This window comes from Tasmannia lanceolata, unplaced genomic scaffold (assembly GCF_043159265.1).
Source record: "Tasmannia lanceolata isolate RefF3 unplaced genomic scaffold, GAP_Taslan_0.1 ptg000012l, whole genome shotgun sequence".
NCBI lineage: Eukaryota > Viridiplantae > Streptophyta > Magnoliopsida > Canellales > Winteraceae > Tasmannia > Tasmannia lanceolata.
In genome coordinates, this window is record NW_027518689.1 from 43010169 (window position 1) to 43062548 (window position 52380).

The following is a 52380-nucleotide window of genomic DNA, read 5'->3' on the forward strand; positions in this document are numbered from 1 at the left end:
TACAAGGCAAGGTCTAGCTGTTACCTTCCTTTTCAAACCTGGAAATGTGAGTGAAATTAGAACCCGAAAAGTCCCAATAGAGTAGGAAATGATTATCCTGAAAATAAGACCACACATACCATTATTTGTATAGTGGTTTATGCGAATACTTATACCCCATTTCTGTCAGATTTGGATTCAAGAACTACTACACCCAAAGCTCATAAATCTGGTATGTTTGGAACCCAAAAACACCCACACGTACAGTGTATAAATCTGTCCTGTTTTGGGCTCGGAGATACACACACATACAGTACATAAATCTGTCCCGTTTTCGGGGACATAAGATGCTCTCATTTTCAAACACAACCTGGCCCACTTTTGGTCCTAAAATCTTCGACTAACAGTGTGAAAATCTGGTCCAATTTGGACCTCAATACTTATATATATATATATATATATATATATATAGAACATAAATCTGGACAGATTTGGTGATCTCGTTTAAGGTACAAAACAGTACTAGGATTTAAATTTTAGAATTAAAATCTAAAGATATATACGTACATGTAAGCACAAATTAAATATATACAAATTCCATATTTAAACCTAAGTATATATGCCCATGTAATACAATAGATATTTCAGATTAAATACGGTAAATCAGGCACATAATTTCGCATATATCAATGTAAATAAAATTTTTAGATTTAACTATATAACAGTACGTACGTATTCATATGGTTAGGTAAGTCTCCTCCTTGTCTTTTCTTCCTCTCCCTCTATTCTTCTTTTCTTTCTTATTTTCTTATTTTATTTTGTTTTAAACGAGAGTCTCTCTCTCTCTCTCTCTGCTGAAATTTTGGGCGTGAGAGGGAAGAGAAGACAAGGTCACGATTGTATATGCCCCTCCTTTTGCCTAGTTTCATTTGTTTACAACAACCTTATTTATTTATTTTTAACAGAGATATGGGTTTTGCAGGTTGAAACATGAAATAGAGTATGAAGAAATAAAAAATGGAATGGGTAAGGTATAAATCACTTTATTTATTTTTCTCATTTTGCATCTTGCTTCCTTTGATTATAAAATCCATGTATTTCTTTTTAACACAGATTGGGTTTTTGCAGGTGATGAAATCGTGAGATTTGACGTGAAACGAGATGGGTAATGTATAAATCATTTATTTATTTTCCTTTTTGTATCTTGCTTTGTTAGATGCAGAAACCCTAATTTATTTTAACGTGGATGCGGTTTTCTGCAGGTTTTTGGAGCTTGAGATATAGGGCATGGCAAAATTCGTGAAATTGAAATGGGTTTTACAGAATAACAAGAAGGGTTTCATCGCATATATGGTTTAGGGGTTCCGTTCCATGGTTTCAAAAATAATAGAAGAAGAAGAAGCTGTCATGGGATTTCAAGAACTAAAAAGAAGCATACCTTTCTGCTGGTGAATGAGGAAGTTGAAGAATCGAGATGGGTTTCCCGGCCAAGAACGAGGATGATGCAACCAAGCCTCTCTCTTTCTTCTCCTCTCTCTCACTGTATTCTTTCCCCTATTCTCCTCTTGATTTTGATCTTAACAATGAGGTATGTAATTGATTTGGGAGAGATTTTTATGTATTTCTAAGCAAGGATGGATGTTACCACAAAATAAATTCGATCCATAAAGAAATCTTCCGTTTTGCCCATATTTTTCTAAAATTTTGAGATCGTGATTTCCCTCGTTAAAATTTTTCAGCCGTTTTTCCTTTTTAACGTTACTAGCTTTCTTAATTTTCATCAAATGATCCTAATTACTTCCCTTAATTATGAATAAAAATTAAATTTTAGATTTAACGAGGGTAGTCTTTACAACATTGCATCCTTTGGACTTTATTTTCATGTAGCCACCTGTGTAAGTGGGGAAATAAGTCTTTTGAGATAAAGTCATACTTAGCTTCCTTTGGGCAATTCCTATTTCTATGTTTCTTGCCGCAAGCATCTTGTTTTTCCTATCAATAGGAGGTTGGGTGGGAGGTTTTGAGAAGAAAACAATCCAAATGTTCCACAAAGTCAAGGGGAAGAAATGTAAGAGGTGTTTAGGCTTGTCCTAATGGACATGGATTGGGAAGAATTTTTATTGTTTGAGATGTAGAGTTATAGGTAGGGAAGGATTTGAAGTCAAGTTTTGTCCTAAAATTAAGCAAGCAATAACTAAGATTAGAAAAGCATAATATGCTCTGTAGTGGGTATACACCTGCCACACCCTCCAAACCATCCAAAAAGTGGCCATTAAGCTATAATAGTCAACAACAGAATAGATAATAATTTGCATTCAACGAGCAAACGTCCATTGATTGACCTTAGAATTGGATTATGGGCAGGGATGGATCCAGGAAATTGCATCCGGGGGGCGAACAAAGATTGTTATATAATAATTAATAAATCTTTATAAAGTATTAAAAAGTAAAAGATAACACAAACAATAAATTTAACTGATTTCAATTTAAAAAATCAATTACAACTATTTTTTCAAGCCTAAGGAAAGTTTGCTCAACTCTCCTCGGCGAGTTTTCATGTTTTGAGAAATTTAAATCCAATAAACCAATTCATTACTAAAAAATCAAAGAGAGAGAGAGAGAGAGAGAGAGAGAGAGAGAGAGAGAGAGAGAGAGAGAGAGAATTTTAAAATTATTCACACTCTGATAGTTTAAAAAAGATTGAAATGAGGGATGGAAAGGTTTTGAGAGATAAAGAGAGAAAGATTGAGAAAGAGAAGGATATAAACATACCTCCGCAATTGAATATCCGAACATGGAAGAAACAATAACCCCAAAAATCGTCTCGAGATTGAAGTAGGAGAATGAAACCCTAATCGAAGTTCTTTCTCGAAATTAAGGGTTTTGCGCAAATAAAAAGAGGAGAATTCATTTTTAAGTAAAACACATTTTCAGTTTTGAAAAAAAAGAGGCAAGTGATGAATTAGAATTTGTTTTTAAGTAAAAAACGTTTTCAGTTTTGCATAAAAAAAGGCAAGTGATAAATTAGCCCCCTGTTTTTACATAGAACAGCCCTCTCTAGTGAATTTATGACTACTCTTTTACACTCTATGGGGCTGCCCCGTGTAAAAAAGGAGTGGATGTATCACACGCCAACAAAAAAAGGCATAGGCATGAATTGGTTTTTGTAAAAAGCAAAGATACGATTTAGCAATAAAGTTGATAGGGGCAACTTCGCAACTTCCCCATTAAGTGCAAAATCAAGAAATAAAAGGGGGCAATACGGTATTTTAGGAATTTAAACTAATATGAGAAAAAAAATTCATATTTTTTAGGGCCCCCCTTGCCCCCCTGAATCTGTCCATGATTATAGGTGTCTTTTTTTGCACCACAAATCCACCCATCTCAGTTTCTTGTCCACAATCAATGCAAAATTGGACGATTATGATTGTCCCAACCTCTTTACTAGTAAGTGGTTCGAATTAGGGGTGCAACTCAGGTCGGGTTGGATTAAGTTGAGGCCAACCCTACCCCAAACCAAGAGAGCATTCCCTCAACCCTAACCCGACCTAACTCGAGCCTCAGGTCGAGGATTGTCAACCGTAATCTAACCTCCTCTAAATCTCTCAACCCTAACCGAACCCATCTAACCTGTTTTTTCCAATTCGGAGGATCCAGTTGGCTTCGGGTTCACTTGGGCCAAACAGAAAAATACAAGAATAAAACATAACCCAAAGAAAAATCAAGATAAAATTAGAGGATGGAGGTCGGGAGGTCAGAGGAGTCAGGTTCCCAAGGCCTCAATCCTGACCCAACCCAACCCGAGAAAATGCCAACCCAACACGAGCCAAAATGTTGGGTTCGGGTTGAGCCCGACCCAAGTCACAACCCTCTGGGTTTTTTTTTTTCCTAGGATTTATGTGGGAGAATGTTTAGTGGTGACATCAGCAAAATATTGTCTTGAAAAATGGTGGTCTCTCTTTCTCTCTCCACTCATCGTAATATCTTTCTATAATTAATTCTTGTCCCCTCTTTTGTCTCTTACCTTTACCCAAATAAATCCCAAGGGAAAAAAAAAAAAAAAAAAAAAACCCGGCAACCAAACGGAGCATAAAATTCACTAGGTAGTGGTTCAAATCACCTGGTCAAAAGGTATATACGTAGTATATACAATGCAGAATACCTTCAATACTGTCGGAGAAACCGAAAAGCATCTTTGCTAGATACACGCTTCTCTTTTGTTTCAACTTTCAATTCATAACATAGACAATTAGACATGTCCCTTACATTTCGCCTACACAATTCTCCAAAAAAATTTTGCCCATATGATTTCTCATCTCCCCATGAAATCTCTCAATCTTGAAATCGTTTAAATTCCATCTCAGAATGCCATTGAAATCCCTGAACTACCTGGTTCCAATGTTGGGTCTTGCTCTTATACTTTTAGTTCTCTTCTTTTCAGGGTTTCTTGAATTATCCTCTGCAACCTCTTCAATTCCTTTAGTTAAGGACTCAAAACCCTCATCTGGGTCCTCTTCTTTTGATGATTTGAAAGGCAAAGAGCCTTTCACGAATTTGTTGGGTGCTTTTAGAAAGTGGGATTTGAAGGTGGGTTGTGGGCAATTTAAGGAGAAGAACAAAGGTTGGTCTGCAAATGGGTCTTCTCTACAAGATGTTAATGGTGCACTAGACTGTGGAATGATGAATATGGCGCATGTTAGCATATTGGTTAAAGGGTGGACATGGATTCCTGATAATTTGGATAATTTGTATTTGTGCCGATGTGGGTTGAGTTGCCTTTGGACTAAATCTTCTGTTCTTGCTGATAAGCCTGATGCTTTGTTGTATGAGAATGTCATGCCTCCATCTCAGGTTATTATCCTATACCACTTTTTCCTTGCTGTTCTGATTTTCAGATGATTGTAGATTTATTGATATTAATTTAATTTCTTTTTGATGGGTTATGATTCAAATATGGGGTATATTAGTTTGTTAGTAATGTTAGATGATGGAATTTATTGATGGCAATAGAACTAGATGATTTGTTTAGGTTGAACCGATGATTTGGACGTTCATTAATGTTTATCATTTATCTCCTTTGCAACAGAAATTGGCTAAGTGAGATGTTCTTAGCTGTTTCTTTCTTTTTGTTCTGTTTGTTCTTTTTTTTTTGGTTATTGTGGATAGGTGAATAAGGTTATGTAGATGAACTTTAATCTGGGTTGGCTAGATAATCTTCAATTAATTGATTGGAATGTATAGGCAAAACATATAATTGATTGGAGGAGACTGTAGGCAAAGGAAATTCTGTCCTACACATAATATAGGTAGGGAACTTGGTAGCACCATGCTGGTGGTGCACCGCTATACATATTCCAGCTTAAAGTGCTACACCTATTTAGGAGATTGTTTTGGAGGACATTGGCTTCTTCCAAATGCTTGCCATTGGACTTGATATCTGTAGCAATGTGTTCTGATATTTAGTGAGGGTTTTTGGCTATGGAGGTGAATTTCTTTAACAAAGTGATACAAGTATGACTGTAACAATGTCATAGCCACAGCCTGCTAGTACAAAATTTAAGTTCTCCCAAGGAAAAATGATCTAAAGAAAGTTGTACATGCTTGTCTGCTGCGAAATTTGGGTTGAAAACCAGCTGGAGCTAACCAGAAATTTGTGACTTCTGGAAGTTCTAGACACATATTTCTTCTCACTTACCATACCAATGTGTGGCTAATTCCGGTCTCATGGAACAGGCTCAGACGCACAGGAATTTCTCTTCTAGCAATTGAAAGAGGGATTCGACAATCAAGGCACATGAATAACTGGGAGGAACAAAGCAGCAGAAATGTGTCTTACCTCAAATAATTAAGCAGCGGAAAAACAAAATAGAGCCTCAAAAATGTTTGATGTAGTTAGGCTGTCCCTTCTTATTTATAGAGAAACATCTATAGTCCTAATCAAACATGAAAACTTAAGCTACCAAGTGTCCTAAAGCAAAAGGCAATCCAAAAATTGAAAACCTAGAAAATACAGGTTTTCCAAAACTAAAATTCTCTAAAAAAATCTAAAATTCTAAATATTCATAACTTTCTATCAGTTTCCTGTCCTATTTGTCGTCGTGTTAAAAGATCCAAACCCAACCGAAGCCTGCCTAAGATTTGTTGTAGAAGTGCTCCTATAACCTTCTTGATAACTTCACAAAATTATGAAAAGAATAAATACAATTCCCAGCATGAAATATGACAGGATTTGGAGAATTTTAGCTCCATCTGATCATGTTGGACACTTCTGCTACATCAGTAGCACAACACCATTTACGCCTTTTGTTTTTGTCGTCCTCTTATTTCTCCTATGTGTTAATGGCTTCCAACTGTTTTTCATGCTCTTTTCCTGCATTGTTCCCTCCGGATTGGGGAGAATTCAACCTTGCGTTGTCTTTTTTGAACTCATTAAACAATTCAACCTTGTTGCGTATGAGTTCTTTGACAGACATACTATTTGTAAGAGGTCTTCCCTTCCATTGAACAAGATATCGGAAAGGATTTTTCCACATGATCGTATATCCTTCTTGTTGAGTATGTGAATGATCTACTCTTCTGGCTTCCATAGAAGAAGGATGTGCACTTCTACATTGCTCAAGATATTATTACACTGAAATTTGAAGAGATCAGCAACATTGAATCTGAGGGAGATGTCATATCCTTTCATCAGCGCAATCATATATGAATTATCGTTGATCTGCTATAGAAATTTGCATGGACCAGTCCTCTTTTGCTTGAGTTTATTGTATGACTCTGCCAGAAACATTTCTCATTGAAGACAAACCATCATGAGATACCATTCAAAAAAAGAAAAAGAAACTTCATGAGGTCTCCTTAGTTGAAAAACTATGGTCTTCGATGTTGGTTAGCGGCATCTCAACACTTTTTGTTGCTTGCTTTAATTTTTTTGACCCACTTGAGTCTGGACGTGTTTAGCAAAAGTTTGGCATTTTTGCTATGAGTTTATTGTATGTGTCTACCGGAATCATTTCTCGTTGAAGATAAACCATCACGAGATCTCATTTGTTTAGAAATTGTGGCCTTCGCTATTGGTTAGCAGCATCTCAACACTTGTTGTTGCTGGAATCATTTGACGTGCTTGAGTCTGGATGTGTTTAGCGAAAGTTTGGCATTTTCGCTATGAGTGGCTTTCAATGGGAGAAGAATTAAGTTCAGAATGGGCATCTTCTGTTGACAATCTCAAATTGCAACTTTACGATGTACCAAAGAATTATAGGCAAACTCAACATGGGGAAGTGCAAGTGCCTCTGAATCCCCTTTTTCTCCAACGATACTATGGTATAGGTTTTCAAGGCTTCTATTCACCAGCTTCTCTTGACTGTCTATCTGTGGATGGTATGCACTCGAATTTGGCGCTTGGTTCCCATCTTCACCCATAGTGTTCTCCAAAAATGGCTCATAATGTTTACTTCTCAATCTGACATGAAATTCTTTAGAAGTCCATGGAGATATAAAACTTCTTCAAAGAAGATTTGATCAACATGCAAAGCATCTTGATTCTTTCGACACAACAGAAAATGTTCCATTTTCGAGAATTAATCTACAACTGAATATATAATCTATACTTCACTGAGTTCATGACGGAGCATGTGGAACTGGTAATGAAGTGTATAGAATAATATTTTGGGAGTACAAATACGACATCGATCCATGTATCGTAATCTATATGCATATATGCATGGTACCAAATTTTGGTCTCAAACGTATCATTGTAGCCGAAATGTTTCGGTTTCCATGAGAGCTCAAACAAAATTGCACTGGATTCGAAAAATTACTGGATTGCAGTCAAAAGTTTGGCCAGTCCAGTGTTGCTTTGATGTAGTTTCGATCATGTCAACTGATACGCTATAACGTGTTCATGAATACCCACCTATTCTTCTATCATTTCATCTACATTCTTATTTGTCTTCCCAATACTAGAAATATGAATAAGATCAAGTGGTCATTGAGGATTACGCCCAAGAACAACTTGGAATGGGGAAAAATTCGTTGTGCGATTGTTGGAGCAAATAAATTCAAACTCAATTTTTGAATCGGATCAATAATGTCTCTTTCTTCCGGTGTAATTCATGGTGCAATCCCCTCATAGTAGGTGTTGTTTTATTTTTTTAACTATTGTTATTCTAATCATATGGAAATTTCAAAGGTTTCATAAGTGAACATGAATTTTAAGATTTTTCAAATAATTTGGTTCCCTAAAATGCTGTGATGTCTCTTTCATAGTTAACGGAAAACTTGTTAGTTGGGTGGGAAGCTAAATACTCACTTCGGAATCTAAGTTCTTCTCGCTTCCCAATTTTAGGGGAAGCACGCTTCCCAAATGCTTCCTAAATGTTTCCTTTTAATTAGGAGTACGCTTCGTATTCAGGTGATTATTTCTTCTTAAAAGAATATTTTTCTCCTTTTGATAATGCTAAGGGAGCGTATTTTAAAAAGAATGCACTTAAAACTTGAAAACCATCTTAAGTTTCAAATAAAAATTATGAGAATCTTTTTCCAAACACTTCCACATTAAATATATTTGAATAAAACATGTCAAATTGTAAATTCTTAAAACTTGTTATTCTAATTGGTCGCAAAGTCTTCTCGTAAACTAGTAATCCTTGCCTCTTTTAACCATTCCTCCCTAACCTACTACTATAAGCCTAGTCTATGCATTTCGTGTTTACTTCCAATTAGGCATATTACATGCTTCATGTTCACTTTCAAGTTTCAATGATGCTTCCCACACATTTTCTCTTCAATTTTTAGAGCTTTTCGCTTCCTGCATTTTCTCTTTTCTAAACCCCTCGCTTCCCGCGTTTGCTTCTCGCATCTCTTCTCGTGGTCGCTTCCCACTCTGGCAACTACGGTCTCTATCCTTTCATCTTTTCGCCTTTTGGATATATATATTTTAACTTATGACAAGCTAATCCAATTATTTGGTTATTGACGCTGGACAAAACCTCTATGGTCCAATCAATGCTTTTTTGGTGGCTCTTTTGACCTAGCAATGGGTCTTTCTCTAAGTCCAACTAGTGGACATCGGCCATAGGATCACACTTTTTGTGGATTTGGATCGCATAGAAGACCCTCGCTGTGGCATTGATGCATGGGAAGGGACAGACAATTTCTACTTGCTTCCCTATATTCCTTTGAGTGATCAATCTTTCTAACGATCTGCTCTTAAATTGTTCTTACGCCTAGTAACACCTCTGCCATGAGAGTCCCAGTTGATTGGTGAATCAAAGCTATTCAGTGATTTCCTCAACATATTGACTCTCTTGCGGGTCTAAAGATATATGAGTACAACAGAGCCAATTAGAAATGGTGACGCTTTACGGTCTCTTTGGTTGCATAATGTCCGGGTTTTGTAGAGGTTTTATGTGGTTTTTGGCTACAACATTAGCAAAATACTCAGTTTGATTGCATGTAGAGTTTCAAAGTACCAGGGGACTACTTGGCTTGTCTCCTTCCTGTATCCGCCTTGTCCCGAGACATGGCATACTAGCAAACCACTAGCAAAATCCAATAAAAAGACCACCCGAAAGGTGGTATTTTGCTAGTAGAACCTTGTGATTGATGCACTTTCTTTCTCCGCCCCTCTTCTGTTTCTCTTCTCTCTCTCTCTCTCTCTCTCTCTCTATATATATATATATATATATATATATATATATTGGTAATGACCCCTACCACTACTTTACGAGGTTGACAACCAAAACACTACTTGCTGCTACTCTACGTGGTAACTACGAGCAAACTACTTGGTTTGTCTCCTCCCTGTTGACTACTTAAGTTTTGATTCACCACTACTCTACAAGGTAACTAGCTGCGACCAAATTGGCCCTTAGTTGATCTCGCGCAATTTGTACACACAAGCACCCCAACAATTGAGAATAAGTTGCTTCACTAACTGCAAGCATCTTACATGCAGTGGGCTATGAAAATGAACTGTAACAACTCGTCCCTCATTGTCTCTATCTTCAAGGCATTCTTTTATTGCATGGCTTTCCATAAGTCTCTTAAGGAAGCACTGAAAGAACGACCTGATGCCTGGTAGAAGCAACATACTCAAACGGCATGCTTCGAATCTCCCATAATTGTGTATGATACAGAAAGAAAGCAGTGAATATCTCGTAAGACGAGATTTTATTTTACCCAATTCACAAAGATGTTAGAACCGTATGGGCTATTTTAGAAGAATTATGACTCATTCTTTCTCCATTATCTCCTCCCCCCCCCCCCCCCCCCTCCTTCCCGTGGGGTTACAATGTTTCATAATTTTCATTCCTTTTCGTTGAATATGGGTATCTTCGAATTTGGTTGGAGATGGGTATTCTTCCACACCATTCAAGGTGATTGAGGTTTCTCTATTGTTGACGATCTGGATAGTAGGTTAGTCTTCCTAACACTTTCCTTGTTAGGGAGTTCAATTTTAGTGTTTTTCCTATATGTTTCTTGTTATTTCTAGAATTAGTCTCCAGACATTTGAAATATTTAGAGGCTGGTTATTCTTGATGTGATCATTACTTATAGAACTATCTAGTTTGGTATCTCATGCATGGTTACTAGAATGGGAAGCGGGTAGCAAGTACAGGAAGCAGGGATGGGGACAGGTGCGAGGTATTGAAAATAAGTTTTCGATATGTTTTGGTTTTATTTGATTTTTTGTGAGGAAGAAGCATAACTAAATACATAATATTCACAAGAATCATAAAATATATGCATAATGAGACATTTATTTGTATTATTATCTTACTTTGATATTGTCCATGTACAATTGATGAGCGCATGACAAAAAGAACACAATAGGAAAAAAGATTGGATTAGAATATGTGATAACCAACACTATTGACAATCATCCACAATTGAATGAGAGAGGATACCGAAACTACCCAATACCATCCCTTAAGGTTTTTCTTCTTGACTTTTTCCTTCTTGGGCTCAACTTCTTGCACGAAAGGGAAGGGGAAAGAAGTTTTTCTTAGGTCTCTTTAGATTTTAGACTAATTCAATTGTTATATGATGCATGAATAATTTGGGGCTACTTGGTTCAATGAATCACGAAATTCTGCCAAAATTTCAACTGAAATTTCGTTTTCACGCCTATTTACAAGATTTCCACCGAAATTTTAAAGACTTACACCGAAACTTTAAAGATTTCCACTGAAATTTTAAGTTTTTCACCAAAATTTTAGAGATTTCCACTGAAATAAAAATAAAAACGAAAATTTCACCGAATTTTACACGATTTCGACCAAAATTTCCACTAAAACTGAAATATTTCGATTTCGGTGGAGGCCGAAAGCGGAACCGAAACTAAAATTTAAAACCTTGGTTCAAGTCATATTCTCCAAATAATATGGTACTTTAAAATTCATATCTTTTGGTTTCAAGAAGGACCAAATAGAGATAATCAAAAGAAATCTGGATGGATGTTCAGTTCACATTCTCCAAATAATATGATAGTTTAAAATTCCTATCTTTTGGTTTCAAGGTCATAAAAGGTTGGAGTTAAATCAATTTGAATCCTTGGAACTCGGATTTTACTTCATTTTGTTTATTGGTGATTTGATGGACATCTACTGTCCACCTCTAGTCACAACAGCCTATTGGAAGGTTGATGGTCAATATGTTTTATTTGGTTGCACGAGAGACTTTGAAAATGGACATGTTTCCCATGGAATCATTGCTACACCCAAATTTATTATCTTTACGTGGTTGGTCCAAATAAAAAGGTTCTCAACAAAGATCACTTGTGTAGTTGTGTCATTAGGTGACTCATGCTTTGGATATGTGTGACTGATGTACTTGCTACATGTGGGAAGTCTTGGAGTTGTTCTTGTATGGGGTATACCAGAGAATCTATGGTGTTGGATTGGTTTTAGTTGCCATCATGGCATATCAACTTGGAAATGGCTCTGAGTTCATTGAAAGTTCTTATAGTTATTTACCTTGACGATGGCTCCAAATCCATTTGACTAGAGTGGCAAGGTTTCAGATTTCAGTTTTGGTTTGCATTTCATTTTCCATGGAAATGAAAACGTGTTGGTTTTGGTTGGAAATTTCAGTGGAAATCCTGTAAAATTACAAAACATATGGAAATATATACAAATGATGGAAGTTTAAGATCAAACTTTAGGAAATGCTAGAAGAAGCACAAATACACACTTAGAAATAGTCACATAAGCAAGAAAACCATCCATAATGGTTTAACAACATCATACACCTAGTGACATGCACTATCGAGGATGCCTGAAATAATAAGGTTCATTCTAAATTCAAAATATATACAACATAAATGTATACATACACATATTGAACATGTAATTCATATAAATATAATTATGTAACACATACCGGTATAGTATACCACAAAATCCTGTTATTTTAACTTTTATTAAAAAAAAAATCAAAATATCAAATAGTGAGAAAATGCAACATAAATGTTATTTATAACAGGGCATTGGCTTGTAAAATACAAGATCTACGGTATAATAGTATCAATTGTTCCATTCATACAATTTATTGTCCATTCTATTTTTTATGATTTTAAATATTTTATTATTTTTTATTATTTTTAGTTCAAGAAATTAATTATTTTCTTATTTTTTAATAAAATAAATAATATTCAGAATTAAAAATAAACTGACCGGGGAAAATTAGATAACATATAAAAAATAGAACCTATCTTTCATATTTGATAAATTATTTTCCAAAAATATAGTTTTTCCATAAAATTTAAAGAAACTCAACTAAGCCTTTGTCCCAAACTAGTTGGGGTCGGCTAATGAATCCTTGAGAAAATTTTCATGAAAAATTTATAGCAAAAATAAATAAAATAAATATTTTTTAAAATAAAAAGAGTTTGTTAGTTTATAAATTGGGCAATGGTAACTAACATATAAAATTTTTACAACGAACCTTTCATGCTTGATAACTTATTTTTTTCAAAAAATAATTTTTTCCATAAAATTTAAAATATTTTATGACAAAATATGTTAAATAAATAATTAAAAAAGGGATTTGCTAGCGTCCATCACAGAAGGCATTTCATAGATGGTCTGTTGCATGCTAGTGCAGCCACCTCATGAATGAAGACAAAATCTGCTGAAAAGTGAGCCTATGTGGCTGCTCTGACATGCGACAGACCATCCGTGAAATTCTTTCTGCGATGGACGCTAGCAAATCTCTTAAAAAAATATTACCCCATCAATTGGCGGATCCAGTAGGATTAAGTAACACATAAGCAATTTACAACAAAATTTGCATATTTCATAGCTTTTTTTCAATATTCCTTTGTTTCTATTTTTTGAAGGATTCAATCCATGATCTCATGAGTTATTGTGTGTGAAAATGTATCTTGGTTGATGCATTTACACTTTACTGCATCCTAATAGAAGAAATAATCAGGGGTGTAGTACGGAAAGAAACGCTAGAATCTGGTTCTCCTGACCGTGTTATGGGTTCCTTGGAAGGAAAGAAAAGGAAGAATCTTCAGGGGCTTAGTAAAAGGAGCTCAATTTCTGTTTTGTAAATTTGGCCATTATGCCTTTTAACTTTGTGTGAGCCCACGATTTATGTTTTTTTTTTTTTTTGAATAGTTCGGCGTCGGGGTTGTTAAAACTAAACTTTGATGGATCTATCTTGGGAAATCCAGGGCCAGTAGGTATAAAAGGACTTCTCAAAGATGAGAGTGGGAATACATTATGGGCTTTCTCAGGCCTGATCAGCTTTGCCGATTCAAACGAGGCGGAAGTGAGCACTGTTCTTCAGGGGATAAGAATGCTCGATCCCAATCTCATGGACCAAGTCGTGGTTGAGGGGGACTCCCTCAATGTAATAAAGTAGCTCTAGAGTTGTCTCCCTATCCCTTGGAGATTTGCTCATTGGTTTAATAAAATTCAAGACAAAGTGGAGGGTTCGGCGATAACATTCGATCGCCTAAAGAGATCAGTCAATAGGGATCTTAGTTATAAATTCCGTTCCGGTCGCCGTTCCGTTTTGGCTACCGGAACGGAATGTTCCAGTATTCCGGCCGTTTCGTTCGGCGTTCCGGTCGAAACTTTCCGTTATGTAAAATACACTCCCCAACAACCATAAATGAATTTATGTAATTTTTTGGATTTTTTTTTTATTTCGAATTTTTTGGAAAAAGACGAAAAATGCCCTCCCAACAACTATAAAACGGTCATAAAACGAGGGCAAATCTGTAAAAAAACAGTCCCAACAGCTATAATGGCATTTCTGTAATTTTTTGGATTTTTTTACTATTTTATTTCGAATTTTTTGGAAAAAGACGAAAAATGCCCTCCCAACAACTATAAAACGGTCATAAAATGAGGGTAAATCTGTAAAATACACTCTCCAATGGCCTTAATGGCATTTTTGTAATTTTTTTGAATTTTTTTTGAATTTTTTCGAATTTTTTTGAAATTTTTAGCATTTCCGGCCGGAATAGTGAATTCCGGCCATTCCGGCCGGAATTCCGCCGGAAACCGGAATTCCAGCCGGAACGGACCGGAATTCCGGTCCGTTCCGGCCGGAACGGAACGGAATTTATATCTAAGATAGGGATGCATATTGTAAGGCCAAGGAAGGCGCTTCAAAGGATAGCATCACAGTTTTTTATTTTTGGCTACCTTGAGAGGGTTTGAGGTGTTTTCACTCTAAAGGTTCTTGTTCTTGTATAGCTTATCACTTCTCTTAGTCTGTACTCTTGACCTTCTTGGTCGCTAGCTTCCCCGTTGCTATTTCAATCAATATATTTACTATTCAAAAAAATTTCAAAAATAAAATAAAATTTACTATTAAAAAAGAAGAAATAATTAATAAAAAAGAAAAAAATTACTTGTGCTTCAGAGTGAAAATGAAGGCTTTGGAGAGATTTTTTTAAAAAAATTTTGAAGTTTCGACTGTGTGAAACAACCAGTTACTCCAAATGCTTAAGCTGTTGGAGAAGGCTTTATTTAATCTGTTATACTTTAACACTCCCCCTCACGTGTGGCCCCTCTTTCTAGGGTTCGCCTACACGTGGCCCCTCTTTTGGGTTTAGCGATTGCATGTGGATTTTTGCTATCAAGGAGGTTTGAACTTTGAACCTTTGGCTCTGATACCATGTGAAACAACCAGTTACTCCAAAAGCTTAAGCTGTTAGAGAAGGCGTTTTTTAATCTTTTATACTTTAACAGACCGAAATAAGCTAATATGTGCACGTACGATGTAATGCTTTGGTCGACATGGCTGAGACGACACCGAAGCCAGAATTTTGTAATTTCTGGATCCTGTTCATTTTCAGTTCAGTACTTGGGGAAATTGAAATATTTTATCTAAATGACATGATTCAGCAAAAAATTGGTACCATTTAAAGGGGTCTGTCTATTTCCATTTTTGCTTATTGTATGCAGTTTTCTTTGATTCCTAAAAGGTTATTATTGTTTATGATATTGGATGCCCTCCATCTTTAGGTTTAAGCTTATTTTGAGGCATTTTGGGCTCACTTATCTTACTGTATTTCCAACCTCTCCTCCCTCTCTTATTCCGACCTGCTTTTTTCTGCTTCTAGTAACTCAGATTCTACATGTTCCTATCTGTTGGAGATTGAAGATTTACTTGCTCAATGTCATTCATTGGGAAATTGGACATGATCACGTCTCTCTTTTACTCTTACCTCTGCAAATATTTCAAATTTTTATGAAGTCTCCATCTTGTTCTCAATTTTTCCAGTTGTATCACTAGTTCATTACCAGAGCCGTGGACTTATTAGCTAATTTAGATTTTAGAGATGGCAATCCATATTGTTCACCCAGAGCTGTATTTTTTTTTCTCTGAGCACTTGTGGATTTCATAATGTTCTTTCCCCCATCCCACTTCCCCAACTCAGACACATCCACATCCACCTCCACCTCCATTTGTTTCTTTTTGGGTACCTTGACTGCTGGGAAACTGATTTTTCCAAAACATCCTCTAATTTTTCATTCTTTTCCCCCATTTTTGTTTAGGCCCCATTGGCCTTACTCAGTTCAAATGTAAGGAGGTGAATATTTTCCACAAACATGAAGCTTTTATGTGGCTTAGCCTTTTTACAGGTTCCTTCGGTTTGGTCAGAACTGTCAGCTTCTCTATCACAGTAACTGCTTATTTTAAAGATAAAGAGCACTGAACGGCATGATTATCTTACCAAATGATATTTAGGGTAGGTGATGGCCGTATTGAAATTTCACACCGTACATGTATTGGTTGATGACGTCATTGTAATGTGAGCTCATAATACGTCAGGGTACAGCATTCTTATGTGTTGGCAGAAGTAATTGTTTACTTTTAACAATGAGCCCATTATGATTTTTTTTTTTCGTGAATGATTCCATTATGATTTTTCCATATATAGATTAATGGTTTAATGAAAATATGCTCTTGGGCAATTCCAAATTCTAATGAAGTCTGCCTATGAAAGACTAGAGAACACCAGGCTATGTACAAAGACCAAATGTACCCCTGTTCCAGCATCCATTAACTAATGCATTCACGGACGTGCATGCACACTGATGAAGCTCTTGTGTACGCACATGCAAACTAAGAGGCTCATACATTCTTTTATCCATGCACTACAGTTAAGTTCATATTTTAGTAGCTTTGACTTTGAATTCTTTGGGGCGCCTTGTCCCCAAATGTTGTAACACAATTACAGTTATAATAAATTGTTACCTTTCAAAAAAAAAAACTTTGATTTCTTTCGTAGCCAAGTATTACAACAAATAGAACTTGAGGATTTTTTTCCAAAAAAAAAAAAAGAACTGGAAGATTTTCAGCTCATTTCTGATTATTCGGTTAACTTAATCTCTTAATCGTTCCGAATTTCTCTGGACTAAATTTATGAAACTAAAACGAAATAGTGAATTCACATCACATTTGTGGTTTCTTGAATTGGGTGTTAAACATTAGACCGATTAAACAGTTGCTCCAAGTTAAATGGCACATACATTTGTTTAAAGTTCCTTTAAGTACTCGGGAACTCTTTTCTCTTAAGTTTGCATTTTTAAATTGCAATATGTCAGTGTCTTATGATGCAAATATATGCATGCTTGAAAGTAAATCCATTATTTATTTCCCCTCGAATCAGTTTGATAAAACTTCACGAGCCTAGTTCACGAGATTTCTTATCTTTACCAGAGACGCAGAGGAGATCCACTCCGTGTATACATGGATCTTGAGGCTAGTAGAAAACCAACAGGCTTTGAGGATATTTTTATTGGTTATCATGCCAATGATGATGTTCAGTCCACTTATGCCGGTGCTCGCTTCCACGACACCAGAAATCCACACCTTTCATCTGTGAAGAACAATGTAAGTAATCACATGTATTTTGAAAATTGCCAACGTAGCATCATCTTTCTCAAACTGGCAGGATATCCTTGAATTCTTTCTATATTGACCAGTACCCCAAGTTCAGAATTTCAGAAAAACATCTTTAACATGTAGGTTATGCCTCATCACATCTTTCTGTTTAATAACATTCTCACTGATTAAACCATGTTGATTTTTGCCCCGGTTTCTCATCAGGACACCCTTGTTTATTGGTCTTCTTCCCGGTGTCTTCCCCATCGAGACCAAGTCGCAAAGAAACTCCTCTCCTTGCTGACTCACCACTCATTCGGCAAGTGTTTGAACAATGTTGGGGGCCCGGATATGGCTCTTGATCTCTACCCAGAGTGCGCCAACAATGCCCACTCGGTTCCCAACTGGTGGGACCATCTACATTGTGCCATGTCACACTACAAATTTGTCCTTGCCATTGAGAACACTCAGATCGAGAGCTACGTAACAGAGAAGGTTTTTTATGCTCTAGATGCTGGTGCTGTTCCTATCTATTTTGGGGCACCAAATGTGTGGGACTTTGTCCCCCCAAATTCTATAATAGATGGGTCTAAGTTCAGCTCCTTGGAGGAATTGGCTAAGTACGTGAAGGCTCTCGCAAATGACCCAGTGGCCTATGCAGAGTACCATGCGTGGAGGAGGTGTGGCATGTTGGGTAACTATGGAAGGACTCGTGCGGCGAGCCTTGATACTTTGCCTTGCCGGCTCTGCGAGGTTGTTAGCAGAAAAAATGGGAGGAATGCAAGAACTCTATGAAGTTGGGTGTGGTTATAATTTTGAGGTTTTGTATTCATTTAACCATTGGAAACCTCACTGGGCTTTTTACCCATTTCCAAAATCTACATGTAAGTTGGTTAGAAGCATGGATGAACTGGCTGTTTTTGTTGTTACCACAAGTTTAAGAGTAGCCATTTTGAGTGTTTCATGGGTTCTTGGTCCTTCTAAGAACAATGAAGAGTGTAAGGTGTATTTGAGAGTATTACGTTGTTGATCTTTTATTTTTTTCTTTCTTTTTGATTTAGGCACTCTAATCTTCTACTCGTAGCCCACATGTATGTGATTCAAACTCTCTCTCTCTCTCTCTCTCTCTCTCTCTCTCTCTCTCTCACACACACACACACACACACACACCATTGCACATAATTGAGAGGGGTGGAAGATTGTAGATATAAAGTGAATGGCAATTCAAGAAAAAGGATATGTTCATAGTATTAGTATTTGCTTAGCGAAGCGATACATTCGCTCCCTTTTCCTCTTTGGGCCACCCCTTTAAAATTTCGGTTTCGGTAACCGTTTCGGATCCCACAGAAAACCAAAATTTCGGTCCGAAATTTGGTATTAAGCGTTGAAATCTGGGTTTGAAATTTCGAAATTTCGGTCGAAATTTAAAACCATGGTTATGACTACTTTTTTACCTTAGAACGGGGTGACCCAGGGAAGAAAAGGGAGTGAATACATCATTTCCCTTTGCTTATTCTTTCCTTCTCCAAACCAAACAAGTACATGTATTAGTTAGCATTTGGGTAAATTTACTCAGGTCAAAATTACACAATCATGAGTAGGGTAAGAGAGAATATGAAATTGAAGCAAAATAATGGAACCAGTATCTCATTCAAACAAACAACTGAAATAGTGATGCAGAAATTTCAGTTTGACATCCTTGAAAATTTCACAAGGGCTTCTACTTGTTACATGGAAGCTTCCTCACCTTCTTCTCTATGGAACTTCCAAATTGCAGCCATTAGCCCATCAGAAGCAGAAGAACACTTGGGCTTCCCACTCCTTTGTACCTGCACTATCATTACTTTATGTGAATCAGAAACAAAAATCTTCATCCTTGTCATCATTTTTTTTTTTTTTTTGAATAAAGTAGGAGATGTGGATGTTGTCTATATCAGCCACAATGTATTCATCATAAATGAGAAATCAACAAAAAAGAAAAATAAAAAATAAGGAAATGATCACTGTGCTTGTTTTTAATAATGACACTCCCTGCTTGTTTTACACTTTTATAATTAGTTGTTAAAGGGTATTCCAATTGTCAACAAACTATCAACAATCTAATAAAAAAGTGTTTAAGAAAGTGAGAAGTGCCATTATCAAATCAACAGTGCGGTTATCATTTCCCTATACAATATTATTCTAGTTTCATTCTTACTCTTTTCCCCGGTGCACCCTTCCCTGTTCTTACACTCTGCAAGCTTTCTGGACGATTCAACACACATTCCTTCAATTGTTGCTCATCCATGGATTCTATCATACTAGTCTGTCATTAAAAAAAAAAACAAATCAATAATTGAATCTTGCTTAACTTAGTCTTTAATTATAAGAAATGAAAGGCAAGATATGTAATTAATATTTAGGAGGCAATATAGATGGAGTCATCATCTACATAGTAACCATAACTGAATATCATTTTTTGATAAAATGCTATTTAATTAGATGTGCCAAACATAACCATGTTGGCACCGGCCCTATTAGTCAGTTTAGTTAAGGGCGTTTAATAGTTCTGGCGCACCATAAACACCCTTCTTAGTATGTCGCGCTTTAAGCAGGTTCGTTTTATAGTCAAAATGCCATAAAATGCGAATTCATCTGTGATACAAAAACCAACATCAGAATGAGGAAGAACACATGGCCTTGGCCAACGACAGCGGATGCAAAAGCGTGGTGCAATGTTACGATCATAACTGAGGGCCTGGCTAGGTATGGGACTAGTTGGAACATAGCCCGGTATAAGTTTAAAGGGCCTAGCCTAATGCGTTTCATCAACTCTAGGGCTTTTAGCGTATTGGTTGTTGGTGGGACCTAGCTTGGTACCGGACAGGTTTACAAGACCTAGCCTAACGGGTTCCATTAGCTCCATGTTATACCCACGGGAGTAACATTCATAATGTTATGTTCACATGGTGAGATTCTATCTTTCCAAGAGTACTACCCTATACATTCTATATCCGGGGAGGGAGGTGCGGTAGAGAGGTCCCCCGCTTTGATTCCTGTCCCGTTAGCATCTGTGATCCATTCCTGCTTCTACTCATAGTTAGCATGTACGGTCTGTAAGCTCAATGAAGTAGAATCTATCAACTTCGTCTACCTGACCCGGGCCTGGTTCGATCGAATCAATAGCTATGTTGGTTCAGGTAAGGAGAATTGAAGCTAGAGAGAGAGAGAAAGAGAGAGAGAGAGAGAGAGAGAGAGAGAGAGAGAGAGAGAGAGAGAGAGAGAGAGATGGGTTGTTATGCAAAAGAGAATTTACCCATGTTATGAGTTCGTCAACCTCTTTTCCTATCACCTCCTCTTCCTTATCTGCAAGTGCCTTCTTTTCCCGCCATGAAAGCACCTCAGTCTCTACTTCTTTGCCCTTCTTACTTCTCTTTGATCCTTTCTCAGACATTACTACAACCGAATACAGCAATGTCTATTCTAAAGGTGGTGGTGCAATTTAGCTGTGGTCTTCAAAAGGGAAGAAAAAGAGAATGAAGGTGGCGTGAAAGTGTGAGAATATATGAAGGGAAGTCAAATATAACGGTCAAGCTTAAACTAGAAGTAAGGCCGTTACGTAGGATACTTGAAAAAGGGATAAAAGGATACATAGCTCGTAACGGTTACGTGTTCTAGGAACTTCACAGCATGTGAAGTGTGCTTGTGTTAGCTTAGGAAAATAAAATTATGGAAAATCATATTTTCCATGGAAAAATTACATGGTCTGATATGTTTGCAGGTCTCCTTGAAAGCAAAGAAATTTTTTGCTTTTGAAAAACAAATTACATGAAAAATTACTTTAAGTAAAAACAACTTCCTTTTTATCTTTTTTCTTTTGAAACACTTGGTGATAAATTATGTCACCGTATATTACAGGGGATTTGGGTGTGTTCTTTAACATTCTTTTGGAATGATTTTTTGTTTTTTTAGCCTAATAAAATGAGAATTGTGTTCTTTAGGGGTTTCAACAACTCTTCTAAGAATTCATCCTATTTTTTAGGCATTTTTTTAAGAAGTGAAAGTTAGCGTGAAACGTATCCACTCTGCATCACTTTAGGGTGAAACCACATTTTCCACGTCACTTGCACAAAAAATGAAGAATTTTTAAAGATAAGTTAAAAAACACAATTCTAATTCCAAAGACTAAGGGGCCGTTTGGATACACGGATTTTAGAAACCAGGTTTTTAGTTTGAAAACAGTGTAAAAGAGGGTTAGAGACGAGAAGATGTGGTTCAGCCGTCGTTTTTTACTCATTTTGACTTATCTCCCTTCTTTCCATCAGCAAGAGAGTAAAAGATATCCTCCCCCATTTTCCAGGTTTTAGAAATCTCAGGTTGCAGGAGAGATTTTTAAAACCTGATTTTCTTGCTTAAAATCCAAGAAACGCTGCCAGGACATCACACAGCCGCCTGATCATGAACCCTCTTTTACACTAATTTCAAATTAAAAACCGGTTTTCTAAAATCCGCATATCGAAAAAGGATAAAGAATAATTCTAATTTTTAGAAAGGGAATCTCCAAAATGGTTGAAGAAGCACCCAAGCCTCTGTTTACCAAAGAGATATGGGTTGGGTAACTCTAAAGTCTTATTCTTTTGGCCAATAATTTTTGGTTGGTTTAGAAGTGAATGAAGGGTACAATAGTTGATCAATATTTAGAAATATTTAAGTTTTTTTTTTTTTTCTATTCGATAAATTTCAATCCCTAAGGCCCTGTTTGGATTGGATTGCAGCAATTTTGTGGAAAAGTGTGGAAAGGAAAAATATTTCTAAAATTTCCCACTCTTTTAACACACGAAAAAAGATAACTTGAACCAACCCTATTAAATTTTTGGTAAACACTCCTTAAACAGGATCCCGTTTAGAAAATAAAGGAGGTGGTGAAATTGACCCCTGTTTTGGTCAATTTCTGATTATTTTTGTGTCACAAGAGAGACTCGTCTTTTCTCCCAAACAGGGTTCCCGTTTTGCAAGCAACCATTCTTCAATATTTATTTAGAGAGACCTTCAACTTTTTATGATATCCCCCTAATTTATCTTTATCATATCATTTCCCTCTAAATCATGGAAAGGAAAAAAAAACTTACATAGTGAGATCTCTCTTTCTGACTACCAAGTAAAAAAATACCACTAATTTAGTAATTATTTTTTGCATGGTATCTCATTTACCAAGATGGATATTTCATGTATTTTCCACCAAATAGCAGTTGATGTTAACCCTGTTCACACAAATATTCCTACACTTATATGAATCTTACAGCGCCCAGTGGCACAACAAATGCTTATGTAATTCAACACATAATTTACAGATCTAAATAGTCCCCCAAAACAACAAATAATAAAAACGTAGTAGTTGTCAAGATTTAACTAGCAAGGATTTCATCAAACCTGTACAATTTCTAATAAAAATGACTGATCTTCCACATTCAACCTTGTCTAATTCTTGCAGTTCTTGGCACTGGACAAAGAGTGAACAGGACAAAAGGCAACATATCTTGAAAAGGGTAGATGATGGAAGTCTACCCATTGCAAAGCTCCATCTAACCAGCTTCAGAAAGTCTTCTTCCCTCCTAACTCTCAATCAGAGCTTCATCAAAGTTCCAGTCTCTCACAAGGTCCCTCCTCACAGCCCGGCTACGAACTAGCCGTGGGGCTCCAGTAATACCTTGAGTATTCCCCATAAGGGGTTGTGGAGTCACTTTGGATGTCATCATGGTGTTAGCAGACTCTGGGTGAAGAGAAACCTTCCTGTTCAAGCAATTGACAATTCTGGAGCACCGACCCTCATTGTCTGAACTTGAAACTGAGTAACTTCTAAAAGAGTGTGATGGGCTGTCTACACTGTGACAAACGAGACATGCCAGACTCATGGTTTTGAAACGCTCCAACCACAAAACTAGAAGCAATCTACACCAATAGAGTGAACCCATTATCAGCAAATAGAATTTATACCCTAAACATATCTACAAAAACAATCCCATGAAATAAGCACTACTTTATGTTTCTTCAATTGAAATCCTGTTTAAAGATGACAAGTTAATATCAAGCCAGTTCAACTGGAGCACTTTTAGTTATTTCATCAATCAAGAAACTTTGACCAGCACAGATAGAGAAGGAAAGAGTTGCACATTGTTACAACCAATTACCCAATATTCTAATGGTTATGGAAAGAAATTATAGCGAAGAAAAAATGAGGGCTTCTTTTGATGCCTCTAAAAACTGTTTGCATATAATCTTATGTAGAAATGGTATTGAAGTTAAATATGATAAAAAAACAATATTTCTAGAAATGATATATAGTTAATGGCTTCTAAAGAGGCCTTAGTTCTCATTTGAATTAAAATAATCTTAGCTGCAAAATAAGAGACAATTATGAGGGCTTCCAAACAGGCATAATTCATTCAAGCTTTCATATTCAAATTCTAACAGAACATGGAATGGAGAAGCTAAATGGGCTCACAAGTGCTAAGAAATGGAAATTATTACACTGCAACTTAGAGATCATAGACATTAGCAAATCACAGGAAGCATTCAGTCTCGACCTAAACCAATTTCTAGCACCTTCCGACAAGGCTTTGAACCGTGAAGAAGCTAAGTGTAACATAGAAATAATCTACACTAGTTTTGCTGACAAGCATTATGACCATATTCATCCACAGCTTCATGCTTTAATGAGTATGAGTGAATAGACCAAACATATTATTTTGAGCACATGCATGCCCATACAAAAAGATGGAAAATGTCTGGAATCTGTGTTGCTTTAATACAAACGACAGGAATTATATTCATCTTCATGAGCAGGAAAGGGAAATAAGGGGCTGTAAAATGATGATTTAACAGAAAATAATCAACATGTGAACAAATATATCCATGGTCTTAAACCTCTTCATAAACCTCCAACTTTATCATGCTCCCTGACTCTCGTGTCCAAATTGCTTCAAAATCTTTTTATATAAAGAAATTACCCTAACAAAACATGTTGCATCTCCTCCATAAAATCACTTTTCTAAGAAAACATCTCAATCCCACTAAAAGACTGACAGAAGATAAACATACTAAAAGACAATCAATTAAAAAGAAAATTCACCAAAGCAAAAGTGCACACCTTTCAAACATGAGAATTATTTTTAAACCCAACCAAAATAATTATAGATAGGAAACTATTTAGAATACCAGCATATTAAAATGGCCACGAAGCCCTATCATAAACATAGTCATAATTCATAAAAACCTCAATAAATTAAGCGCAACCATAAACAAAGAGCAATTACACCCAAATTCTTTCAACACCCAAAATTATTTTTAATAACAAAAACACCCTCAAAACAACTTGAATCTAATTGCCAAATTACCATCAAAACACAACAAAACTTTCCAATCTGCTTGCATAGTTTCAAATGTCGATCAACATGTCAGTTTTCGTCTACATACGTCGGTTTCAGTCTCCATCGACACAAAATTTCAAGGACAAACGTCGTTAGAACTCAACTTAGACGATGTCAGGGGTCGTGCTGGTCAATGTCTGTAGCATTTTGGGCATGTCGACAGAAACTCTACAAATCCAAGTATAAAAGTCTTGATCTTCGGTCAAAATTTCAACATTTCGACCGAAGTGCTTCCAATCTCCTCCTTTCGACAGGTATGATGTGTTAGTGGTTTTTTTTTTTTTGGGTTAATTGACATGCATTAGCATCCAATGATATGAAAAATGCATTCATTTTAATTGTCATCAATTTCTTATTTTCAAAAGAGAGAAAAAACAAAATCGAGACAATTCATACTATTCTATTGTTATACATACATTGTATTTTATACTATAATAAATATATTTTGATTTTTATTAAAAATAAAAAAATTTCAAAACAAAAAAATAATATTTTTTCCCATTTAGAATATCGTGTGGTATGCCATACTAGTGTGTGCCACAAACTAGTACTTGTATAACCTACACATGAAATGTTGTGTTTGTGTTTTCCCAAAACTATTAATCTATCTTATTATAACTATATCAGTATCACCATATAACCATGCCAGCCTATCAATGGCAATATGCGGAAGGCACAGTGTAACTATTGCAGGAAGAGGATGGCCAGTGGTGTTGTTACAAGGTTGACACCATAGTAACCAGCATAGTCACAAATTTGACTCAAAAATTTCTCGGTAAGAGTATACCTTGGGAGATTTTAATTATTTTTTATTGTTTTCGGACTTGTATCCGGAAAAAACTCGAAAAAAGAGTGTGTGTGTGTGTGTGTATATTTTCCTCATATATATATATATATATATATATATATATATATATATATATATACACACACTAGTAAAAAACCCGTGTGATGCACGGGCCGACAAAGAACCGTACGGACGACATCAGCGGTTGATTCAAACCGTCGATGTGATGGAACACAACATCAATAGGTCGTGCCCATAAAATCATTTCCATAGGCTGATCGTAGCCCTTCAAGCTATAGAGGTTTCCATAATATGCTGTTCCTCTTCAGGTGCTCGGAATTCGTAAATATTTTGCAAGGTGTGCTGCGTTTATAAGGTTAGGTACTCGACCGAGTACAAACACTTAATATATATATATATATATATATATAAGAGTAGAGTTGCTGCGCTCAAGCACAGAAACAGGGGTGGGCCACATTTTTGGTGGGATCCAAAGCATTCATTTGATGGGCCCTTTCATGGGTAGGGTGTCCACCAAAAATCAGCTCCAATGGATCACCTTAGGGGGTCCATTTGTGGGGCCAAAAATGGATAGATTTGTGGACAAACAGTATCTGCCCATTTTTGGCCCCACAAATGGACACCCATTGGTGATCCAATGGAACTGATTTTTGGTACCCCCCAACACCCCATCCATGATGGGGCCTTCCAAATGAATGGTTAGGATCACCCCCAATGGCCCCACCCCCCTGTTTCTGTGCTCGAGAGCAGCTAAGCCTAGTTGCGTTCAAGCGCAGCAACCCTTCTCTCTCTCTCTCTCTCTCTCTCTCTCTCTCTCTCTCTCTCTATATATATATATATATATATATATATATGAGAAAACTGTTTGTGCGCTTAAGCGCATGGAAATATGGTGCGCCGAAGGTTTGCTTTGAAGTGGGTCCCACTAGCTAATGCGAAGAAAAACCCAAGACGCGCTCGTTTTGAAGAAGCAAAAAAACCCAAATTGCCTTCATCGTCTTCATGCTGGGGTTTTTTGAAAAACCCCAAATCGCAGACTCGACAAACCCCAACACGCGCTCGTTTTGAAAAAGCAAAAAAACCCAAATTACCTTCGTCTTCATGGTTGGGGTTTTTCAAAAAACCCAAATCGCAGAATCGCTCCCTCTCTCTCTAACATTTTAAGCTTCAAAACGAAAAAATTACAGATTCTCGTCTTCATCTTCATCTTCTCTCGTTCTGTAAAAAAGCCCAAACCCAAATCCATCGCAGACGCAGACTCTCTCTCTCTCTAAGTCTCTCTCTCTCTAAGTATCTCTCTCTCTCTCTCTAAGTCTGTCTAAGTCTCTCTCTCTCTTAGCATCACTTCTCTGCTGCAAGTGGGGGTTTTTAGAAGACGATTCTGAGATTTGGGTTTTTCTGCAATTTGGGTTTTTAAGAAGACGTTCGTGCGATTGGGGTTTTTCTGCAATTTGGATTTTTGGAAGACGTTCGTGCGATTTGGGTTTTCCCTCTTACATAGTGGGACTCACCCAATATTCAAACCTTCACGTCTGTTTTGTAAGAAACCCAAATCTGTTTTGTTGACAGAGAAACCCAAATCGCAGACGTGAATCTCTCTCTCTCTCTCTCTCTCTCTCTCTAAGTATCTCTTCTCTGCATGTCCGAAATCCAAACACGATCGCAGACTCACAGAGAAACCCAAACCCAAATCGCAGACTCTCTAAGAAACCCAAATTACAGACTCACAGAGAAACCCAAACCGTTCACTTCGTCCACAGAGAAACCCAAACCCAAATTCCTTTTGTTTTTTATTTTATAACAATTTGCTACCAAACTTCTCCTGTGGCAACTTCTCGGCATGTGGCCATCGGGTGCAAAGATGCGCACATGGCAAATGTTTGGCAAATGTTGCTAGCAAACAAAAACAAAAAAAGTAATCATTACACCAGAAAAGTAAAATAGCTAAAGTATAAAGTTTTAAATGAAAAATTACATAGAAATGCTTATAAAGTTGTAAAATTACGAAAAAAATACCAATAAAATATCGAAAGTTATGACAATTACCGGAAAAACAGATGCGGTAAAATTTGGAGAATTATTACAATCTCCATCTCCATATTTGCGGGTGATTACAATCTCCATCTCCATATTTGCGGGTGACCCGCGGGTTGACCCGTCCCACCCGCGGGCCGCGCGGGTCACCTAAATTCTGACCCGCAAAAATGCGGCTCATTTCCTCACCCGCGGGTTGACCCCTCCCTTTCAAACTTAGCACAATCGCATTTGAAGGTCATTCCATCGGAATCATAATAAAATACCCTACACCATCTACTCTTCACATCATTTCTGAGACCTACCAAATATTCTTCCACGGCCCCATCCTTGCTCAACTGGTCGTGCCAACAACCACTACTATCCCTCAACTCATCCTGGAAAATGTTAAACATATTCCTCGTATAGAATATCCCCGCCTCTTCTTCCAATGGGCTATTCGTTTTCATACTTGCTTTCGAATATTTGGGACAGGTCAACCCGCGGGTGAGGAAATGAGCCGCATTTTTGCGGGTCAGAATTTAGGTGACCCGCGCGGCCCGCGGGTGGGACGGGTCAACCCGCGGGTCACCCGCAAATATGGAGATGGAGATTGTAATCACCCGCAAATATGGAGATGGAGATTGTAATAATTCTCCAAATTTTACCGCATCTGTTTTTCCGGTAATTGTCATAACTTTCGATATTTTATTGGTATTTTTTTCGTAATTTTACAACTTTATAAGCATTTCTATGTAATTTTTCATTTAAAACTTTATACTTTAGCTATTTTACTTTTCTGGTGTAATGATTACTTTTTTTGTTTTTGTTTGCTAGCAACATTTGCCAAACATTTGCCATGTGCGCATCTTTGCACCCGATGGCCACATGCCGAGAAGTTGCCACAGGAGAAGTTTGGTAGCAAATTGTTATAAAATAAAAAACAAAAGGAATTTGGGTTTGGGTTTCTCTGTGGACGAAGTGAACGGTTTGGGTTTCTCTGTGAGTCTGTAATTTGGGTTTCTTAGAGAGTCTGCGATTTGGGTTTGGGTTTCTCTGTGAGTCTGCGATCGTGTTTGGATTTCGGACATGCAGAGAAGAGATACTTAGAGAGAGAGAGAGAGAGAGATTCACGTCTGCGATTTGGGTTTCTCTGTCAACAAAACAGATTTGGGTTTCTTACAAAACAGACGTGAAGGTTTGAATATTGGGTGAGTCCCACTATGTAAGAGGGAAAACCCAAATCGCACGAACGTCTTCCAAAAATCCAAATTGCAGAATAACCCCAATCGCACGAACGTCTTCTTAAAAACCCAAATTGCAGAAAAACCCAAATCTCAGAATCGTCTTCTAAAAACCCCCACTTGCAGCAGAGAAGTGATGCTAAGAGAGAGAGAGAGAGAGACTTAGACAGACTTAGAGAGACAGAGAGATACTTAGAGAAAGAGAGACTTAGAGAGAGAGAGAGTCTGCGTCTGCGATGGATTTGGGTTTGGGCTTTTTTACAGAACGAGAGAAGATGAAGATGAAGACGAGAATCTGTAATTTTTTCGTTTTGAAGCTTAAAATGTTAGAGAGAGAGGGAGCGATTCTGCGATTTGGGTTTTTTGAAAAACCCCAACCATGAAGACGAAGGTAATTTGGGTTTTTTTGCTTTTTCAAAACGAGCGCGTGTTGGGGTTTGTCGAGTCTGCGATTTGCGGTTTTCAAAAAACCCCAGCATGAAGACGATGAAGGCAATTTGGGTTATTTTGCTTCTTCAAAACGAGCGCGTCTTGGGTTTTTCTTCGCATTAGCTAGTGGGACCCACTTCAAAGCAAACCTTCAGCGCACCATATTTCCATGCGCTTAAGCGCACAAACAGTTTTCTCTATATATATATATATATATATATATATATATATATATATATATATATATATATATGAGAAAACGGTTCCTACACATATGTGTAGATAAGTTATCTACACACTAGCTTAAAATACAGTGGGGGCCACATTATTTGGGTGATCCAAACCATTCATTTTTAAGGCCCTCACATAGATAGGGTGTCCACAAAAAATCAGATCCATAGGATCATCCTAACCATTCAAACTGTGGAGGCAAAAAATGGACTAATTTGTGAAGGTTTAAAGACATCCATTTTACCTCCACAAATCGTAGGGTTGGGATGATCCTATGGATCTGATTTTTTGTAGACACCCTATCTATGTGAGGGCCTTTAAAATGGATGGCTTGGATCACCCAAACAATGTGGGCCTCCACTGTATTTTAAGCTAGTGTGTAGAGAACTCTCTACACATATGTGTAGGAACCGTTTTCTCATATATATAACTGAAGAAAAATATGAAGTAAAAATTATCGTGATAGTACCACAATAATTTTCACAATAAGTGATACAAATGAAAATATCATGATTTTGATAAAATGACAAAACTCCGAAATAATTCTGATAAAAGCTTCGGGCGAACCTGCTCGACTGCTCCTAAAATTGCGTTTTCGGATCGTATTTAGAAAGAATGTATTTAAAACTTAACAAACCATCTTAAGTTTCAAATAAAACTTAATGTGGATCTTTTTCCAACACTTAACATTAAATCTACATGAATAAAACATGTGAAGCTATAAATACTTAAAACTTGTAATTCCAATCAGTCACAATGTCTTTTTTTAATGGTGTCGCAAAGTCCCTTTTACTACTTGTAACCCTTACCGACACTAACCCGTCCTCCTTAACCTACTACAACCTTACTCTTCCACTACACTCATCCGTTTTCAATGAGGCTTATTATGTTCATCATGTTGAGGTCCAATGAGACTTCCTACACATTTCCTCTTTATGATCTTTAAAGTTCTTCGCCTCCCTCATTTTCTCTTTCCTAGATCCCTAGCTTCCTGCTTTCGCTTCTCGCGCTCGCTATAGTTGAAACAACACATTACAAGTGGTTTTACGAATGTGCAACAGTGCCTCATGTCCCTAAGAAGGTTAGGGAGACTATGATAAGGCTCTTTAGATGATGCAACAAAATGGAGGGAGATGGGAGTGTAGAAGAGGTAATGAAGGTTGTGTTAAAGAAAGGATATGATGGAGCGGAGCACATGGATGATGATAATGATGATGAGGGCCTTGTACACTCGTCTGATGTCAAGATGGGAGAGAGCTCATGGCTTCATGGTACGAGAGGAAACACACAAGATGAACTCCTCCGGGCCAGATTTTTGCCCGTCCATACATGAGGCGGGGGTGGGAGTAGTTTGATGGGAGATTGAGCCACAAGCAAGGAGGAAGGAGGGAGTATCAGGTATCCATAGGCAACATGAGTTCTCTCGTTGCAGAGTCGATAGCCTGACATACACCATGGAGAGAATGAGCATTGGTGGTGGGAGTTTGAGTGGTGTTGGTATTTGGAGTTCCACTAGTTAGGCCCATAATAGTATTGATTACATATTTACATCTTCTGAGAGTGGGTGGGGTTTATATGGGCACGGCTACCCCTACGACACAGAGAGACAGACACAAAGCGTGTCATCTGAGTATAGGATGCCATGTGGCTCATATGCACATGCACATGGGGAGGGTTCATTATCATTTGAGACAATATTGTCAGGCACCTGATGCTCATGCCATGGGATTACTAATTCCGGTTGAGTAGTATGTGTTTGATCATTATCTCTAATAGTACCAGTAATTCTAGGTTAACACATCGCAGAAGGATTACTACTTTAATGAAGACCAGATTCGTCAACAGATGCACCGTGACTAACACAGCAGAGATAGGGATGACGGATTTGAGTCGGTCCGTAACTCTATGTGGTATTGAGATAGGTTTGGGGTCCTTGAGGGCAGGTGGTCTAGTCATTATATTGTACTCCTTTCTACCCCACATAGTGTACTTAAGTTGTACTCGATCACTCGGCAGTGCTTCATTTTATTGTAATCCTTCACTATGTTGTAGTATATATAGAGAGAAAAGTGTAGCTACACGATCGAGTAGCTAACTTAGCCACTCCGTCGGCTTAAAATACAGTGGGGGCCACATTGTTTGGGTGATGCAAACCATTCATTTGATGGGCCCTCACATAGATAGGGTGTGCCCAAAAAATCAGCTCCATAGGATCATCCCATCCCTACGATTTGTGGAGGCAAAAATGGATGTGTATAAACCTTCACAAATCTGTCCATTTTTGCCTCCACAGTTTGAAGGGTTGGGATGATCCACCAATGGAGCTGATTTTTTGGGCACTCCTTATCTATGTGAGGGCCTATCAAATGAATGGTTAGGATCACCCAAACAATGTGGGGATTGTTTGGGGCCCACTGTATTTTAAGCCGACGGAGTAGCTAAGTTAGCTACTCGATCGAGTAGCTACACTTTCCTCATATATATATATATATAGGAAACTGTTGGTGCGCTTAAGCTCACCAAACTTATGGTGAGCTTAAGCGCCCAATCACATGGGGGCCCACTTTGTTAGGATGATCCAAAGCATTCATTTGAAAGTCCCTTACATAGATGGGGGGTGTACCAAAAATCAGCTCCATAGGATCATCCTAACCCCTCCATTTGTGGAGGACAAAAATGGACAGACACAAATCTGCCCATTTTTGTCCTCCACAAATGGAGGGGTTAGGATGATCCTATGGAGCTGATTTTTGTTACACCCCCTATCTATCATAAGGCCTTGCAAATGAATGCTTTGGATCACCTAACAAAGTGGGCCCCCATGTGATTGGGGAGCTTAAGCGCACCATAGGTTTGGTGCGCTTAAGCTCACCAACAGTTTCCTCATATATATATATATATATATATATATATATATATGAAATTAATAAATGTAATGGATTTCTTACTACATTTTGTGTTATAGTGGCGTTTATGTTCACGTAGTTACATATATTTTCAATTTGGAATGGGCCTTACTGTTTCAAGCATGTACAACAATGAATGTCACTAGGTGTTTGATCTTGTTAAAGCATTATGGACAATTGTTTGCTTATGTGATGGTTTCTAAGTTTGTATATATGTGCTTATTCTAGTATTTCCTAAAATTTCATCCTAAATTTTCATCATTTGTGTGTTTCCATACATTTTAGCGATGTCTTACAAGATTTTTTTTTTTTTTTGAGACGGATGTTTTACAAGATTTCCACCAACAAGCATAATCGAACCTGACATACATACCGAAACCGACATAGGAAACTATGTCTCCTTATATGAGGTGATTTCTCTTGATAATACACTTGTTGACCATGTTCACCGGGTTTAACTAGCATTGACCATATCGATGTTTTTAAAAGCTTCCCAAGCCCATCATCAAATCGCTCAAGTTGACTCAGTTTTACCTTGGCCAAGTTCTCAACCAATTCTGACTTTTTCCCCACCGAGTCAATCAAAAACTCCTTTAACTCATCAATCAAAAGCTCATTTAACTTGTCTATGTTTATGAAAAGTTGGCCCGTCAATCATTAACTTGCCTGAGTTAAGTCGATTATACTTTGGCCAAGTTCACATCTGAGTCTGTTTTTTTAAACATGGACCAGAAATGATTGGTGTTGATTTCCTGCACTTTGGTGTCCAGATTTGATTCAGCGACCCAATCATGCAGGCTCTCAGCATGCCTGGCTCACATTCCAAGTTCATGAACCAACATGCAATAGCCATGTGAGCTCATAAACACATACTACAACGGCGTGACATTGGACTGCTAACATCCCAATTCAAGGATCTCACATAAAGCGAGTTAAGTTTCATCGGGTACCAAAGGATTTAGTCTGATACCAATACAAAATAAAATTTGTGCATTGTCTTGCCACACATTGTTTAATCTGATATTGCTGTGAAGATGACTTGTATTATGACAATGATATAGCAGCCTAACGGATTAATGTGCGCAATGCACACGCAGGTCGAGCTGTGCGATGAGCTTGTTGGGGTGCAGGGGCAGTGCCCCAGAAGGAGAATTTAATTTTCGCCTTTGGGCTAAAGGGTGTTTTGGTAATTTCATGATATAGTGGCACTGATATAAAAGCCGCGTATTAGGGTTACACATTGTGAGTTCTCTTTGAGTTTTTTTTGGCTGAGGAAAGGATAGTTTTGTAATCCTAAACCGAAATAGTGAAAGTTTTCTCCTGTGGACGAAGACACACCGGCGAACCACATAAATCCTGTGCTCTGGTTTTCTGTGATTGTGTTAGTTGCATCTCTTCTTGTTGCTTGCTGCATATCGTGTTTAATCCTTATTCGTGAAGGTATTTTTCGGTTTTCTACTAACATAAAATTTGTATCAGTTTGAATGAAAGGATACATATTTGTTTTGAGGTGTCCAATACTTAATCGTGTTCCCAAGTCTTAAGTCCTCGTTTGACATCGCAAAGCCCAAATAAGAAATAGGTATTGTTGATTGAGAATATCTGTATACAGCCATAATTAACTAAACAAATCATTGAAATGATGGATCAATAATCTACTCATTTACAGATTGCTAAGATAATACAGGAGCAACAGCAAGACCCTGGGAAAAATATATTTTGGATCATTTAAAGATTTTAATGTTGACCGCATGAAGCTTTTTGAGGTTGCAGCTTTGGTATATAACATTATGGGCATTTTACAAGAAAGCAGTATAGTTGTTTTTCATGCTGGAAAACTTCAGGTTCATGTTTGCTGGTATGTGGATAAAAGAAACTGATACACATGTCCATGGGGATTCACAAAATCTGGTTTAAAAAAAAGAATATAATTCACTAAATTACAAATTCTATAGCAGCTTCCTAACTGATGAGTCGAAGACAATAGAAATTGTTCTGAAGTTTCCAGATTTTGTTGATGCGGGTTCAATCTTTTCCATGCATTTGCTATTATAAGGTTAGTGAAATATGATTGTAGTTTTGAGTATTTCATCAGCTAATACCGAACTGTAGCTTTGAAAACATACCATCCATGTTTTTATTATGTTCTTTTTTCTGTAATTACTACTTATTTTGATAATGGAAGTGTTGTTGAGTTTAAACCATTGGAACCAGCCAGAAATGGAGTAGGAACAGCAACTAGAAGTTTTCTATTTTATTTTTCTCTCTAAGGAAAAAACAACATATTAGGGTCTGAATTGCCAGGGAAAATGGTGATTAGTGTGGTCATAGATAAGTTGTGCAATGTGGGAGGGTTGTTATGGACATCCGTTTCTCTATCTGTTGAAGAATGTCAATACCTATGTTTTCTGGTTTATTGCTTTGGTTGGTTCGAGTTTGGTTTGTTTAATTTTGGCACAAAGACATTTCCCTGCCCCTTATTTTTAGGAGATAATAGCCCACCTCATAGGTGATTTTGTCTTATTTATTTAATTCATTAGAGGTTTAATATTATCTCTCCTGAGAAGATAGAATGCGAAATTGCTTTTGTGAATTGCCATGGCAATTTTTCAATACTCATTTGGCAATTTCTCTTAAAAAAGAAGGGCTGCAAAATGGGTTTTGCGAAATTGTTTAGACGTAGGTTATTAGTTCGCTAGTTCTGAAGAATTATGGCGAGAATTTATATGGTGTAAGCCATTATAGTCCCGTATTTTTCAAAAAGTACTATACGGACCACACTATGGGTGATCCAAACATGTATTGTGTAAATAGGTTGTGACCAAAAAATCATTTCCATAGGATGATCCCAACCCTCTGCTATGGAAATGATTTTTTGGGCACAACCTATTTACGTTGTGTTCCATCACATGGACTGTTTGGATCACCCTGTAGTATGCTTCCCTACAGTACTTTTTGAAAAATACAAGACTATAAGGGCTTACACCATATAAAATCTCGAAGAGAAATTATATGGTGGTCGACCGTCAAATCTGCAAGGGCTAGGTGGCAACCACCTAGCCCTTGATTTTTGATCCGGTCAAAACACTCAAAAAGTCATTTTTACAATCAATGGTAAAAACACAATTTTTGGGTCGGTCCATATATGAATTATTGACCACGTGTGTTCAAGAGAAAAGGAGATCGAAGCATGAAAAATTAGAGAGTGCTCATCTAGTGACTCATGAAAGGGTATGTGAAAATAAGGTTCTAGGTGTTCAGAACAAGACGAAGCATAAGAGAATGTCAGCTCACTCAATTGGTGATAACAAATCTCATGGATACAATTGCAGGAAAAAAAGAACACATCAAAGACTGCTTCTAATACCAAAAATTGTTACATAAGAAAGGTAATCTCAACAAATATGTCAATCATTCCACATTCGATCAAATGCATAACTATTTCCACAAGTGGGTTTCGAAAAAATAACACATTTTCACACTTTAATGTCCCAAAAGTAACTTCAATTATCAAAGCACATGAACAAAACCATAAATCCTTATATATACAGTTGAATCGAACGGAAAAAGGGGAAATACACAAAAAAAAAATTAAAAATTAAAAAGGAAATAACAGAAAACGATTTCCCCTAAATAGGGATCTATAAAAATCTATACAGTTTGATTCGGTACATTGAGCGAGAGAGAAAACAACCGTTTTGATGGATTGTGAAATTATAATGAAAAACATATGGTTAATGATAGTAAATCAAAATGTAAAAATTTGAAAAGAAACAACAGCATTCTAGAAAATTAAATTAAAAATTTTATACAGGAGTTGAAGTTTCAGAAGCATTTACCTATTGTTTGTCGACTAAATGAGAGGGCCTCGAAGGGAATTCGAACTAATTAGGGTTTGTGAAGAACTGGGCTTCAGTCGAGAGAGAGAGAGAGAGAGAGAGAGAGAGAGAGAGAGAGAGAGAAGGAATAGCGCCAGAGAAGAGCTCAAGGAGGGTTTTAAGTTTTTGGAGAAGAGGAGAGATCCGGTCATCCCTATCTCCATCCACTCACAGCATTGGCAAACCCATCACCTCCTTCACCAAACCCTGGCAGGTATAGCTTCCTAGTTCCTTAAAAGAAAAAAAAAAATCAATTTCTTGCATTATTAGTGTGATTTCAAATATATGTTTTGATATGGCATGGAAATAATTTTTGATTTGGCATTATTATTAGATTTTTGTGTGACTGTGTGTGTGATTGTGTGTGTGACAGTCGTGACTGTCATTGTGTGTGGCTGTGTGTAAGAAGGTTTTTATTATTGGTTTCTATATGCGATTTGTGTTTATAAATTTATAATAAGATATTCAAATTCAATGGAATCTGTGAACATGAATCTCACTGTCGTTGTGGACAATTTGCCCAATGATGATGATGTTGATTGTAAGGTGACTAACACTGAAAATCCTCCGGGTAGTGAGACTCTTATAAAGAAAAAAACAGCTATTTGGGATGAATATGAGATATATAAGGATTCTTCTGACAAAGAAAGAGTAAAGTGTAAGTGTTGCAAAGTAATAACTCATGCCATAAGGAGTAATAGTCACGGTACCACAAATTTGAGAAAACATCTAAAGAAATGGTCTAAAAAATAAGAGTACGAACATGGAAGTAGACCAAATGCTATTTGATCAAGGGATGAAATTGCGTAAGTTAAAAATTTGTCAAGAGACTTACCATGAGAAAATGACAATTTTCATAATGAAGCATAACTACTCATTCTCAATGGTGGGACATGAAGGCACATCATAATTATTTAAACCAAGACGTCATATTCTATAAACACGCCAAAAGCTGATTGTTTGAAGATATATAAGGAGGAAAAAGAAAAGCTTAAACTTGCTTTGGATAAAGTTGATGGAACGAATTACTTTACTTAGGATGTATGGTCATCCATCATACAAGATGGGTATATTTGTTTTACAGCACACTTTGTTGATGAGGATTGGCATTGGCATAGTAAAATTCTTAATTTTTATCACCTTCCTCCTCCACACACGGGTTTTCTTTTGTCGGAGAATATTTTTCAATTCTTGAAGGAGTGGGGAATTAAAAAAAAGTATTTTCTCTTACATTAGATAATGCTTCTAGCTCTGACATTCTGCAAGACATATTAAAGAATCAACTTCGTATTCAAAATTCTTTGTTATGTGGTGGCGAGTTTTTTCACGTGCGATGTTCTACACATATCTTGAACCTCATTGTTCAAGATGGATTGAAAGTTGCTAGTGTTGCGATACAAAAAATTAGAGATAGTATCAGGTATGTGAAAGGATCTGAGGACAGGTTAAGGAAGTTTACAGATTGTTGTGCACAAGTTGGTATTGTAACCTCAATTAGAGCACCAGGGGCCGACCCAGACCCACCCGATGGTCACGGGTACTGGCCAGGTGCGGGTCTTTTTTTGACGGGTAACTAAATTGGTACCCGTACCCGTAGATCTTGCTACGGGCAGCAGTTACAGGTCCCATTTTGCCTGGTCTAGGTCTGGATGGGCTGCTAGTGACTTGCTTATGGATTGGTTAATTTTCCTCTGTTTTATATTCTGTAAGGATTTCTGGTAGCAATCTGAAATATGATGGTTACAGGTAAACAGAACCCAGGTGGGAATTATCTTTGTCAATTCGGTTAGAAAACCTCTTTGCATGTCTCAATTAAGAAGATTTTTTCTTGCCATGATTTCCATTTCACAAAGACCATATTGTCATTGTCACATGTTGAATTTGGGAAAAAACTCAATTGCACATTTATATGCTAAATGGTTCAAGTGGCTCAATCATGGTTTCTGCATGCTCTTGTGCTGTGAGTTAAAAGGGTCCGAAACGCTGCTGGAATTAACTTTAATTGGGTGCTGAAATTTACAAAGAGTGGTTAGTAAACTTACAACAATTTAGGCTACGGAATGAATGAAATCGCCGTTACCGCAAAAGGTTTTTTCTTTTTTTTTTTAAAATAAATATAAATTTACTGGGTTACCCGCGGGTTCATGAAAAAGCATGTCTGGGTTCATGAAAAAGCTACCCGTAGAATCGTGGATATATTTTAACCGTACCTGCCGGGTATGCACCTGTACTTGCACAGGTTACCCGTTTGCCGGGTCTACCGCATCAATTCACGTTAAAGGGGTGTGAATTAAAAATAAGCTGAGGTAGTGGAGATAGTATCATCAGACCCCACGTGTGTCTCGCGTAAGTGACTGTATCCGCTGATTCAAATTTTGATCGGATGATCTAAGGCCTTGAAGCCTCAATTATTGTTTCACCAAGAAAAACTAGACCATTGATTTCACATTCAAAGTCCCCTACAGAAGGTAATCACAGCCATGAATGAGAAAAGGGCAGAACAGATAATAAATAACGGGAAAAGATGACTTCGCACCCCTTATAACGTGAATTGTGAAAGAGTTAACACTTTTTGACGTCAATTCACGTTAACAAGGATGCGAATTATCCCACATGGGGTGCGAATTCATCATTACTCAAGATAAAATAAGTAAACGTGAAAAAAATAACGTCGACAGCAGGATTCGAACCTGCGCAGGCAAAGCCCAACAGATTTCGAGTCTGTCTCCTTAACCACTCGGACATATCGACAGCATTACACTTGTTTTCACAGTAATATTATCTATTTTAATCAAAATATTACTCGAATAGAAGATACATTCTAAAGGAAAATGATACTCTCACCCCTTTTCATCTGTGGGCCACACCCTTTCTAGTGTATTAGGTCTACTCTTTTTACACTATAAGGGGTGTGGCTAGCGGAGCCAGGATTTATAAATAAGGGGGGCAGGCTTCATATTTTAAAAGGGGCTAGGCCCAATTGAGTTGGCCCTATTAAGGGGTCAAAATATCACTTATCTATTCTAAATAAGAAGATTGTGTGGAAAGCGCCAGAACAAGTGTATTGCAATACAAAACGCCGACATAAAGAGGATCAATGTGAGAGTTAAGACAGTTGGTCTGGTAGAACCACAAGGTCATGGTCCCATCTGGAACAAACTTCTCATCCGTAAGATTAAGAATTACAAAATATCAACGAGCTAATTAGCTTTCTCTTAATGGAACACTAAACTAGACTTGGATTGAGGCATGATGGATCAAAAGCTAAGGATCATCCCAACTAGTTGTTCTCAATGCAATTTGGCCAACCTTGAGATTTTTTTTATTTTTTATTTTTTTGATAAAGACGAGACTTAAGATTTTCCTTTTGAAAATTTAAACTTCTCTCATTATATTCCCCTATTAAAGCAACAACCCACTGATAAAAATATAAAAATAAAGGGTAGAACACCAGCATCAACCAGAGGAGCAAACAACATGCAGCTCCAAAAATGATAACCCCAGAGCGCGCGCGCACACACACAATGTTATTCTTTAAGTTTTAAATGAAAAGAAAAATGTTACAGGGGGTGAATTTTGTTAGTGATTTTGCATTTTCAAAATTATGTATATTACATGTTTTAGTGTTTTGGAAAATGTTTTATTAAAAGCGTTTGGGAAAAAGAAAATGTTTTCTTGGAAATATTTGCTTTTACAAAAGGATGTATAAGTGTAGTTGAAAAGAGAGTCCCGTACCGGATGAGAGAAAAGAAAGAGAAGGGCTTATAAAGCACTACCTTTTCTAACTCTTGTTGATTGCACATTGGGTTGAACCCATGGTTGGACCCGCGGGACGGTGCAACGCACCGTTCGCACACGCGCACGCGCGCGCGGCGTGGGCAATGGGCTATAGGGCGCTTTTTTAGGCGCACTTTGCACTTGGTTCGGGCCTAACGGTCGGCCCAACGGGCCCATGACTCCAACGGTCAAAGGGTGTGATCAAATGGATTGTGTCCCTTTCCCCAACGGTCATGTGCCAAGGGGGTGCGATCCACACCATAGATGGTTGATCTAACGATGACTTGGTTGGAGAGAGGTTTTACTCAAACCAACAGTCACCTCTAGAATCGATCAGGACCATTCAATATCAATGGGTGCGATCTAACGGTCAGATTTCAAACATTCTGGAAAGGTGCCCTGTAGAGGTGTTTTTCACACTGAAAAGACACCAGATGGTCTATAAAAAATGTGCAAACTTCAGTCATTTCATATAGAAAACGAATTGGCAATTCTGACAGACTTTACACTCTCTTCTACACTCCTACAAAATCCCCAAGTATTTCTATATACTGTTTTTCTTTTGTTTACTGTTCTAGATACTGTTTTTCTGCAGAAACATTATCTAGAAATTTCTCTAAGGCTTGAAATTTCGGAAGGGCATTTCGGGTTTGATTCCGGTAGTGCTACGCGTCATCAAACATTAGTAGGGCTTCCCTACTAGGCTTCATTGTATCTTGGAGGCAATTCGCGGATCCCCTTTGCACACTACTAGTGGGGGCGAATCTTGTCTTAAAGAAAGTGATATCACGCCTTGAAGCAACAAGTTTCTGTTTTTATCAACAACAGTACTCTCAAAATTTTACAACAAATTTATCCTCAAGCAGTGAACCAATTAATATGACCCATCTGAGTTGATATTAAATAAGTTATTAACCTCTCTATCTTAATTGAAAAAAAAAAACAATGATCCAGACTTCGGGCTTAACCCTAAGTTAACAATCTCTATAAGTAATTATTTAATAATAATTTTCAAATATTTATACATTGTTAATATTTTTATATATTTATAAGTAAAAATTTGCATAAAGGGATTAACTTATTTAGTTGTTTTAAAGAAATTTTTTATTAGGTAGAGTGCCTCTCGACAAAATAACTACAATAATGGGGTTCTAATAGTTAACACTCCATATATGTATATAATCTCTTATATATCTTATTGTTTAGATCAGGAATTAGTACTATTCCTATCAGGATAATTTAAATTATCTTATTTTTAATACTTAATACAAAAATCTAGACAATGGAGAAAATGACCAATGATTTGCTCATTCTCACTATGTTTTGGTGGTTTATGGGGATTCAAGCCCCCTTTCTTGTTTCCTACGCAGATGTCTCGATAGAACATTTGTCATCTTTTTACAAAAATATTTTTCTATTGTGCTAGCAGCCTTCTAAGGTAAAAGAGTAGCTTCTTGGGCTATGTTTATTTGTTTGGGGATGGCTCGGAGAGTAGTCGAATAAGAAGTCAAAAGAGAGGAGACAAGCATTTGATTTGTCTTGAATTACCACTCTGAAATACTAGAATAGTGGTAAGTAGTGTTTGGTTGCGTGGTGGTCCTCTCAGAGAGTAATGGAAAAAGTAGGAGTCATTATCAATATAGAGTGCGAAGAGAGAGAGAGAGAGATAGGTAAGAAAGAGAAAGAGAGAAAAGACAAAACCTTTTCAATTATTCTTCTACCGAAATTCTACCTTTATTCGTAGAATCTGATTTGAATTTGAGAAGGGGGGACATGATTGCCACATGGGCGCCCCGTGTGCAAAAAACAAAATGATTTCTGAAACATGTTGGGGAGTCTCCTATAACTTCTATGAGGAATCAGTAGCTGTCAGCATTTAAAATTCCAATGGATGACTTTCTGTGTTTTTACTCAATGGCTTACTAGAGGTATGAATGTGGAGACCTGTAAAAGGGCAAGTCAATTTTAGATAGTTTTGGTGGTGTGGATTGCTGTTGGGTCCAGTTCGGAGGGCCTTGAAAACTATCCCTCTTCATCTGACGCAACAGATCAAACGGAAGATCATAAGCAACTATAATTAGAAGAGTAATCTTATTACACTCGGGAAACAAACTTATCAACAATTTTCTAAGGAAAAACCAAACAATTAGTAACCTACTGTCCTACGTCAGGATCTCATACCTTCTTATGGCTTTGAGCTGAAGAGATAATTCTCTGTTTAAATCCACTCGATTTATGCAAAAAATTCAAGAGCAATTTTAGGGTGACCTACAGGAGCTCGGCAAGGTGATTTGTAGAAATTGAAATTCTACTTCCCGTGTGAACCTAACATTGTTAAACAACCTTTGACCAAAAAAGGACGACTTCCTTTCCCTTGTCATCTCTTTTCAGGCATCCAAATGGACCCTAAGTGATAAGGAGAAGGTTTTGTTGCTTCCAAAAGGAGAAAAATAAGAAGACCCAAAAGTCTCAAAACAAAGGAAAAAAAATGTCCACTTTGGATCTTGCATTAGCCCCCGAATTTTCATTTTTTACTCATTGAGTTTGTCCAGGATTTTTGATTGGTTGTTGGTGAGGCCTCTTATTACCTCTCTCCCCTCCTATAATTTCTCCCAGCTACAAGTTTTTTTCCAACTCTCTCTCCCAGGAAAAAAAAAGTCCTAGAAGTATCCTGGTAAAATAAAAATCCCATGTTTGGTTATGTGGGAGAAAAAAATACCCTGGGAGATATGGTGGGAAAAAAAAAAAAACCTTTGTTTGGTTGCTTGAACTGCTGGGTAGAAAAAAATTCTTCCCAAGCTTATTTTTGGTTCCTGAGTTTATTTTTGTTCCCGGGGTTATCTTGGGATGGGATGAAAAGGCAATCATTACAAAAGTGGGATTAAAAAATTCACCCCACAAGTAATCATTACAAGAGTGGGATTAAAAAAAACCTAGTGCTAAAAGGCAACCAAACATGGGATGGGACCAAAATTTAACTTACTCTCCTACATAACTCCCAGGAACAAAAAAAACCCGGCAACCAAACAGAGCATAAGTGTTTAAAGGCTGTCAAAAGGTTATTTATAGTTCCCAAAAAAGCTCTGGCAATGCCATTTAAAAAAAAAAAATCCTATTTTCGCAACCTATCAAAAAAATGGAGTGATAAAATCATTTCCCTTTATATTTCATGTCTAACCTTTTCTATTTGGCCGTGTTTGGATGGCGAAAGGACAGATATTTCTAAAAGTTCCTACATTGTTACAAACGAAAGGGAAATGAAATCAACAAAACCATGTTTTAATAATTGCACAAACTCAGCTTGTCTTTTCTTTCCCAATTTGCTTCTGGGCACTTTTTGGGAAAAGATTGATCCTTAGCTTAATGGTGAAGGCTTTGTTCTTCTATCTAGAGGCCAGAGGTTCAATCCCAACTTACCTACAAAAAAAAAAGCTTTCTGGGAACCGTAATAATCTTTGACAACTCTTTAAATAATAAAAGACAAGATTTGTTAGTGCAAATATGAAAACATGGTCGTGTGATACCATTTCTGCACGAAAAATGATGACTTGAACCAAGTCTATTTAATTTTTAACTTTTAGGGGCCTTCTATTTTTTATAATTAATTAATAATCCTCTAAATTCACCATAATATATTATTTCCCTATAAATAGTGGAAGGAAACAATTTTCCGTTAGAAATGTTTTTCTTGCAATATAAACAGGGAAATAATATTTCCACCCCTTTTCCTAAAATTACTGCATTTCTAGTAGCGGTGGCACTGGGCCAAATTCCGCAGATTTTCAGACCATGATTATCTTGGATCCCAATCCTAATAAGAAAATTCCTAGATCTTACCCTAAATTGTTGAATCTAATTTCATTCGAATATTGATCCAAAAACCAATTAAAAAACTATTTTACTATCATTACATATTTATATAATTTCTCTATTTGAGAATTTATATGGTGGTCGACCGTCAAATAACAAGGGCAGATAAATAACAACGGCAGAGAGAGAAAAAACTCTCCCCCTTGATTTTTTTATCCAGGTCTAACCCCATTTTTTGACTTTCCCCTTGATAAAAAATTAAGGGGGTTGATATTTTCTCTCTGTGCCCTTTATATGTAAAGGGCGGCCACCATATAATTTCTCTATTTATAGATGCATGTTACAATAAGTAAATGTTCATGTAAAAGGACCTAGAGTAATGCTACTGAGACCGAGGGTACCACCGATGAAATGGTTTTATAAGTTGTACTAAATCATATAAAATATTTGAGTGAATTTTTTAGTCTTTACTACTTAAATTAACAAAATGCTGAAATCACGTGTCAGATTCAGTTTACAAATTTTTGATGAGTGAGGTCTTATCTACAAGACAAAAGATGCATTTAACTTTTTGCAATGCGACAATGGTCTCTCTCTCTCTCCTCTTCTTCATCTTCCCACTTCTCTTTTTCTTCCCTCATGTTTCTCATTCTTATTATTCTCATGCTTCTTCTTATTCTCATTCCTTCGTCTTCTTCCTCTTATAGCCCTTGTTATTTTATCTTGTTTCAGTTTTCTTCTTCCTCTATCCTCGATAACATTTGTAGGGATTGATTCTTACTATATTCTTCCTTTTTAACGAAGGCGAGATATAGAAAAGGAAAAGAAGAAGATAATGAATGACAAAGAAGAAGAAAGGGAGAAAGAGAAAGAAGTTAAAGAAGAAGAGGAAGTATAAAAGGAAGAAGAAGATGAGGAGGAGGAAGAAGAAATTGAGGAATAACACAAGTGAGAGGAGAAAAAGAAGTGGGAAGAGGAAGGAGAGAGAGAGAGAGAGAGAGAGAGAGAGAGAGCCTCCCTCTTTTATAATGCAAAAAGTAAAGCAATGGGAAATGATAAATGCGCCCCTTTAAATCACATGGGACACCCAACTACAGTGTACGTGGCAATCAAATCCGTTGAATCCTTCTGACGTGAAGTACATCAGTACCTCTGTAGTCACTGCTGCTCTGCTGGGTGTCCCATGTGATGAAAAGGGGGGCATTTATCATTTGCCAAAATAAAAAGTCAAAAGTTTTGGAAAAGTGGTAAAAGGGTATTTTCGTCTTTTGTATTGTACAAAAAACCTTAGGGCATGTTCGGTAACCATTCAGTTACGGGATTCTCCCCTTTTTTGGTGTTGAGAATGAGAAAAGCAATGATATCTAAGAAAATTTTGTTCACCTGCAAGAGTCCGTTTCAAAATATTTACCTTCTTTTTAGGCTAAAAATGAGGATTCTGTGGAGCGACTAATAGTCGTTTCCAAAGATTCTCATAAATCCGTTTCTCGCCCGTTTAATTAGGCGAGAATGAGAACCCTTACTGAACACACCCTTAGTCGCCAAAAATTGCAAATCGAATGTGACACGTAATTCTAGCATCTTTTCGATTTAAATTAGTAAAAGATTAGGGAATTTCGATGATATGTCTGTGGACTATGGATATAATTCTATAGTTTTTTTTTTTTTCAGATTAATCCAATTTGATTTTAAAATATGGACGACTTAGATTAAATTAATATCTAAATCCAATTAATGAGATTGGATGTTGAGAATCCGTTGGACTGTCCTTTTCCATTGACACCTGTGGTTTCCACGCTCCTTTCTCTGTCATTTTCAAGCAAAGACAAACCAAGGGCTGGGAATGCTGAGAAAGGAGGTGGAAATATTGTTTGAATTTATTATTATTATTTTAGTTTAGTCCATATGGAAAATGGGATATTTGCCGAACACAAACCTAAGGCATCTTTGAAAGCCATTAACACGTAAAAATTTAAAAACCTATGTTTTTGATGAGTGATTGAGTATGACCTTTTTTCTGAAATTTTAGATTTATTGTAGTTATTTACTTCAATTTTTCAGGTGACATATAGCATTCCCTTTGCTCTAGCTTCTATCTTCTCAAATTCTTCAGGAGCTGGACAAGGTAATATGAATTTAAGATAGGAAACTTTTAGAAATTATTAAATATTTTTTGTAATCATTTTCTACGTATTGGAATTAATAGGACTTTCAATGGGAGTTCTAAATCTTGGAATTGTTGTACCACAGGTAAGCTTCTCATTTATTTTTCTTAAGTAAACTAATTGACTAGAAATTATAAAGTACTTTTCAAAAACTCTCGAAGCCAATCATCAACTCACTCTAGTCTGCTGCTTCTCACCTGGCCAATCTAAAGCTCCTTCGACTCCTATTAGAATAGATGAGATCTTGACCTTTGATTCTAAGGGAATCTTGACCGTTGATCGTTAGGGTGGTAGATTAGGTAACTAAGCCAGACATGGTACTTATGTTAGATTAGGATGTTACTATTGTTATCTCATTCCAAAATAATTCTATATAAACAATCGTTAGGAAACTAGAATAGATTAACATGCATTTATATTAGAATAAGATATTCTATTATTATCTCTTTCCATAGTTATCCTGATTCCATTCTATGTTTAACATGTAAGTGCTCTATATAAGCACTGACCGACTCTTTGTAATTTACCCAAGATTAATAAAAATTCTCTTAATTTTATCAGCCTAAGTTAATGAAAAATTATCTCCATCCATTATTGACATGCCTGAGTCGACTTCTTTTAACTTTTGGCAGGATTCTTTTCCTCATCTAAGTTCTTAAACAATTAAACAACAGATTGGCAACAGATTGTACTTTATAATTGTTTAAGGAGGATTGATAGACTGAAGGGTGCCCTTTCAAAAACCCAGTTACAAGGGCACTCCTATTGGTCCTCATAGGCAAAGTGCATTTATGGTTACAATCACCAACACCATTTGCATATTATTTTGTGCCTTAAAAAATGCACTTTCTTGCTATGGGCCAATGAGGGGGCCCTTGTAGATAGTTTTTGCAAGGTCTCCTTCAGTCTACCATTCCCCTTGTATAAGAACTTGGATTAGGCAAAGAATTCTGCCAAGTTAAAAGAAGTCTACTGCGGCATGTCGATAATGGACTCAGCAGAGTTTTGGATTGGCTACAGAGGACAAAAGTTAGACTTGGACGGGAACTCGGCCAAGGTGAAAAGGAGTAGACTACGGTGAGTTGATGATTGGCTTGGAGAGTTTTCGAAAAATAGTTGAGAATTTCTAGTCAATTACCATTAATTTCTAGTTTTTGAATGAAGATGAAGTTGTTGTGTTAATGAGCTCGTTACAGATAGTAGTTTCTGTAACGAGCGGGCCATGGGATGCACTCTTTGGAGGTGGTAACCTTCCAGCCTTTGTGGCTGGGGCCGTTGCAGCCTTGGCTAGTGGAATTTTAGCCTTGACAATTCTCCACTCTCCACAACCTGATATCCCCACCACTACAATTTCAAGCCCAGAATCAATACATAGTGCTTCAAATTCATATACAAATTTCACCCTAGCTAAGTGGAGGGGTACTTCCAAAAAAAAAAAAAAGTGGAGGGGTACTAACATTTTGTAAAGGATGGCAGAGATAAATTCACAAAATTACATTACTGCAGCTGAATCACTACAAAAATGGTAGGTGATATACATGGAGAGTGCCTACTCCAATTAGTGGCACCCATTAATTGCACCAATGGGGATCGGATTATTATTTCATATGGGTCATTTGAACTTGGCATTTGTTCAAATGTATAGTTTCTCCGAGGAGGAGGTGTTTTTCATCTCTTAGGCTAGCTCTTTAATGGAGGAGCTTGATATTGAAAATCTCCTGCACCCAACAATGCTAACCCTTCTATTCGTGGTGTTCTGGTTTTTAATTTTCTAGTCTATTTACCAAAACATAAGATGAAGGGCATCCAAACTTGGGGGCATTGGTGTAGCATTCAAAAACAGGAGGCTCTCCCACGATTGAAGTGCCTAAGTTTGGTTGCACTTAGTTGCCTGGCAGAGTAGTTGTGAATTAAAATTGAAATATTCAACAAGTACAATGTTGGGGGAATATGATGGAAAAATCTAACAAAAATTTCCCATATTGCACAAAAGCCGGGGAAGCTTAGGGATTTTGCTTCGCATTGGGTGCCACATCAGCAAAAATCCTCATTTGGTTGCCAACATAGCATTGAACTCTCATAAGTAATTATTGCATGTATGCTTATGTGGCATTCTTGTCCCCTCCTTACAATATCTGAGCCAAAACCCACTAAAAGGTGAAATTTTGCTTGAAATCTCTCTCTCTCCTCTCTTTGTTGGTAATAATAACCCCCTACTTATTCCGTCCCCTCCCCTACTCTCTCTCTCTCTGGGTCTATGCTGCAACCAAACACTACTTTAAGGAATTTTTTCTATTATATTTTGATTAATTCATTTGAAAGTTAGGTAAAGAGACACACCATTATACATTTTAAGTTCTATCGATTTGAGAAAAGTTCACCGGCATTTTTACAAGAGAATAGGATTTTGTAGGATACTCTAAGCTAAATCTCAGACCTCCCTATGAAACAACCAATTACTTCTACCTGTTAGAGTTGGTTTTTATTTATTTAATCATTTATACTTCAACACTATCCCTCACGTGTGACCCCACTTTTTTGGGTTGGCCGTAGACGTGGCACATGTAGCCCCTCCTTTGTTAGCCCCAATTGGATATGGATAAATTATGCAATATTGTGATAAGAGCAAGGCAAGGGAGCTTGGGAGAAATATGGCCAAAGGACCTATGTAGAGCTTCAACAAAATACAAATGCATCACAAAAAACAGACACACACACACACACATATATAAAAAACACACTTACAATTGACTTGGTGTTCTTTCTCCTTTTTCTTTTGAATTTCTACACTTCTTCTCCCTTCAACAATTACCGGCCCTCTTCTCAAGATCTGGGAGAGGATATTTGCAGAGGCTAGGGACGATGCAGTGCGAGCTCTCGGAAATAGGGAAGAAAGGATGCCTTTGGGGTGCCAAGGCCGATTCCAAAGATCGATCTCTTCTGCTTTACCTACATTGTAGCAAATGAAAGGTTTAGAAAGATTACGAGCTTTAATCATACCTCTAACACCCCACGAAGGCTTAGCTAGCATTTTCATAGTCCAAATGTTTCTGGTCTTAAGGTATTTGCTTTTAAACCACTTGGCCCAGAGAGAGTCTTCTTTATTGATAGTGTTCCAAAACAATTTCATTTGAAGAGCGTTGTTAACATTTGAGAATTTTTGGATACCCATCCCTCCTTCATTCTTTGGTCTACAAAAATCTTCCCAACCAGTAGAATGGTATTTGATTTGACATGTATCATCACTCCATATAAAGGCTCGGCAAATTTTTTCAATCTCTGCCATGACTCCATCACAAGATAACCCACATCTGGAGGGAGGCAAACTCTGCTGCTGATTACCTCTCAAAGAGGAATTGTCCTATAAAAGGTTGGAATGTGCCCGGTTCGAGATCCACTTATGAGCTTTCCAACATTATTGATGAAGATGGAAAAGGTTCCCAATATCTGCGCCTATAACAGTTCCCCCAGGCCTGTTCTTCGTTCTCTTTTGTTGGTTCTCCTTTTGTGTTTATGCTGCCCTTGCGGGCCCCCTTTTAAGTCTCATTTCTATTTTTAATATATCTGGTGGGGGTCCTGCCTAACCCCAGCTTACCAATAAAAAAAAAACCAATTACCGGCCCTTAAAGCTTACCTTTGAATCTTTAAACTTTGTCTACTCAATAGACCCAAGAGATCCTGAAATAGCTAAGAGGAATGCTAGACTGATAGGCACCCTTTGGAAAAAGGGGTAAAGGGCGCCCCCATTGGTCACGATACATTTACCATGACACAAAAAATTAGGATCATAACTTCCATAAATGTATATTGAACAATGGGGGCACCCTTTACCCCTTCTTTTGCAAGGGCGCGTCAGTCGAGTATTCCTTGATAGCTAAATACATTAAACACCTTGTTGTAGTTAGGAGTGGACATGGTTCAGGTCCAACCTGAAGAATCGAACCGAACTGGCCTCTTTGGTTCGGTTCTTATTCCAAATTTTGGCAGCATCGGTTTTCGGTTCGGTTTTGGGGTTGAGGTCCTCATACCCAGAACCAAACCGAAGATATATATATATATATATATATATATATATATATATATATATATATATATATATATATATATATATATATAGGGGAAAATGATACCCCCCGCTCTAACGTTATTCGTTAAGTTTTAAAGGCAAAGAAAAACGTTAAAGGAGGTAAATTAATCCTCAAGTAGTGAACCATTCTCACAAAAACCATCACAGGGGGGATTTTACCCGTTTAGGAGGGGGGGGGGGGGTATCATTATTTGCCATTTAGAGGTTTAATGTATTATGGTAGGCTTTACCACACAAGATTGCAGGGAACAATCCATACTTGACATCTTTACTAGTTGAAATGTTCGATGTTGTTAGAAATAATATTCAGCAAAAAATAAAAACAAAAAAGTTGGGTAAACCCAAAACCGAACCGAACCGAACCAACCCGATCTCGAGTTGGTTCAGTCCAGTTCCATGGTTCTGGTTCTGGTTCCCAATATTGGGAACCGATAGGGATTTGTTCGGTTCTGAGGATACCCCAGAACCGAATCAACCCGAACCATGTCAACCGTACCCCTAGTTGTAGTCCCAGGAGTACTTTAGCTATCCTAAGCAACATCATAAGAAATCCCCGTTAACTTTTACATTCTCCACACATGGTAACTATACTAGAAGACTACAAAGACTTTTCCATAAAACCATTCATCAACATTAATTGGGATTTACAATTTCCAACATCTTTTGGGTTAGCCATATGCATGGATTTTTAATATCAAGGAGGTGTTGGATTTTGAACCCAGAACCTACCGTGAGGCCATAATTCTCATATCATGAGTAGCAACCACTTACTCCGAAGCTTAAGCTATTAGAGTTGGTTTTTATTTAATCATTTATACTTCAACATTCTAAACTCACTCAAGTTTTTTTGTGAAAAAACCAAAAGTCAGATGAGAAAAAGTTCACAGAAAAATCCATTGCAAAATTCTAAAGAAAACTTGCCACGCCAAAGATTTGTTACTGTATGTTAGATATCTGAAAATTAATTCGTTTGAAAGTAGATCAATTATGTTGAACTATTGTTCTTCTCATCCTTTACGATTGTTTGTTCTCACTTTTTTTTCTTCTGATTCTTCTTTCATTCTTTACGATTGTTTGTTCTCAATTATTATCATTTTTCTAATGTTAGACGATTCTTCTTCTTCTCTTTGTTCTCCATCACCTGTTCTATCTCATAATTGAACCAATACCACATGCACTATCACTCACCAACCAACAAGTTGCTTCATTTTTCTAATCAAAATATAGCTCAGAGATGAGACTGTTTTTACTCTGACCAATGTAGAGTGTAGACCCAAGTTGAAGAGACTCCACCATCATCCAAAAAAGCCCATGTTATTATTCGAAGACATCCCCAAAAATGATGTGGGTCTTCTTTGGTGTATTCAAAGGAAGAAGACTTTCTTCTTCCTGTTGACGTTTTTCAATTTGTTTCTTGGTATCTGTGCCCATACCTAAAGGGCTAAAGCCATCATAAAATTCTCACACGTTTCCAAGGAACATTATCCAAAATGCACAGAAATTGTAACGTGTGCCGCCCCACCTTCTCCTAACAATGCCACCCCACTTTCTCATTTTCTCTGACGCAATCTCATAACATTTTTTTCCGCATCCCGACGATTGAATTGCCTTAAATTGCTCCACCCATTTTACTTTCCTTCACTACTACCGCTACAGCTTTCATTTCATTTTATCCATTGTAGATATATATGACAGCACTGGCAAAATAATGAGGTGTAAAAGGGATTTGCTAGGCGTCCATCGCAGAAGTCATTTCGCGGATGGGCTGTTGCATGTGAGAGCAGCCACCTAGTGAGTGAGGACAAAATCTGCTTAAGATTGAGTCTGTGTGGCTTCTTTCACATGCAACTGCCCATCCTGATCGAGATGGACGCTAGGGGATCCTGGTGTAAAAACATGCGTGTAAAATGGTGGGCCTCAACTGACTTATGGGTTTGAGTGGGGTTGGTGGGACCCACGATAAATTAAAACATGGTGTGAAATGGTGGGCCCATTCATGTTTATAAAATGATTGAGCCCCACCATAGGATGGAATTGGGTAGAGATGGTGGGACCACTTCATGGGTGAAAAATGGCGGACCCCACTATATATATATTTCGGTACAGAAACATGAGGTCTAAAATGGTGAACCCGCCTTAAAAAACATGCGTTTCAAAATTATGGGTCCCACAATTGATATGCATGAGGTTTGAAAAAAAAATCTACTAGACGAAAAATTCTAACACAAATTTTTCCCAGGTTTCCAATAAAAAATTTCTGTGCAAAGAAAACATGACAAATGAATGAATGGA

The 52380-nt window shown here is 37.2% G+C and overlaps 3 protein-coding genes and 1 non-coding gene across 5 annotated transcripts; 1 reads left to right on the forward strand and 3 right to left on the reverse strand.

Moving 5' to 3' along the window:
• The first annotated feature begins 4150 nt into the window (after positions 1-4150).
• On the forward strand, positions 4151-18417 carry FUT13 (fucosyltransferase 13). The gene is made up of 3 exons (XM_077391472.1): positions 4151-4830; positions 17170-17343; positions 17560-18417. The coding sequence occupies exons 1-3, from the start codon at positions 4345-4347 to the stop codon at positions 18127-18129; spliced, it is 1230 nt and encodes a 409-aa protein (XP_077247587.1). The 5' UTR covers positions 4151-4344; the 3' UTR covers positions 18130-18417.
• A 523-nt stretch (positions 18418-18940) lies between these two features.
• Positions 18941-20818, reverse strand: LOC143887378 (uncharacterized). The gene is made up of 3 exons (XM_077391473.1): positions 20630-20818; positions 19532-19639; positions 18941-19163 (listed from the first exon to the last, which is right to left on the reverse strand). Exons 1-3 carry the CDS (start codon positions 20765-20767, stop codon positions 19062-19064), a joined length of 348 nt encoding a protein of 115 aa, XP_077247588.1. The 5' UTR covers positions 20768-20818; the 3' UTR covers positions 18941-19061.
• A 1701-nt stretch (positions 20819-22519) lies between these two features.
• On the reverse strand, positions 22520-36850 carry LOC143887379 (PyrD). Of its 2 annotated transcripts, XM_077391475.1 has the most exons (3): positions 36750-36850; positions 36211-36480; positions 22520-23262 (listed from the first exon to the last, which is right to left on the reverse strand). In XM_077391475.1, exon 3 carries the CDS (start codon positions 23223-23225, stop codon positions 22926-22928), a length of 300 nt encoding a protein of 99 aa, XP_077247590.1. In that variant the 5' UTR covers positions 23226-23262; positions 36211-36480; positions 36750-36850; the 3' UTR covers positions 22520-22925. The 2 variants fall into 2 exon arrangements, with proteins under 2 accessions (XP_077247590.1, XP_077247589.1); XM_077391474.1 differs by lacking the exon at positions 36750-36850 and having other exon boundaries at positions 36211-36586.
• A 2068-nt stretch (positions 36851-38918) lies between these two features.
• On the reverse strand, positions 38919-39000 carry TRNAS-CGA (transfer RNA serine (anticodon CGA)). Its single transcript has one exon. It is a non-coding gene; the product is annotated as a tRNA-Ser (tRNA).
• Between the last annotated feature and the right edge of the window lie 13380 nt (positions 39001-52380).

Bases quoted from the DNA above. Each gene is read 5' to 3' on its own strand.
- FUT13 (XM_077391472.1), top strand. From the start codon at position 4,345: ATGCCATTGAAATCCCTGAACTACCTGGTTCCAATGTTGGGTCTTGCT. The intron at 4,831-17,169 runs GTTATTATCCTA...TATCTTTACCAG, and splicing joins ATGTCATGCCTCCATCTCAG to AGACGCAGAGGAGATCCACT. The intron at 17,344-17,559 runs GTAAGTAATCAC...GTTTCTCATCAG, and splicing joins TTTCATCTGTGAAGAACAAT to GACACCCTTGTTTATTGGTC.
- LOC143887378 (XM_077391473.1), bottom strand. From the start codon at position 20,767: ATGTCTGAGAAAGGATCAAAGAGAAGTAAGAAGGGCAAAGAAGTAGAG. The intron at 19,640-20,629 runs GTAAATTCTCTT...TTTTAATGACAG, and splicing joins TTGACGAACTCATAACATGG to ACTAGTATGATAGAATCCAT. The intron at 19,164-19,531 runs GTAAGAATGAAA...ATGATAGTGCAG, and splicing joins AGGGTGCACCGGGGAAAAGA to GTACAAAGGAGTGGGAAGCC.
- LOC143887379 (XM_077391475.1), bottom strand. From the start codon at position 23,225: ATGAGTCTGGCATGTCTCGTTTGTCACAGTGTAGACAGCCCATCACAC.